This window comes from Chlamydotis macqueenii, chromosome 5, assembly GCF_036417535.1.
Source record: "Chlamydotis macqueenii isolate bChlMac1 chromosome 5, bChlMac1.mat, whole genome shotgun sequence".
Taxonomy (NCBI): domain Eukaryota; kingdom Metazoa; phylum Chordata; class Aves; order Otidiformes; family Otididae; genus Chlamydotis; species Chlamydotis macqueenii.
The window spans coordinates 11,473,130-11,543,930 of NC_141560.1; the positions used below are offsets into that span (position 1 = coordinate 11,473,130).

At 45.2% G+C, this 70,801-nt stretch overlaps 3 protein-coding genes and 1 long non-coding RNA gene across 21 annotated transcripts in view; 2 read left to right on the forward strand and 2 right to left on the reverse strand.

Annotated features, from left to right (window-relative positions):
* Positions 1-3,847: 3,847 nt before the first annotated feature.
* On the reverse strand, positions 3,848-27,752 carry TRMT61A (tRNA methyltransferase 61A). Its single transcript, XM_086748872.1, has 4 exons — positions 27,701-27,752; positions 24,639-25,000; positions 14,812-15,078; positions 3,848-5,498 (listed from the first exon to the last, which is right to left on the reverse strand). Exons 2-4 carry the CDS (start codon positions 24,967-24,969, stop codon positions 5,170-5,172), a joined length of 927 nt encoding a protein of 308 aa, XP_086604998.1. The 5' UTR covers positions 24,970-25,000; positions 27,701-27,752; the 3' UTR covers positions 3,848-5,169.
* Positions 27,753-27,846: 94 nt separating this feature from the next.
* On the forward strand, positions 27,847-30,683 carry LOC147600487 (uncharacterized). The gene is made up of 5 exons (XR_015258788.1): positions 27,847-27,930; positions 28,514-28,684; positions 29,547-29,598; positions 29,742-29,851; positions 30,244-30,683. It is a non-coding gene; the product is annotated as an uncharacterized LOC147600487 (long non-coding RNA).
* A 1,559-nt stretch (positions 30,684-32,242) lies between these two features.
* Positions 32,243-40,313, forward strand: CKB (creatine kinase B). Of its 2 annotated transcripts, none has more exons than XM_086749107.1 (8): positions 32,243-32,366; positions 33,198-33,410; positions 34,532-34,686; positions 35,590-35,722; positions 36,629-36,800; positions 38,362-38,485; positions 39,186-39,375; positions 39,948-40,313. In XM_086749107.1, the coding sequence occupies exons 2-8, from the start codon at positions 33,218-33,220 to the stop codon at positions 40,124-40,126; spliced, it is 1,146 nt and encodes a 381-aa protein (XP_086605233.1). In that variant the 5' UTR covers positions 32,243-32,366; positions 33,198-33,217; the 3' UTR covers positions 40,127-40,313. The 2 variants fall into 2 exon arrangements, with proteins under 2 accessions (XP_086605233.1, XP_086605234.1); XM_086749108.1 differs by lacking the exon at positions 33,198-33,410 and adding an exon at positions 33,863-34,050 and having other exon boundaries at positions 32,319-32,366.
* A 21,942-nt stretch (positions 40,314-62,255) lies between these two features.
* Positions 62,256-70,801, reverse strand: part of MARK3 (microtubule affinity regulating kinase 3) — a 65,931-nt gene continuing 57,385 nt past the window's right edge. For 11 of the 17 annotated variants that reach the window (XM_086749152.1, XM_086749149.1, XM_086749148.1 and 8 more), the window contains 2 exons: positions 66,959-67,003; positions 62,256-64,757 (listed from right to left, as the gene is read on the reverse strand). In XM_086749152.1, coding sequence (XP_086605278.1) covers positions 64,412-64,757; positions 66,959-67,003 — 391 coding nt within the window. In that variant the 3' untranslated portion in view covers positions 62,256-64,411. The remainder of the gene's footprint in view (positions 64,758-66,958; positions 67,004-70,801) is intronic. The other 6 variants (XM_086749153.1, XM_086749151.1, XM_086749158.1 and 3 more) reach the window with 1 other exon arrangement.

The following is a 70,801-nucleotide window of genomic DNA, read 5'->3' on the forward strand; positions in this document are numbered from 1 at the left end:
GCAATCTGAGTTGCTTTGGAGCACCAAGAAGAGCTGGTGCATGCTAGCAGAAATGTCTGTTAGCTTTGGGTTTGAGGGCAGAAGCGGAGAGATGATGATAAGAGAGTGCTCCACAGCAAGGGAAACCCAGTTGTGAGCGATCCACCTTAGCAGCCAGGCAGAAGCATGCAGGTACGGTGAGATGCCCCACAGGCCAGTGTTCCCAGCTGGCTTCTGCATTTATTTCTATCAGCATTATCAGCCAGCTAACCTCAGAGTTCAAAGCTGTTGCCCTCTGGCAGAGGAGAACAGCGCGTCCTCAACAGCCTACAGAAGGACACAGAGCTCCCGAGTAAGATATGCAGGTAAAGGGCTGGATACCAGTGAGGACAATTATTTTCATTTGACTATTTAATTCAAGGTTTATTTGTTCCCTGTGTTGATACTGATGCAGATTCATTCCTGTTCAGATGCCGTCACACAGGGAGAAAGGAAATAACACAATCTGGCTCCTCTCTTTTGGCATCCGAACAACATAGTTCCTCAGGAGCCCTCGAGAGGCCAGCAGCACGTAAACGCTTTCCCTCATGGTGACACAAACAGAACTTTCTGGTACTAGAGGAATCCCCTTCCTCCCTGTCGTAGTTCAGCCCCGATCGGGACCAGACTATGCAGTTTCTCTCCTGCTCCCCCCACCCTCCAAGAGAACAGGGAGAGATAATATAAGGAAAAACGGCTCAAGGTTTGAGATAAGGACAGGGAGAAAATCCTTAAAGTTACCGTCACGGGCAAAACAGACTCGACTTGGGGAAAACTATTCATTACTAAAAACAGCAGGATAATGAGACAGGGAACAAGATAACCTCCCTCCAACCCTCCCTCTTCCCGAGCTTAACATTATCACTACTACCTCCCCCCCCCGAGCGGCACATGGGGGAAGAGGGAATGGGGGTTGCGGTCAGTTCATCACACGTTGTTTTACGCCGCTGCTTCATGGTCGGGGGAAGAACTCCTCACATTCCTCCCCTGCTCCCTTGTGAGGTCCCACCCATACACCACAGTCCTTCGTGAAACTGCTCCAGCGTGGGTCATCTCTTCCATGGGGTGCAGTCTCTTCAGAACGGCTGTCCCAGCGGGCCCTCCATGGGCCAGTCTCCTTCAGGCATCCACCGCCCCCAGTGTGGGGTCCTTCACAGGCTCCAAGTGGATCTCTGCCCCTCCATGGACCTCCATGGGCTGCAGAGGGACAACCTGCTCCACCATGGTCGTCACCACAGGCTGCAGGGGAATCTTGGCCAGGAGCCGTATCACTGCTCCCTCTCCTTCTTCACTGACCTTGGCATCCGCAGCCGTTCCTCTCACAAGTAAAGTTCTTCATAACAGGCTGGCAGACACCTCTCAGGATCTCTTCACATCATCCAGCTCATCTCCTCTCCACTTCTTGCAGCCAGGCCGGGCTGAGTCGGGCCCAATTGGCTGCCTGGCAAGAGGCCAGAGGGTGAGGCCTGCAGGGCCCATGAGGCCTGTGCCTCCCCCTCTCCGCCTCTACCCCTGCTCAGCTTCTTCACATCTTCTCTTATTTTTTTTTTTCTGTTTTCCCCTTCTTAAATACATTATTGCGAGGCGTTATCACGGAACATTCTGCTACCAATTGGCTTGGCCTTGGCCAGCAGCAGGTCCGCCCTAGGCCCAGCTGAGTCCACTGAACAGAGGGGAGCGACTTCTAGCAGTTTCCTACAGAAGCTACCACCTTAGGCCCCCCCTTCACTAAACAAAACCACACCACTCCCTTTGACTAGGCACAGCTGCATGTACCTTTGCTGTAACATCATTGTCATGCAATGCTGACTCTCCCACTTTGGCTTTATTGTCCCTCTCTCATATTTGCACAAGCAGAAGTTGAGACAGAGCCCAGCAATGGTCTCGGAGAGCCCAGCTATTTCTCATCCCTCCTTTTCTGAGCCTGCATTTCTCCCACCAGCATCAGAGGTGAGCTGGGAGCACTGACCACCACTGAACTGCAGCCCAGGAGGGTGGTTTTCTCCAGTCTCTGTCCAAAAGGAACCTCACAGGGCATGAACATGTGGGGTGCTTAGTGCACTCGCCCACCTAAATGATGCAGACTCTTCTGGGATGCATGCTCGTATTTACAAGTAGATCTAGGCTCGCTGCATCTCTGGGCCACCCGCCTTTCTAGGTCACCATGACTTCCGCAATCATCCTGTTCACCAGGACTAATGGAGCACAGATGTACTCTCAAGGGAGTGAGTGTGAACCAGAATCCTCATCTCTGGAATGCTTCGCAGGAAGAACCAGCTCCTTACCATCACGTATCCCAAAGTACCTAAGGAGAAGACAGAGCAGGAAATTAAGCAGTAGAGTGAGTTCCTAGCATTTCTGCTACTTTATCACTTCAAGGCTCTCAAGCAGGATTTATGATCACATCTTCAGAAGAAAACAGCGTTGTGTTGTACTAACAAGTAAGCAGGGAACAACCACAGTGAGATACAGATCTGTAAGGCTTTAATTAAAGCATTAAACAGTGAACAGCACCATACCTCCCAAGCGTTTCACAAGTCTCACCTTAGTCATTCCTACTTGCCTTGTAGGTTGCAAGGTGTCTAAGACACCTGCCAGCTTGTAGGGCACGGAGCGCAACGGGACAAGCTGAACCCAGCTGTCGGGCAGAGCTGAGTACTGGTGCTGCTCCACAACAACTGAGGGATCCAAGTGCACGGCAGCAATGAAAACGCGCAGCCTGCCAACACGTGACCCAACTGTGTTGGGGCAGGAAGAAGAGATGTTTCATTCCGGAGTGAAGACTAAAACACATTACAAAGAGAAAGGAGTCTTTGAAAGCGTGGCCTGGGCAGATTCCCCCAGTGTGGAAGGAAAGACCTGTGTTTCTGATTTACCACTTTTGGCAGGGAATGTAGCCAGAATGTAAAACACGGGTGATTATAAGCACAATTAAACAGTGGGAGGTTCTGGCAGCACAGTACCGTCCACGCTGGACAATGTGGGATCCTCCTTGTGACCCTGACAACAAAGCAACAGCAGGAAGCGGTGTGGTGCTGCTGGCCACGGCTGTGATTGGCAACAAAACACAGAAGCCTTTTTAATATTGCAAAGACAGAAATTAAATCCTTCTCCTCTTACGCAATGCTTGCCCTTCCTCAGCAGGGATCAAATCAATACGGGACCATGCAAAGTCAATGGTTTATTTCAAGGGGTTTTGAATTGGGCTTTGTAGGCAAAAAGGCATCAGCCTTGTTTAAAGCTCCACGAAGACACATCAGTATTTCCATTCCATGTCTATTTGTAGGACAGAAACCTGACTTTGTTCCTCTTTAATGCTGTTTAAATGTTACACTATTTTAAAATAAAGTCTGTCAGGAAAAAAGAATCAAGTTTAGGGCTGGAATTATCCTTGGTGAAGACTGGAGATCCCACTTGTTAGTAAATGAGAATCACCTTGAAGGAAGTTAAGAACTTGTAGCACTAAGGCTTTATTTCCCCATCCTTTCTTCTGGTTTATGTTAGTCCTTTAGCCTTACTTCTGTGGTGGTGATTTAAGCACATGTGCATATGCATACACATGCAAGCATGTCACTATAATACAGCTACTAAACCATCTAAACAGTGTTAGCAGTTTACCGCATGCCTTTCTGGAGGACATTAACAGCAGTGGAAAGAGAACTTTAACATAATTTCTGGAGAAATGCTACTGTTGTAGGCCAACTTACGTAACTGATTTAGTTCCACAGAATTGCTTTCTGCCTTTAATCTGCTCAACAGTTTATCTTTGCTGTCGTGATCGGTTGAGCTTTCTTTAAATCGTTATGGATTAGCATTCTGCTATAACACGTTAAAAGCTTAGCTTTGTTTATTTTTGTCAAGGTGGGGGAGGGATATCAGGTTCAAATGTTCAGGAGCAGTTTATAAATGGTTATTTTTCTTACACAGCAATCAATATATTCAGGTACAAGGCACAGCTAAATGTTTCCAGAGACAGTCCTACTGACTGGAATAAAAATATCTGTGAATTCATTAAAAAAAAATTTAAAAAAGAAAAAGACAGAAGAACTGTAACATTGACATAATTATTTTAATCTGTAAATACAAAATCTAATCCAGCATTCAAATAGTTCATCACACCCACCAGCTTTGTACGGAAGACCAAAGTGTAAATGGTCTGAAAACTGTACTAATAAAGCTGGTGGAGGATTTTACTAAGTTTGCATTGTTGTTGCGTTTTGGAGACAGAAATCCTGCCAAAAGGAATCTGTCATTCAACTGCAGGAAGATAGTACACCATAATGCACACGAAACACGAAGAAAATGTAACCTCAGCCACACTGGTTGCAAAGAGATGTTCAGATAATATTAACCAGCTGTTCAGGGAATTATCACAGTGGATCCATCAACTACGAAAGTGGATGATCTTTCCAGTAGAAGACTACAGTGTGAATCCAGGTCCAAATTTCTACTATGAATTGATGAGCACAATATACTATTTTAAACTAAATCCAACAATTAGCACACTTCTTTGACCTTTGTGTAATTTAAATGATTTGCAGATGGCAGCCTGGAAGGGAGCGAGAAGCTGTGCTCCTGAGCACTGCCAATAATCCTCTGTGCAGCCAAATACTATTCCGAGGAAACACTAATTCTGTGATCAGTCGTGCTGGCAATCCTATGACCTCGCAACTTTCGTATCTAAAATTAAGCAAGTAGGCACTTCCACATTCCAAAGAGCAACACAGACACTAGAGAAGTTAAAAAAGAAGTGCCTAGTGGTGCTAGGAAAAAATAAAACCATAAATCTGGGAAAGTAATTCAGAAAAGAGGTGGAAAAAATCCAACTCATTTGCAATTCCTGTGCTGTTTGTTTTGCATTCTTAACGGGAGGGATCTTTATTCTGCACATTCCAGTGAATAGCCATTCCCTATTAATTTATCTTCTTTCTGACGGCAAGTGGAGCACCATTCCAGAGTTTCAACATTCCCTTGATGCTGCTCTGGTTAATGCTTGTGTACTATTTAAACAAAGCATATTCCAACCCAATCTGACTATATATGGAATTCCCTGACAAGTAAAAATTTGGATGCCCTACAAAAAAGAACCATGAAAACAGAATATGTACACAAACAGACAAAACACTCCAAACTGCACAAACTCAACATGTACTAAAAGAGGCTCTTGGTGGCAAAGGTCAGGTATCCAGTGTGACCAACCATCTCCCTGAGTGGCACGCCGCTTTTGAACTGCACAGTTCCTTGCTGCAGATTAGCACACGGGCTACCTTGGTTTGATGGGTTGCTGCTGTCAAAGGCAGTGCTAGAATTATCCTCAGCTGCTTTTCCAAGGTCAGGGATTTGTAAGCTAATTGTCCTTACATTGTACACTCGGAGCAGAATTTCCAAGGTGTTAATCTCTGTAAAACCATATTCTTCCATCGCTAGGCAGGTTCGTTGGACTTGTTCGATGCAGGGGGAGAAAGAGCAGATACGGCCACCTGCAAAATGAGACAGGTAGTGGAAAAGAGGGCAAAAACCAAAATGAAGCACTTTTTTTTCCAAATTCTCCCAGATGCCCATAGAATTACTACTATACAGACAAACCAAAAACATTCTTCAAGAAAATCAACTTGAGGCAACAACGCAGGTTTAAGGTGTCAGCACAAAATCAAACATAGATGACTCTACAAGATGCTTCAGACCCTTTGAAAATTGCAGCGAATTCATCCGTCTTCCAAATCCAGTGCTGCCCACCACATTTGTTCATGATAAAACCGTTAAAGTTGATCCCTTTAAAGCAGCGACTCTTTTGGAATCGCTATCCACTATTCTGGACTGAGACACCAAACTGAAGTTGGCACCTACACAAAGCCAGAAGTCATTCTCCACACACTGTACAGAGTTGCCTTCATTAGAATATAAGCGTGCGTGCACACACACTCTGACAAAAGCGGCTGTGTTTATTTGAGAACGATGGTATGCGTGTACAGAATAAAGTAATCTCTCCAGGCCATAGATGGAGTGCTGTTAAGGCTTTACCCTTTTAGTCAAGCTGACTAGCATGTCTCCTGAGCACTAAACTTCACTGGGTATCACATCGGGGAGGTTTACAGCAAATGCTTCAAAACTCTAAGATGGGACTTTTAAGTGATAAAATAACACTTGTCTCCGTGTCTCTGCACAGATCAGATTTTTGATTCGGAATACAGAGTATTAATAGGCCCCCTACAACTTTCTGTGTGCTACAATGTCACCTTAACAGCTGAGAATAGAATGATTCAGATTTACTCTGAAAAGCCACAGCCAAATCAGATCAAAGAATTATAAGGACACTGTCTGCCATAAAGCCAGGGCATGTGCTTTCACCCAGGACACAGTCCCACAAGGCAACTGCCCTTCCTGAAAAGCTTTTGTGCTAGGGAAAGGAACACTGGGCAACGCAGCTTCAGCTATTGTTTTACTTATTACAATTAGATGGAAACACTTGCTGACCTGATTTGCATTCCTTGCCAGCCCTCTCCCAGGCTCATCCAGCCAAGCCTTCCAACACCAGTTGTTTAAGTAGTTAAAGAACCCGTGCAAGTGAGAAGAAAGCATTCTGCTAAAAATAGAGGCTATGCTGGGACTACATGAAGCCTGCTTTATCTCAAACTCCTCTTTTTTTTCCTTTTTCGTTTCTAAAGTCGCATCTCTAAAAAAAGAAAGCATCGGGTCTGAAAGCATCGCAGTAGCACTCTGGTTACTGTGCAGCAATGATGTGCTGGGTACTGGCTGGGGAAGAGCACTTTCCATGATCATTAAGCCACCATAAACTAAGTAGGATTTAATTTTAGTCCTGAAATAAAGTCTCCACAGCCAGGGGTTCTTATCATGCATCTTCATAACAAAGTATCCTGGACAAATAATTCCCTGGAGTGACAATTAAAAATAAATCTAATAATGAACTGCAAAATTAATGCTGGTATGTGTCATTATTAACCAACTCTATTGATGCTGATTAAATTGCATATCCAATACACTAGCTCCCATGAAATTAGATTTGTGTGTTCATCAGGATGGTCAGGGCTACCAAAATGATTCTGAATCAGGCAGCTAATCTTTTCTGGCCAAAGCAGTACACACTTCTACCTTCTTTGTAGATGTAAAAGAGAAAAGTTCAGGAAGAAATTTCTGTTGCGTAATTAGAAAGCTACCATGATGCACATGTGTTATCAAGAAAGATGTTATATTCTTATTGTGTAAGGAACTGAACAAACGTCTAACTTAACTAAATGCCAGTTCACAATAACTCTTTGTCTGCAAAGCAAGAATCTGCAGAGAGACCAGAGACTTACTACTACTTCATTCAGGCTTTTTGGTTTTGGTATTTTATATTGCAATAGAAAAGGGAAATAGATTTACATTTACAGTAGGTCTCTTCTTATTTACTCTGACTATAAGGGTTTCAAGATATGTTTAGGCTTTTAAATTCACATGCTCTAGATTTACAGTCAAAAACTAAGAAGCCTGCACACAGCTGTTGCCACACAAGCTGCAGAACCGCCTACGGTTCCTGTGGAGCCCTCAGTTAAAGGCAGAGCAGCCTTCATTTTGCCTCGCAATGGTCAGCTGAGCACAGCATGTCAACACCAAACTTGGTGACGATTTATCAGACTGCCTCCTTGCAAAGTGGACTGCTTGGGAAGTAGGGTTACAGAAAATAGGCTTTCAAGCCGCTTGGTAGGGAAGACAGCTCTTGCTTGCAATAGCTAATAGCCAGAGGGGAAGTGCAAAAAATAATGTTACTTCACTTACTGCACTGCTGGAAGCTTCTCAGGTATAAAGAGTGACAAATGAGCGTAACAGCTGGTATTCCATATAACTGAGAGCATCCAATGGGTTTCAGTGGTTCTGCCAATTTAATTTCTTCCCTTTCATACTTATTCTTCTGGTTATTGTTACACATCCCTCCCAAATAAATATACCTAAAAATAGGTATAATAACTTAGAAGCAAAACAACTAAGCACCTGTCTTTATGGATCCTAACAAGTGTGAGAGGGGTCTCCTCTGCTTTCTCCTGTACACGCCATCGGGCAGGCCAGATTTGACTTGCAGGTTGGACTTGTTTAATTAAGCAGATATTTAGAGAAGACTGGAAAGCTACAATTAGCAGAAGGTTGGAAGGCAAAAATGAAATTGCAGTTCAGCCTCTTGCTGTGAGAGGCTGTCTAAAATAGAAAGATTTGAGAAGCTTCAATTGTCATGGTGCGTTTAGACCAGGAAAAAAAGTGAGTGACCCTGTGCAGCAGAAAACCAGTGCTCAGAAGTTCATGCTCATCTGTTCTAGGAGCAGAGACGCCGTGATCTTCAACAGACCAAATGCTACTGAATTCTCTACTCTGTGGGCTGCCCTCTGTACCCCCACCGGATTACCAGCTAGGCAACACACTTTCTATCACAACCACCAAACAGATATAAATCTGGATTTCAGCATTCACAATCCTCAGATTCTCTAAGTGCCCTCTTGTCCTTTAGACATCAAGAGGCATTTAGGGCTTAAAGGACTTGAATATGCATTGCTTTGTCTTGCCATGCCAAGGATTCCTTAGTGAATGAAGAAAAGACATGTACTCCCTCCCTCTCATTGGGGCACACTGCTCTGTCTGTGGATTACAAAGGGGTGGACTAGACTAGAGAGCAGTGAAAACAACTGAACGGAAACTTTTTAGTACAAACTGAGTTTGTGTTCTTTCAGAGCTCTCCTTTTAGGAAAGCTACCATTCCTAAATTTGGTTAATGAGATCTGTGTGTCATCACAAATTGATATAGTAATTATCTGAGATTAATCCTGTTCACATTGGGAAGCTGTGTGAGCTTTTTGATCTGAAGAGCTGTCTAAAAATGTGTTTATTCATGTATAATGCATCTGACAAGTGCTACAGTTGAGAGAAGAGAATAATGAGACTGCGTGAAAGACTTAAATTTTTTTCTACCTTCAATTTTACAGGGAGTCAGTTAGTTTGAAACATTTAATGGAGAGGTTAAATCTCCCAAACTCCGTAGGCTGTAATAAGCCCACAGAGTCCTGGCAGTCACTGTAACCAGCAATAGGGTTGAGAGGATAGGAAAACCGAAGTACAATTCAGACTGGAATGATTAGAGAAGAGAGCTTAAGGGAAGGAGGAAATAACAGAGAAGATTTGCATCCACATAGCACTGTACATTTGAACAGACAGTATCTAGTTAGTTATCAAGAGACACACCTTTACATCTTTAAAAAAAGGTTAATGCCTTGAAAGTCACTCCTCCTTCAAGAGCAGCTCCTGATATGTTCCCGTGCAACTCCAACAAACAATTTTGTTTCTGGTTTGTCTGAGCAAGGACTAACACCTCTACCAGTTCTATTTAGCTAATAACTGCATTAGGTTTCGAGTATGGAAAATACTACCAATACTACTACTACTTGTCAGTGCTACCCAATCGACAAGAACTCCAGTGCGTGCTTACGATGCAGAAAACGTGCCCAAGTTACGTGGTCGCACTCCTGTAGGTTACAGTACATCTCACAAGTGCTCTGACAGGTTTTTTCATCACCCCAGTATTATTCAGAATACACAAAAAGAACATATATAGTGCAGCACTATTATGTTCCAGGGAGAAGGGCCTGTAATTTTAGAAAGGATTCTGTGATGTAAAGAATACAACACAGCATTTTTATCTCCGGTAAAAGAACACAGCTCTGGGTTTTGGGACTTCAGTGCATTGTCATAATTGGAAGATTACGTTACAAAGATTTCATGGAAGACAAATATCACACAGGCATTATCATTATGTAAGGGCAAGGCAGGAGAATCACTGAGCAGCATCACCGTGGCATTTACTCTGTGCTAGTAGGACACTAAAAATATTGCCTCTGTAAAAGGGGACAGAACGTCCTTTGAGTGAGTGTGCTCGTGGGCGATTTGATGTAGCTTCCCTGACAAGTGAAATTAGAAAATTTGGCTGTTGGAAGAAATTAAAGGATGTTTCTTGATTCAGAAAAGAAAATTTTCTCCAAATCACTTGCCAGCTCATTAATAGGAGTTTGATGTGATTTTCTGCAAATGTGACCTTAACCTCTACATTTTTAAGTGCATCCTTCAAAAGGAATTTATTCCTGCTCACTATTATGGGCTGGCAAAAGCATACAACAAGGAAATTAAAAAATCAGTTGGCTCCAAATTGGGGAAGGAAAACTAAGAACTTCCTTTAAGGATCCTTTCATCCTGAACTACTTCCTATGAACTGTGTAAAGGCCAATAGCTTTGGGCAGCATTTCACAGCACGGATTACGATGCAGGCATCATTCTGCTTCACTCTTGACATTTGAAAGAATCACTTTTACTTCAGGCCAGCCCCATTGTGTGCACCTGACCTACCACTCCCTGACAGACTGGAGCTAGGTTAATGCCCTCCAACAAGATACTGGGGCTGGCTCAACAAACAGCCAGTGCTTAGGAGCCAGATGAAGCCGCTTTCTGGCTTAGCAACTGGTCCTAGATGCTAGTGGGGCAGCTTTGCACTATACCAAATGGCCTCTCAATGCTGAGAGGACATGCTTCAATTTAAAGTTAGTTTGTGGATCTTTAACCTCACTTTGAGTTAATGCTTCTTCAAATCAAGGCAGGTACCACGCTAGCAAAGGCTCGTGCCAACATTTTAGCAAGAACTTATTGCTTCATCCAAAGCACTTCATCCAAGCATCCACTTTATTCCAAAACAATATCCTGGGGACATGAGAAGCATTGATACCGACTTCAGTACAACCTGCCTGAGTGGAGGACAACAGCATGCTAGACTGTCAGGCACCACTTCCTGCCCTAACACGTTCCCTGTGCGTTCCGGAGGTAGCCCGAGCCCAAACAACATCAGCCTTGATGTCACTGCCCTCTTCTCAGTGTGATTCAGCCTGGGGTACTCCCTACCCAGATACCACAGGGGTGAAACTTGTGGCCAGGGCTTTCAGCTGCTCCTCAAAGCCACACCTGAGTGTTTTAAAAACGGGACTATGAATAACCTCTGGGGCTCAAGAAAAATAGCCAGTGAGACTTTCCACACAGACATGGTATTCCCTGAAAGCTCAGGCGAGGAGGGAGGCAAGAGCAAATGAAAGTTGAAACTAGCTAAACCAGGCAATGCCTTACCTGCACCACAGGCTACTGGGAGGATGAGATATTATTTATTTTCTTATACAGCTTCTGTAATAACCAAAACTGGCAGGTTAGGACAACAATCAATGGCTATGGAACGATTAAGGGGAAAAAACGCAAACAAGACCTGTTTAAATTCACTGTGTACAAACACAACAAATGTAAGACTTTGGAAATGAAAACCAACTACTATTACAAAAAGCAGAGTACTGCTGAAGGGCTTCTGTGATGGCAGGAAACGCAGAGGCCCAAACAGAGAGATGTTCAGATGGAACTTTCCCTGCAGAGTTTTGGGGGGAGACCTGACAGCACCATGTCACCTGATTCAGGTGGTATCTCAAGGATCACAATTTGACAAACTCATAATTTAGGGGCTTTATGATGCTCAAGAGGGAGTTGGCAAGTCTGAATTTAAGAGTAAAACATTTAAAAGAAAGAAAGGAAAAGAGGGGTGGTTTTAATAATTTTGTGACTCAGACTGTTAATTTAAACACCACCAAGAACCAATTTATAATGCAAGAAGGCAATCCAACCTAATAGATGGCTGTGTTTTTCCATCCCTCTACCTGAGGATTTAAAATCTGTATGAAAATTATTGTACAAACGGGTTTCTGCCTCATATTCCACAACCTTGGAAGAAACAGACAATATTTATGAGAGCAGAGTAGGTGGGTGCAGAATTATATTCAAAGCACTACAGTATTCGGCTGTGTGATGACTGTGAGTCAAAAGTTTCAGGGCATTTAAGAACTGTAGAATATTGAGGATATTTTTGTTACCTCATAATTTTTAAATTTTCTTAATTTTTTTTTTAAATATAGCCTGAAGAGGTTAACAGCAACTTTGCAAAAACCACCAAGGTCAGATATTAGGAACAGCAGCTATGACTACAGAAAAGCGTTAATTAGCATATGCTGCAAAAGAAAAACAGTGCCGGTCTGGAAATGAAAGCAAGTTCTGCAGTGCAGCAGTGCCTGAGAGATATTATAAGCGGCATTTCTGCTGGAAGTGTGACTGGTGTAATCAGCACAGAAGGATGTAGCTGAGATGCAAGCCTGAACGTCGTCAGAGCACATCACCAGAGAACAAGAACCTTCTAGTCACAAACCTACTGTGCCATTTTATTCTTTGAGCTCTTCAGAGGTTGGCAGTGCTTTAAATGGGAGGCCAAGCTACTGTAAGTAGTGTATTTACAGCGTACTGCAAGGCATAACTCGAGTGATGAATGTGCTCGGTAAAGAGGATCATTAGCCTATTAGAAGCTGCAACTGTTCAGAATCTTGAGCTTAAGTAGGAGAGAAAACATTGATTTGATAAGGTTTTGTTACGGTTAAGAACTCTCTTTTACACACTGTCTCAGCTGAACACTACAATGAATATTGTGGTTTTAAAGAGGAGGCTAGCTGATGCTATATATTGAATTTGCTTAGCTCTAATTTCATTCAAAGTACCTTAAGACTTTAGGGAATAAAATACCACTATCTGGCAAGTACAGCTGTGATATTTGTATGGTACATGACAATAAAACCCAGAGTGCAAATGGTTCAAATGTGACCCTGTCCAGATGTGAAAGAGAGGGCGTACAGGGAAAAGAGTGGAACAACTCATTCGCTCCAGCGATGCTTTATCACTGCACTAACCCTTGGAACGGCAGTGAACAACCGCAGTATGTGCACGGGTTGTTCTTACTGCAGAAGAGTTTTAACTACTTGAAAACAAAACAAAGGAGAACTATAAAATTATCTGCCTGTGGTAGGAAAAGGGAAGCAGTTACAGATACCGTTCTATTATATTTTAGATTTCACAGCAGTGAAAAAATCCCACAGCAAAACTACTCATATGATTTGGAATAAAATAGAAATGTGTGTAAGTCTGTACCAATTACTACTGCAATCAATTATATTTTATATGAAAATGAAAAATAGCTTTTGTCTAGATGCAAAATAGCAAAATAAAAGAAATGCCGCCAGCTCAGTCAGATACTATGAAACCCAAAAGATGAGCCTTAGACCAATACCAGATCTCAGACACTGGTGGCTGTTCTCAGCAAAAACTGCAGCAAGGATCAGCACCTTCGCCTTTCAGTTGGTACATAAAGCACATGATGCCACTTCACAAGCTGAAAAATGTGGGATTTTAAAGTATTATTTATATTGCCTAAGCAGATGTAACCTTGTAGCACAGCAAAGTATAGCCAGATGGTGTGGCCAGTTTGGGACTGTAATACCTTTTCTAGGATTTCAAATGCTGGAGTGAAACAAGGATTCAAAACTTGGAACTGTTCAAGCAGCTCTGCTTAGTATTCTAAACATGCACCACTTAAATAATTCAAATTGGACTGCGCAATGCAGCACCTTCTAAGCTGGGAAGTCAGCTGAGTGTTGTGCTCACTAGATTAGATAATTTGAGCATGGGAAGGGCATTGTACAGTGCAGTGAAAATTATTTTTTTTTCCCAGGACACACTGGAAAGCAGCTACAAATTGAGCGGTAACCCTTGCAGGTACAGAGTGCTAACAAGTCTGTCTTAATTTATTCACTTTTTAAGGACAGCATGCGTTATATTGTTATCAGAAAGCTTTCTAGAAAATTTTCAGTAGTAGCTGAGGTAGCCTAACAGCTGGGTCAGTCCTGACTGAGCAAGATAATGCATATTCAGTGACCTTCAGGAACCAGCTTAAATCCTGTGATTTCAAGAACACCTAGCAATTCACCTGAAAGTCAGGCCTGTGATCACATATTTTAACAAAGAACTGGGCCCTGGCACACAGTCAAGTTTTGCTAAACTCATCTCCCAGCATGGGCACTGTTCAGCACTCCATGCTCTCTTGATTAGAAAAGTCACTTCGGTAGATGGAAGTGATCTGGCACAAGTTAGTTCAGATCCATGCCAGTATAGTTACACTAATATAACAGTGACTAGGGGAAAACTTATTCAAGGATAAAAAAGTAATTTATTCACTGAAGCTTATTTTTCAATAGGGAAAAGATTTATAATAAACTGACAAAATCCATCCAAGACCTCAACAGCAGTTCTCACTTGCTGTCACAATCCTGGAATAACTGGCATAAGCTAGAACAGCCTTTATGTTGGGAATGGTTCCCACTGCAACCAACGGCAAACTTCTCATTAGCTCCAACAGCAGAGATTTAAGGCAGAAACTGGCAAGCATATTTAAGCATAACCACATTTTCTTTAACATTACTGACGGGATGCTCTATTAAATAGGCCTGTATCTGCAATGATTGATGTGAAGTGGGTCTGAACACCTTTTATACAAACACCTTTCCACTAAATTGCTAAAGAAATTTGCTTTCAGCATTTATTGTTATTGCTGCTTCCCACACACCTCTGATCTTGCAAAATGCATTTGACAAAGGTTCAAAGGGTTTTTTATAAACTGCCCATGCTAATTGTAGCAGCCAGCATAGGCCTGTAGGAAAAAGTTGTTCTCCTTTCAAAGCTTCCACAATAAACTGAAGACCTCTTTTGAAGATTTTTCAGCCTTCAAAATGCCTAGACACTTTGACATTTGAGAAGAGTGATTGCACAATGGAAGAGAGCAGATCTAGCGTATGGCTCAAAGGCAGAGATGTGTGCATGCGCAGTACTTCCTGAACAGAAAGAGGTAAGTGCAGTTACCTTCAGCTTTTAACGCTGACTTTGCATGTCCTATGGCTTCCCATGGAGACGGAATATCTAGGAACACGGCATCTGCAATATTTGAGACACCGAACCCATTTTTGCAGACATCCTGGTTGGTCACGGTGACCAGATGCTCCACGCCATGCTCCCGAAACTCCTCCCTGGCCTTCTCAGCCCTCTGTTGGTGGAACTCCACCGTGTACAGGTGCCCCGTGGGAGCCACTGTCCGGATGAGAGCGTGGGAGAGGGATCCGCTGCCCGTACCTAGAAAAGACAAACAGCTCAGGAAATGCCTTTTGACAATGCTAAACATTAGAACAAAGGTCTTCTCCATTAGTCCTCCTGCTTAGAACACTTACTCAAAGTCAAAATGAACAGAAACCATTGGTTAAACTACTGAAAGAGAACAGTCCTTCCTTCTCAAGGAGAGGAGGACTAAATGACCTAGGAAATGGTTTTCAAGGTCCTCAAAGCATTAATTAAAAATGTGGCAAACTCAGGACCCGTCCTCTCTCCCTGGACTAGAAAAATAACACCAAGGGTCAGCTATAGCTCTAACAAGTGCTACAGGAGAACATGAGGAAGTAAATGTGACAGGAAGAATTCAGGGAAATTAACCAGAGTTTTTTTCCTAAGTTCCAGACTCTTCTAGGGTGAAAAGCGATGAAGGCAAATTTTAATGTATTTTCAAAACTTTGAACTTCACTAAAACAAATAAGAGATGTTGGCAAGGGTCTGTGCTTGAAAATCCTGTTGATATCCATGAAAAAAAATGGCCTTCAGGATATGGAGTCTGTTTTGCCCAGGCCTTTTAAGAGATACTGTCCATCCTCAGCTCCCACTGACATTAGCCAAAACTAAGACGTCTGGGCTCCTTGCAGTCACACTGACCAAATGACCTGATTTCGCAGGTGACTTACACACATACGCAATCTTAACGAAGTCCAATGAGATCCATCACATACCCAAAACCGTATGTAAGCACAACTACCATGTACAACCAGGGACCAACTGTTAAGACACAATTTTTTTTCCCTTGTTTTAGTTTGATAACTTAGGAAACTTACTTTAAATGATCCATTGGCATATAAAATAGACGAATGACTAATAACCAACATTTTCACTGAAGAAAACACCCATATACCAAATTACTCACTCAAGTGGCATTTAACAGAATAATCCCCCCAAACTCAAAACCTCACAGCAACCCCCAAATTATCTGTGTTTATTAATTTATAATTCTGCACGTGGAACACATTTCTCCTGTAGAAAGAAAATCTATTTCTAGCTGTCTTCAGTGACTGTTCAGGCTAAATTTCAGCCTGAAGCAAATTCTTTCAACTAATGTAAATCTTAAAAAACTTATAAAGGACAGAACCTGAAGTACAGCAGTGGTGGAGAAAGCTCAGAAACTAGTAGAAAGGAAATTAATTAGGGGACACAGGGGTTGGTACAGCTGCTTAATTGGAGCAATACTTTTCGTAACTGCACAGGAAGTCAGAGTTTACTGACGGATCCAAGGTTCTTGCCCTCTAGTCACACAAGGGGAGAAACATTGTCGTGGCATTATATTTAATTCGACAGCTCTGAAAGGGGAGCCATTCAGACTGTAAACAGAGCTGAGGGCCCATGTTTGCCACCGGATCAAGCAACTACACTGCGGAATCAGCACCGCTCCTCTGCTTCCCCCTGAGAGGGCTCTGACCCCAAGGAGCAGACTGGCATCCTCCCTCCAGCTTTAATGCGGCAGAGTAGGTGGGGAGGGAAGACCCACAGTTTTTAGCACTGGCCTCAGAGAGGTCCAAGGGAGGAGAGAAACTGTGATACACACATTTATTTAAAGTGAAAAATCCATGCATTCATGCCAGTATTAAAATAAAGCAAACAAAAGGCAAAAGACACGTACATATGCACACATGAAAAACTACCTGGTCACGGCACCTCTAGGCTCTAAATGTCAACATAAACTTTTCTGTGGGCAAGGGGAGTAATGGTAGCATAGTAGCATGGGTTTTGAAACTCAATGATACATGTGCATAGCAAAGAAATAGCATTTTTTTTTTAATGACAAGAGCAGGGAACTCTTGTTCACAGGATGCTAAAATGACTGAAGTTCTGCCTTTACGCTTCATGCCAGAAGGCAGGATTGCACAACTGAGAATTTTTGCGAACTGACGGAATTTAATTATTTTACATCTCAGATGGGCAATGCTGCACACTTTCTGCATCTTTCTCTGCTAATCTAAAGGAGTGAACAGAAGGCCTGTCAGCACAGCTGGGCTGTAAGCAGAAGAGAGAGGCACCTTGTGCATGTATTCTGTTTCGTTGTTCATGTTCTTTCACATTTTTAATCACTTTCCTTTTAAATCTGCTCTTAAAAACACCACAGAAGATACTACTTGTCTCCTTCCAAAATCCATTAAGATTTTTTGGCTTCTTTTCTGGTACCCTTTTTTTTATTCACGAACACTCCAAGCCAAACCCTCAACTAAAACCAGGATGTTGGAAGTCACCACTTGCAGGCATATTACAGACTGAGCTTTTGTTAAACAGAGTTGTCAGGAATTATTTATTGTTGACCGGCTACCACAAACATATGTATCACATTTTAACATATCAAATTCTATCACACGAACATCATTAATGACAGTATTTCTGAAGATGCTGCCCGCCTTCTCCGTGACAACACTCTCAATGCTACAGGAAACAAAGAACAAGATGGCTATGAATCACCCACCATTGTAAAATATCTCCTTGAAGAGATGACAGATGCTGAACCCAGTCCTGCGAAATGATGAAGACCTTAAACTCTCATGTGTCTGATAGTTCAGCACGCCTGATGTGATTCATTAAGAATATGAGGGTCCGGCAGTTCAGCATGAGTACATACTCAACACAAGCACTAAAGCCCAGTCAGCACTGCCTACAGAAGGCAGAGGTTCAACCCTTTGTTCCTCTGAGGTTGTAGAATGGTATATGAATGTTTATATTCACCTTCTCCTCTGCAAATCTGTGAGTCCTCTCGCCACCTTCTCAATTCCTTTTCAATTTCTCTTTATCCTTATTTCAAAATCACTACTGGAAAAAGCAATATTCAGCAAAATATGACTCAAAGAGCCTTAGGCACCAGTTTGAAATAAGTTGTAGTCAGGTTCAGGTTTCCTTGGGAAATGAAAGGTATCCTTAGCATGATACAGAATCAGTCAGGAAAGCAGCAAAATGCAAAGAGTACTACTGAAGACATGAACTAGAACGCTACCAAATTGGAAATATCATCGCTGATATACAAAAGAACCAAAAAGCTGAATGCTCAAAAATGAATATTTTGTATCAGAAGAGGCAAGCTAAGAACTGGACAGACTTCAATAAATTTTCATTCTTACTGGTGCAGTGAAATGCCTGTGTTCCTGATTTGACCTAGAAAGCAGAAGGTAAGACAACAAATACAGTTTATAATTTTAAAACTAACTTTTACAAGAAGATGCTTGCCATTCTGACAGCTTGCACTATAAATAGTCTTAGAAATCGTTTGTTCTCTACCACAGGACAATGGTCATTTAACCACAGCATATTAATCATGAATGGACTCTGGGAGCAAGGTAAACCGATGATGAAGACATTCTTAACACCACAGCTGCTGTTCTAGAGCTCACTTAGGTCACTGCTAATGCCTTTGGAAAATACGATGCTCTTTTACACTGACTATTCTGTGATCTTAAACATCTTAATCAAAAAGCAGACATCTGCACTGCAGGCTGCTATGGAGACACCGCGAGGTCCCCAGTATGCCATACTCAAAGCTCAAAATCTGAGGAGGAGGCACTGTGCAGGGAAGCAGCATGTAGGCGAGGACAGTGGTCCAGCTCAGTCCAAAGGCACAAATTAAGATCCTGTGTTCCAACTACATAAGTTAGGTCACTAATGACTCTGCAGACTGATGCAATACCCTTCCCTTCTTCTTGAGCTCAGGCACACTCTGTTCTTCTTCTCTGATACATCTAAGCTCAGGGGAGTGTTTCTGCCCTCTCCCAGGACAAGGAAAACACTGCAGCTTTAGAAAGATTTCAGTCCTAACAAGTGGACACCTGAATGAAACGCTCTAGCTCAGCACCTACTAATACTTCATTCTCATTTGTAGACAAGAAAGTATTGATCATATGAACTCCCTGATCATTCCCCTGACCTCAACACAGATCTGTTCTTCTCACTCTTTGCTTATTCAAGTGATAGGTTGAAGTGACAGAGAAGCCTCCACACACCTCAGCCATCTTGAGACAATGTTCACATTAAGGTTTCTCATCTTTTCAAAGCTGCAGTGGACAACATCTGAGCTGTTCAAAAATAATGCAGGCTATTTCAACACAGTATAGATACACATCAGAACACTGTCAAGAGAAACATGAGTGTTACCACAGCATCTAGCATAGCATTTGACTGATAACTGAATATGAGAGTACATTTTTACAAGGTTTTCTGTTTAGTCTGCTTTTCTTATTGCAAAGGATATTTGTCAAACCTCCTGGAATCCCACCCACGCTATAAACATAAGTGACCTGATTCTGTGTTCCACCACGTTTCCTCATTGCAGGCTATTGCTTGGCTTGTCTTCCCTAAAAATTTCTCATTGTGAGTGCTTCTTTTTAAAAAAGGAACTACAAATTGTGATTTAGGACCTACAGATGTTTACAGCAGTGCCTAAGCAAACGTATTTAGGAATAAAGCTGAAGAAGCTCTTAAGTGCATATATACGTTCATATTGCTTGAAAACAGAAGTGAAAAGTATGCAGAGTATTACCTAACACTGGGTCAATATCATATCTAGTAATATTTTAATAGAACTGAAGTTTCTGCTGCAAAATTTGGCTACCTAAGATATTCTAAAATGAGTAAATACAACAAAACAATGACAACATTGCTGTATTTGTCTCCTAGCTACGCCGCTTAGACCCAGCAAATAATAAGACAGGTCATGAGTCAGCTATGAGAGCGGAAGGAGCCTCAAAACCAAAGGAAAATTAATCTTTAGACAGAGCTAACAACTCCACAGCTAATATCTGTCAAGAAACACTGAACAGAGAAAGACTGCTCACTGTACGTGACAAGTTTATGTAACAGAAGAATCATTAATAATTTTTAGCAAATATTAAGCAGCTGATGGAAACTAACCCAAAGATCTTACTGTGAAATAGTTAAGGCACAAATCCTGGTGGCAGAGGCAAGACACAGCAAAAGCAGGGACAGGGAGAGGAAGAAGGAGAGGGAAGGAATGAGCTTCAAGGAGATGAGCTGGCAGCTGAAAGAGCAAACAGCAAATCAAGAAGTTCCCTTTACAGAAGATCAGCTCTTTCTCCTGCCTATCTGTTGTGGACACCGTACTGAAATAGGCATTTTAGGCAGCAGGAGGTCAGAGACAGACACTACTCACTGACCACATTGAGAAGGTGGGGAAAGGACAGTAGGGAGGTTTTGAAGGGTGGCACTGCCTACAAAAGGAGTGGGAATGTGAAGACTGAAAATAATTTTTCCTTAGAGTTTCAAGAGTTGGAGTTCTTTAAGGAGAGATCTTCTGCAAATGGACATATGTTAAGTTCAGAGCTGCATGAGAAATGCACATGGTGGTCAAGTGAAATGCTAAGATGAGAGTTCAAAAAGTCTGGAAACAAATGCTTTAGGGTATGAACAGCATTCCTCATCAGCTGCAGGTCAGCCACAAGTCCGAATACATTCAAGTGATGACTCAAGTGGCCACAGTTTTGGTTCAGTTCTTTGGTATATCAAGAGAATACTATGCTCTCTGACTTTTGTACTGATGAGGCCTTTCTTATACTTCAAAAGGTGCTATACAGGATTGGGTTTTCAAATTCTTCTCTCACTCTAACCTGAACAGCTGCTAAGAGGTAGATAAGGGAGACACTATAAAACATAGACTTAATTAGCATGAGCACATTCCAAAAATCAACTTAATGCTTAGAAACTTTGGTCTGTACTTTACACTAAAGATAGAGCTGGAAACAGTTTACTTATACTCACACCACAAAAACTGTAAAGACATTAGCAGTATTTGTCAAAAAGTCTATGAGTACTTCAGAAGAGTCATGAGCCTACAGGTGCCTTGCTGGGACTCCACAATAAACTATTAATCATTTATTGAGTATCCATTAATCATTAAATCCTCATTAATTTGTTATGAGTGTACTCTTTAACAAAATCTATACCCAGGCTGTGAGTTTGAAAATTTCATAACTCTTTGAGAAGCTCTAGTGCAAGGCTGGCCAGCAGCTCCCATTACTCCTCCGCAGAGAAACCATGAGAACCCAGAATACTGCTCTCAGTCTTCAGAGAGAAGAGAAATCCAGTCTGTGGGCTCAGAAACTCATTGCTGTGTGGCAATGAACAAGGTTTAGCAATTTTTAATTTGGGATTTAGCTGAAGGGAAACAAAAAATCCAATTAACATTTTTGCTCATGTGAGCCTGATTTTGTTGAATGCTGAAGGATCACTGGGATGGGGGTTAGAATACTTTTGACTAAATTACATTTTGTCTAAGTACAGTGCTTCATCAAAGCCAAAATATTTCTGAGATTTATCAGATTAAAGATTAAATGAGGTTTCACAGTGCTGTTCTGCATTCCCTGAGTAATTTAGAGGGTTAGGACACACACTTGTTCAGGTCTCACCCAGGAAGAGAGGACAGTAAAAAAGCCTAGATATGTGGGGACTGGAAAGAAGAAAAAAAAAACCCAACAACTTTTTTCCACACACTTTTGTTTGGAAAAAATATCTCAAAGGTTTCATACTGGTGCCAATGTAATATAAATATAAATGTAAAAAACTTCAGAATTTGTTGTCAAATGGAGTTGTTATACCACAGGCAGCTGTAATCACTGGACTGAAAATAGTCTTGCCTGGGAAGTTGACATCAAGATCAGTTTTGGAGAGTGCAGCAACAGAAAAAAAAAGATTTCAGTTTATTCCTTTATCTAGACAGTGACTACACATGCAATGAATGGCAAATGGGATCAGAGTCACCTGACAAGAATGAAAGTTTTGCACTACCAGGCCACCTAAAACACCACTGCAGGTATTTTAGCAGCTATTTCAAGTATCCTTTAATTTTGGAAAGAAAGATCGAGCTGTTAAGACTTTATCAGAGTGAGGAATTCCTCAGACCGGGGACCAGTGCTTTCAAGAGATCTTAGCTACGGCAACAGTGCTAACAGTTTTTAAATCTCCACCTACCTTTATAAATTAGAAATTAGTAGAAGACAGAAACAGGATCATATTCCTACACCTCCGTCATGAAACATCAGGCAGATGCCGAGTTCCCTTATAGCCTCAATAGAGTTTGCTTGGATCATTTGAATTATGCATGCACTGCTGACAAGCTTACTGCTTTGGTATTTATTGAACATTATTAAAAACAGTAAAACCTGTATTAATAAGCTTATATCATTTATGACAAATCATAATGAATCGATTTAAACTGCATAATACAAGTGCTTTAAAATTCAGCCTTTTGGTTATTCTACTGAATTTTTCTAATCACACACAAAAGATCATTTACACTCAGGTTCACAGCATTACAACGTGACATGGAGGGCATTTCATCTTACTTTATCGATCCTTTCTTCATACAGTTGTGGAGACTAATCCACAATTCTGCTTGCTTACACTGGGTAAGTGCAGGGCTCTCTTCCATGGTCTAATTAGTAAGACAAGAGGAAAAGAGCCTGGCCTGTTTACAATGCCTGCTTTGCCAGTCTGTACAGCAGCTATGTATAACAGTTCGACGTCAAATAAGAAAAAAAGACAGACCTCCACGCTAATTAATGCTCAAAATACATCTAAAACCAGCACCAGCAGGAAGCAGACTCAAATATCATTACTAGACGAGATTTCCTGTCCTGTTTCTATTAATCACCATTGGGCTGGTTCCGTCTGGGCCACACAAGGTTAATCTAGAACTAATGATTTTGGATCACCGAATACCATCTAATTTAGGATGGCACCAAAGCAGGTTACATCATCACACTGGAGGCTCCAGTTGTCAATACCTGTAATATTTTCAATTCAAATCACCTCTTCTGGTCAGTTGCAGGCAAATTTGCAGTAAGATCTCTTGTTTCAAGATTAACCAGATGAATTTGGTGCAATACTCTTTCTTTCTTTCTTCATGAACAGTGAATCTTTCAAGCAATACAAGCAAAACTATAGTAGTAAAACTGTTCCATTTTCCTGGAAAGCTGTATAATACTTTGACAGCAGAGGCATTAAAATAAACCCTGGGACAGCTTCCCATTAGCAAAAAGGATTGTTTGTGCCTATGACTTTTAATTCATAATATTTTTGGGAATCTGGATAGGTTACCTCATCTGGTGTTTCCATTTCTTAGCTGTTTAGATAAATGAGCTTTTAAACATTTTCACCCTCTCTAGCTACCTTTGACAGTATTGAAAACATTTCATGTGCAGCTCTGTACTTTAACATTCACCTGTTCCCAGTGAGGTAGGACATGGGGCAATTCAAATCTCCCCTGCTCTGAATAATTTGCTGCGTTTATTTTTCCCATCCTGTCTAAACATAGCAGGAAGGTGAAAAGGTGAAGAGCTGCCCAATGAACAATACTGCTACTTTCCATGACAACCCTAAAAATGCCCGATTGTCCTACAAACCAAATTATAAACTCATAAGATCCAAAGATTTTAGCAGTACCAGAGGTTTCTGCATATGGCTCTGCCTGCTTCAAGTGCTGCTATACAGCAACCAGCTCCATCTACTACTTGTTCCTTAATGGGTGTAACTGGATGCTGAGATACGTGGCGTTTCAGTTGTGTTGGAAAGGGATCATTATGCCTGAAAAAGCTCCCCAAAATTATGCTTGGGTGGGAACAGGAAATGTTAAATGCAAGAAAATGCAGTGCAGCACAATCCCGTCATGCTGGTCCTTTGCCATAGCGATGATTGAGGGGGAAGGGTATGAAACTACTCCATAAAAACACTCAAAGGAAACAGCCAGAAAAAAGAAGGACAGACTACCTCAGTTCATATTTTTCCAAATTACAGAGATGCACTCAAATCAAGCAAGCCTCATACTGCCTGCAGCAATAAAGTCAGGAAGGAACTATCATAACCTGTATCTAACGAGGAAAATATCTACTAATGTAAGATGTCACTCCTTACTTGCAAATTAAGCAAAATCATGGATGCTGTAATAAATTAAACCAAGTTTAGAAACGAAACACAGCCCTGTGATGAACGCATCATCCATTGTATTATACAGCTCAGTGATTTTGCATGCAGTTGCAGTGCTACAAGTGGATCACACTTTGGAAGAGAAAGACAAAAGACATGCACTTACATGGTATCACATTATAAAAATACTTCCAGTTTATTTACCTTATTAGTTCAACACCCTATCATCAAAGCCTCTGTCACTGGGTTATCTCAACTATGTTCTCTGAAACTGCAAATTCAAAGCCTGAACTTTGATTCACATCATGTATTTAAAAATATTTTTAAAGTACGTTACAACAGTTTTAGAAAAGGGAAAGAAAAATGTTTATATATTTATTCTAAGATGAATTAATCAAACACAAACTCAAAGGTATACCCATACATGAGGCCAGCATACTGAGGTGACATTACTTGTTGAAGAAACAGCAGCTGTTAACACATGCACATGAAATAGCATTACTCAATGGGTAAGCTGGGAAAATTATATCACAAGGAAAAAAAAAGAGGCTTTTTGCAAGCTGTAACGATAAGACTTTTTTTTTCATGGAAGTGTTGGTATTAGTTCTTAATTTCAACATATTAATTATTACCTGATTCGCATACTATGGAGCCTGGCTTCAGTTCTAACATCATGGTGATTATAGAGATGTCAGTGGAATACAGAATCTGCGTCCTGTGTGGAAGATTCATGGTCCACAGTTCTGGAGTTGGATGAAGAATAAACACCCATCCTCCTTTACTGCAGGTCACTTTGGAGCCATACTTCTTGCCTATGAGGTCTGTGGAATGCCTGATGACCCCGTACTTAGTCTGAGTGACAGTGCCGTGCTGGACTTTCACGGGAAACATGGATTCATGGCCCAAGAACACAATAGCTGTGTCACCATCCTTTATCGTATCTCCATATTCAACAAAACTCATTGTTACACTATTGTTGGCTGGTGGTTGTCACCTAGAAGAGAACAAATATGTCAAGAGAGTTTTGCAGGATCACGATGGAGCTGAAACTAGAGACACAAAACCAAGTAATTTTATTTTCCCCAGTACAGAACAAAAACGACACTGTGCAAATAAGATGTTACCAAGAGAACTCCATGAAGTTCAGAGACTTCTGCCCCGCTGCACTCTTGATCCAATTAAAATCAATGGAAAGATCCCACAGATTTGAAAATAATCAGTATTTTTTCACATTTTATGGTACCTTTTAAAGAAAATTTAGGAAATACATTTTAATTTACTCAGCCTGCTCCACAATACTACTGAGAAATGTGCAAGGTAGTTTTCAATTTCAGCACTCTGTTCAATTCCAGTTCACAAGCTCTCAGAGTATGTTGTTAGGCAGTAACTTTTATTTCCATCTGCTGCCTTATCCCTTGGTGATTTACAACGTAAGACAACTGTTAGTTGCCTGCATATCAATCACTATTTATTAGGACCATAACAAAAGTTTATGTGAAGGTTTTCCAAATGAAGGTTTAGAGACAGGATAAACGTAATAGCTGCACTACTTTATGCATAAATTTGACTAACTACAAAGAAAAAAAAATACTGTGGCTTTTAATTTGCCATTGGGGTTGCAAGGTAATTGTCTGGGAAGTGATCTGTGCTGCAACTAAATGTAAATAGCCATTTGCAAGCTAATGCAAACAGCTGTATCACTTCAGCCCCATAGTCTCAGAGCTGTTTGGAGAATTACAATTAAATTTTGTTCTCTTTGAGAAGACAATTTCGACATTAAAAGGCAGCTCACAGTGAAACCTGGCATTGCCTTTCAGATAAGGCAGCTAGCTAACTAAGCGGCAGGTTGATCAGGTTGTGGAAGGAATTGTTTAACAAGGTAATGGTGACCCCAAAGTTGGAAATTAAAGCCTATGACAGAAGGCTTTGAAAGTCAGATTTCTGGTATTTCTTCCACGACAGAATTAAAAGCAGCACTACTTTTAGTTTCAGAATTATTTGATTCCAGCACTTTCGTATTTAATGTGTAATGGCTTGGTCCTACTTCATCGTCTTCATTAAAAACTTTTAGTTCTCAAATTCTGTTTTTGTTGACTAAAACTCGTAGTTTGATTTGCTGTTAAGCACCAGATTTCTCATTTTTTCCGCTGCAGTCACTGAGACTGATAAATAGATGTGCGTGTAGCCAAAACTTCCAAAGCTTATGACATGCTTATTGCGTAAGATAGTCAAATGCCAAAGCAGAGTAGGCCTGTCTGGACAGATGGTGAAATAGTAAGAAGGGCATCCCACGAATTCAGAAGTGTATACATACTGGACTTTGTAAGATAGTACACATGCTTAACCAGGTTTCATAGCTTGTACCTTCATATTAAGACATATTCATGTCTTACTCTTTCATAAATGACACTTGTAGTTCTCATTCTAGAAACTATCAATGCAATGTAGTTTTCAGCTCTTAGAACAGTACCATTTGAAAGGAGCTTGACTGTAATCCCTTTATTTCACAGTATTTAGACTGTAGTTACACCCATGGGCGAAAGCAACATTCCTGCAGCATGTCTGCAAGGACATGGAGAGACTTACTCTCCCTTTGATTACACAAACTGGCTTCCAGTCTTTGAGTTGCTACACCTACCACAGCTAATTGTCACAACACTGTGACATCCCAAGTGACAAATCTCTCAGGCTCTGATCTCACCTGGCATGTTATATTCATACGCTTGAGGTAAAACTGGGGGCTGTGAGGAGCTTTGGTCTTTGTCTCCCACTATCGCAAGGAGCACAGTGATCTACAAGCACTCATTTTCAATCATTTTCCATTCCCTACCAATGCAGGGCCTCCTGCACTGTTGTTACCTCTGTCTCCTTCACTACCAGAGGTGCACCACGCAGATGTTTTGGTACAGCATTGCTTTTGTCACGCGGTGCTGTGGAGTGGGAGTGGAAGGGAAGGAGACGGTTAGGACTTTTCTGTGGGCTTGCCATGATTGCAGCGACCTAAACTCAATGACCCACGCGATCCCTCACAGCCTTACAAATTAAACCGCTAAAATGATTCTGTGTTCCCCTCGACCAAATCCCAGAGACACCTCTCCCTCTCCTGATCAGCTTCCACACAGACCTGACAGGCTGCCTCTTCCCTCTCTGAGAAGCGTGGCTGCAAGGGGGAACCTCCCGAGGAGGAGCAGGAAGAGGAGGAGGCAGGCATACCTGTCTCACCTCCCGGGAAGCGCAGGCCCCCCCAGTAACACGGAGCCTGGTGAATCCGCTACCTGGCCACCCGTTCTAGAAAGGCTGGCCCTGCTCCCGCCCTCTCCCCGCGCCCCCTCAGCCGCAGCCCGGCTCCCGTGCCCTGAGGGCGCTAAGGCCGTTCCCGCGCCCTGGGAGCGCAACCAGCCCGCCGCTGCGGACCCGGGAACCTCATGGCGGCTGCGGGGCCGTGTCTGGGGTTGATTGATTTCATTCGGTGTTGCTGAGGGAGGGTTAAAAGCACAGTCGCCGGGGGGGGGGGGGGGGGGGGGGTCAGAGGAGGGATCAGCCTGCAAGAGAGCAGTGTTAACCCGCGACGAGCCCGGGCGGCGGCTCCGCAGGGAGCGCCCTCCTCCCAGGGCCCTCGCCGCTCCTCAGGGCCTCGCGTCCCCCGTCCCCCGCCTCCCCAGCCACCAGCTCTCCCCATCCCCAGAGCCGTTACCTTCCGGGGCTGAGCCCCGCCAGCAGGCCCAGCCCGGCTCTCCTCACACGCGGTGCCCGCCCAGCGCCTCCTTCCGCCCCGGTCGCAGGCTGCTGACGCTCCCGCCTCCCCGCCGCCTCCGCCCCCGCCAGCCCTGCCTGGAGCCCGGGAGTCGTCGCCGCCGCCCGTGCCCGGCGCCGGCATCACCGGCTCCCGCCGCCCGGCTCCTCAGCGCCCACCCCCGCAGCCCGGTCAGGGTGCCCGTCCCCTCAGCCCTCCGCCCCGCTGCCCGACCCAGCCTCCCGTCCCCTCAGCGCTCCGAGCCGGGTCCCTGGGGGGGGACACGGTCACTGACAGCCCTCAGCAGCGCTCCGGGCACCCCTCGCCGAGCGTCGGCGGCCCCAGCCGGCTGTGAGGGCATGGAGGGGCAGCCACGCTCTTGGTGAAACTTGAGGGGTCGCTGTGAAGAGCCATGATAGGGACCGATGGACCCAGTGGGAACTCATGTTCATCGCCCATCAAGTGTACGTGTGGGGAGTCTTGAGGGCCACCACCAGCTGGGGTGAAGCCTCTTCCCCAGGAAATGGCTCTGCCTTTGCCAACAGCAGACCCGGGCCTCATCTCCGGCAGCCGGGCAGGTGGCTTCCAGAAAGCTCTGCCTGCCCTCCCCCAGTGCTGCCTGCTCCGGGCAAAGGCAGCTCAGGGCCAACCAACCTCTTCACATGAGTTTCGTAAGGCTGTGGGAGAAACCAGAATGTGGGCTCAGAAGCAGCGGAATCGTTATCTAAACCCCAAATAGCATGGTACTGACTCCTACTTCTGTCTCGTGTTTAGGATTGAAGTGATGTGGATAGCCCTGCGTGCCCCTGTGGTACGGGGGATGCAGTCAGGAGGAGCAAAGGAGAAGAGTATCGCCTCATCTTCTGCTTGCAACAAGCCCAGACCACCTGGCATGGGAGCGGTACGGGCACAGCAGAGAGCATGTGAATCACCCTGGACGTGCAGGTAACATTCCCGGCTAAATCAGATAATGCTGTGTACGGTGCTGCCTTCACCAGTAACCTGTAATGCGCGACGGTGGAGGAAAAGTCATCCTTCCACAATCAAGAACACAGTAATGGAGAGCCATTTAGATGTCAATTTGTGATTTTTTTTAAAAGGAATGTGATTCCATCAAGTATAAGGGAATTTTTGCCCATTACCTTCAGTGAGAACATATTTTTTGTTATGCTATTGACCTGCCCATATCGTAATTGCAGTAGTCTTTGTTATTTAGTTATGAAACTCTCCTCCACTTAATCTAAACATAATGTATGCAGTTTCAGAGGTTTCTTAAACTGCGAACTCCTACTCAGCTGTTTTTCTGACTGGCAATCATGGCTCTACTGTGCCTTTATATTTGCACCAACCTTATTTTTTGTCTGTCATTTTTAGTGTAATTGGTTATATTTATCATTGTTTATGTTATTATTTCCTTTCTTTCCCATGATGAACTGCTGTTCAGACCACTGTGGGTCTGACTGTACGCAAGATCAAGACACTCAGCAACTCCTAGTTTCCACAGGCACTCAGCTTACTGGAAATGATCAGTAATTTTCAACAGACTGCCTAAGCACTGTGAAAAAAATACACTGAGGATAATAACTAGGCAAATATATTTTAAGCGATAAATGTAAATGGGAAGAGAAATTTCATTTGGGAAGTTAAGCAGATGCAGCTATAGCCAATTCCTTTAATCTACTGATACATGAGTGTTATGTTTAATTTTCAAGTGCTGTTTAGTTGTCAATTAGGAATTGGAAACAATTCAGTTGTTTATAGCAAACTACTTTCTCTTGCTGTTTCCTAATTTGGAATATTCTTCTAGATTTTCAGGAATATGTTTGTCCCCTAATTCTTCAGGTTCGTCTTAGGTTCACGTGAGTAATTTCAGAAGACACATTCACTAGCTAACACCCATCTCCTCTTGCAGTTGTACACTACACAACATTTATAATTAAGCCTCTTAGGAAGTTACCTCCATGGCCCATGATTAACTTCCCTTCATTCTTCATTGTTAAAGCTCAGCGCAGAGATCTCTGGAGTAATCACTCCACCTTTCCATCCTGAGCTGCAGAACGGCAACGTAGCCTATAAGTCAGTATGCACTAAGATATCATCCCAGTACGGAAAGTAAGTAAGTATTGGTGCCTTTATCACAGTCTAACAGGCCATACAGGCTTATCCAAAGAAAGGATTCTCTCAGCAGATGAACTAGATAAAACGGTTGATCAGAGACTGTTGACACATGGCACAGCATCTATAATTAAGTCACCGGGGAAGCTGGGCTAGGATGCTGTAACAAAGGTAGGATCCAATTTACGCACAGCTTTCAGCAAATCTTAAAATGCTGTCTGAATAAAACCCAGTGAGGTAATAGCCACTTCTGACTTACTGCATGCTAGAAATTTGTCAAATAACGGTGAGGAAAAGGAGGTAGATGGTGCACTGTTTATTAAACATGTGAATTGGATATATTTTGGTTGATTTGTGCCTGTGACTCTCTTTCCATGTCTTCTTTGCAGACAAAAGTTTTGTGAAGAAGAGGCGTCTGCCTGTGTCGGAAGTGCTGTAATGAATGGCGCATTGAGAATACTCCCAGTTTATAATGACTGTAATGACTGGTATTCCCTGTTCTGCAAGACTGGGAGGAAAAGAGTGTATCCAATGAACAGAAAGGGATCCTTGGATTTTGTTTTTTGAGGTGACCTTGACTCTGCGAATCTACAGAACAATTATAGTACAGAACAGCTGATTGCTCCTCTGTTTGTGTGGCAACAGATTATGGAACAAGACAGAAGGAGCCTTCAGTACCTACCCTGATATGGGGTTTTTTTTTGTGAAGAAAAACACCACAGAAATATGGTATAATGTAAGAAAATGTTCTTACGGTTTTTTTTTCTATTCTTATACATTAAAAATAAAAAACTGAGGGTTTTTTACATTAAAAAATCCACAGTCAGAACTATGTGTGCAACTGAGGTCACCCAGCAATATTACATTTATTTTGAGGGCTCTGGGTACGATTTTACACTTACATTCATTTAATAATTGCTTAGGACGGCATTATTTGCAACTTGCACTATTTTGAAGCATGAGCGTTGTGTGAAACTAGTAAAACATAGGGGAAGATTTTGTGAGGTCAGAAAGGCAGAGGAGACCTAGAGAGAGGATTTGTTCTTTGATCCGGGAGATAAGAGACCAGACTTGCACAGATGCTGAGCCCTTGGCTTCTCCTGGAGATCTGTGTACTCAGCATCTCAGTCTATCAGACCTGGAATAACTCGGAAATCTGGATGGCAGCCAAACACAAGGCTTTTTTATTTGAAGCAGTTTATGCTTTTAGTTTTGCAATGATTTCCTCTACATGTATATTATTTTTTAAAAATCCTAAGCAGTTCTGCAAAGTGCACATGCTTCTCCTTCTGTGGGTGAGGGTACTGGTTGTGGTGCTGAAAGAACTGTGGTGGGGAAAGAGTTTCTGCAGATGTCTCCTGACGTTCACAACTTGTGTCAAAGAAAGCAACTCTGCGACACAGATCCGCGTTCGCATGGATAAGTACACTCTCTGTTTGGACAGGAGGATAAACGTGGGTTCTGCTGTGAGAAGTACACGTCAGAGAAAGATAAACTGTTATGTAAAGGTGAAAGTTAGTTATTCACATTATTAATATATTTATTTCTGCAAACAATGGGATTCTCAGTTGCATCTTAGCCTTGGGACAAACCTTACTCTTTCCTACAAAGAGACCAGTGGAAGCCACTGTTTTCCTGAATTTCAGGTGAGCTTTAGGTGGGTCAAATCCCAGCCTTCCTGCTTCTGTCTTCAGTGGGAAAGACAGAAGGTCACCCTCCAATAAAACTTAAGACTTGGTGGTTTTTTTTCCACACACAAGAGCAGGAGAGTCACTGTCCTACACAACCACCCCAGTTCCTTTCAAATTAAACTGTGAAACGAGCCCACGGCTTGGCAGGTGCTGGAGGCGAGGTGCAGGGCGAGCAGCAGGTCCCTTCTCTGCAGAATGAAGCCACTGCTCTCATTTGCCTTGGCAGTGGCTTCTGCCAAGCCATCTCGGGGGCAGTTAATCACTCATGCGACTCAGGGCATGCCAGTCCTGACACAACGACGCCCTTGTTTTTAGGACGGCAGGTTCTTACACCCGCCACTGAATCTTCAATCAAAGTGTGAAGCCTGAACAGCCACATGCCGCTGTGCCCACATTGGTGTGCAATGGCACTGCCACCTGTGGACAACCCTTGGCTGATGGAGCACTAAAATGGATTTCTGCATGCCTATACGTGTTTAATGAAGTCACCAAGGCCGCCATTGCCTCTCCGCTGCGGGGAGCAGCCCTGGCCGAGCACTCCCGGCCCCCCCGCGGCCCCTAACGGCCCCCTAGCCACGCTCCCCAACCGAGGCCAAGCAAAATGGCGGCAACCCCCCACCCGGCCGGCGGCACGGCACTTGCCTCGCCCTCCCGCGCCTGGCCCAATGGAATGAATGGGCTATAAATAGCGGCCAATGGGACAGCGGCTCACGCTCTATATAAAAGAGCCGCGGCGGGGTTGCGGGGGCTCCACTCCGACTCGGGCGGCAGCAGGGAGCTGAGCGGGTGCGGAGGTCGTTGCATTGGCTGCGGAGCCCTCGGTAAGTCCCGGGGCAGCCGAGCCGTCCTGCAGCTTGAAAATAAGAATTTTTTTAATTTTTTTTTTTTTTTCCTCCAATGTGCGGGGTGGAGCCGGTCTGTCTGAGGAGGGAGAGCGGGGCTGCGGGTGCGGCGGGGGGGCCAGCGCGGGGACGCGGGGCGCGGCGCAGGTGCTCACCGGGCTTGCCCCCAGCTGGAGCGGAGCCCCCACTCTTAAAACCAGATTAACCCGGTATTTAGCAGGGTAGTTACATATGCTCGCCTCAGCCCGGTTCCCCGAGGGAGCCGTCTGTTGTGTAATGGCTCCTTAGATGCCCCCATCCCGGGGAGCAGCCGGGGCTCGCGGGGCGCCGGCCGTTATAGCTTCTCGCCCTCCCGCCCCAGCCCGACAGCGGCGGGAGGAGGCGCAGGCGCCCACCCGTTGAGGGCATCGCGGGGCCGCTCCGCTTACCGGCCGCTCCGCTCACCTGCCGCCCGCGCCGGGGTCCCGTGGCGGCACGGCCGCTCCCCCCCCGCCCCGCGCCGGAGCTGCCAACGGCCGGTCTGCGCGACCTTGGGCGCGTCCCTGCCCACGGGCGGTGCCCCGGAGGCGCGGGGAGAGCCCCTGCCCGGGCGGCTGGGATGCTCTAAGCACGGGGCAAGGCCGGTGGAGGTGAAGAACTCTTTTTCTTTCCTCCTTCCTGGCTCTTGTGAAAGGCGGTCTGGCAGCAAAGGTGCGAAAGGCACGGGTGGAACGGCAGCCAAGGTGACCTTCCCTGGGTGCTTGGCTTTCTCCAGGGCCGTTCGGAGGCCTCGTGAGCCCCCAGTGATAGGTTTCCCCTCTTTCTCCCTAGTGACTGCGGTAGGGTCAGACATGCCGTTCTCAAACAGCCACAACCTCCTGAAGATGAAGTACTCTCCTGCTGACGAGTTCCCTGACCTGAGCGCTCACAACAATCACATGGCCAAGGTGTTGACCCTGGACCTGTACAAGAAGTTGAGGGATAAGCAGACTTCCAGTGGATTTACGCTGGATGATGTCATCCAGACTGGGGTTGACAACCCAGGTAACGGCCGGGGACCGTTAGATCTGTATAACGATCTGTTCTCCCTCCTTACTGGAAGTGCTTCTTGACAACGGTACTCAAGGCTTTTGAGCTACTGAGAGGCAAATTGCATAAAACATTGAGAGATGGCTTTGAATGCATGTCTGTGTTAAGACACCTTGTTCTATCAAGCCATGTTCCTTGCTGTGATTTGACATATCAATTCCCAGACACTTAAATTATGTAACTGCTCTGCTAAATACTTTCAATCTGAACAAAAAAAAAAACCAACCAAAACCCAAAACAAATGTGTTCTAATTATAACACAACCAAGGGGGAAATGGGGGCTTACCTGGCTGTTCTGGTCTATTCCTTTTCTAAACTGGTTACGTGATGTTCTCTAGCACTTCTGTTAAAACAGGGGGAGCAGATGTGTTTACATGTTAACATTACAGTATTTATTTTTACTCTAGCAATATCAAAATGGCCCAACTAAATAATCAGAGACTGCCTCCTGATGAGGAGTACCCGGACCTGAGCACCCACAACAACCACATGGCCAAAGTTCTAACCCTGGATTTATACAAGAAACTGAGAGACAGAGTCACGCCCAGTGGCTTCACCCTGGATGATGTCATTCAGACTGGGGTTGATAATCCTGGTAAAATGCGCTGAGAATATTCTGTGTGAGCCAGCTGAAGTAACTGGTGCTTTTGAATATGGTGACTTAAAGCTAATCTTGTGGAGGTGGTATTTATGAGCAGACTACAGAAATGCAGCTCTGTAGCAGAAAGAACAAAAAGCAAAGCATGCTTGCTTACAGTAAAGCATGATTGTTTAGACATAAAGTTCTATCCAGTGGTCTAAATTAGCTAGTGAAATCAGATGTGCTGTGAAAATTTGTCCTAAACCAAGCTTGAGAAATGAACGTGGTTTAATGGCGACAGCTATGGGTTCCCATAGCGCTGCATTTGACTAACTGAATGAAGTGTAAAATGTAGGGTCTCTCCAAATGTTTTCATGTAAGAATGCATTTCTAAGTGACTAGACCTACAACTAAAGAACTTGCCTGGTTAGTGCTGCGCTGGAGTACAGCCAAACATCACCCAAACTTAGCTCTTCTGACTTTATTACCACTCCAGGCCATCCCTTCATTATGACAGTAGGATGCGTAGCTGGTGATGAAGAATCTTATGATGTGTTTAAGGAGCTCTTTGATCCAGTTATTGAAGACAGACATGGTGGCTACAAACCAACTGATGAGCACAAGACTGACCTGAACGCTGATAACCTGCAGGTATAAACTTTTGATCGATTACTGATGCCTACTGGTCTGAGGACTGGGTAAAGGTGTTGGCAGCTGCCTAAACTGATTGCTCCGGCTCCGTTCTGCTGCTGTCACCCAGCTCAGACCCACAGGCTATGTGTCCAGTGCAATCAAACTGGAGAGCTTACTGCTCTAGGATGTCAGTGGCTGGGTAGAACCAGGCAGCTGGGGTGCAGCAGGAGCTTGCTTCATGTGCTGCTGTGACGTAGATCATGCCAAACATGTTCAACATGTATTTCCATGAACTGTGGGCTGTAGTAGTCAAGCTAAACAACACTCTCCTAGGAGTCAAGGACTGACATAAAACTTTCTATTGTCTGATCTTGGATCTTAAATATCACCTGGTGGTCTCATACTATGGAATAGTATGTTGTTACGGCTAGGAGTAAAAACTTCTGCCCATTTTATGGATTTCAAATATTACTGTAGACTGTAGGAATTCCGAATGCCATGTTTGTTGGCCAGCCTTGGGTAATCTTGACAAGAAATTAAGACTTCAACAGCAGTGAATAATTCTCCCTTGCAAGAGTAAACACCTACCTAAACAACAAGGGTTTTCCTCATGTTTATATCTCTAGATCGCAGATCTGAAGGGGCAGCGGAAGCCTAGACTGTAGTCTGAAATGGACATCTGATGGTATTTGTCTTCTAGGACATACTTAGTAGCTGTAGCCTGGTGTCAAACCAGGAGTTGTGTTACACGGGCTGTTCAGCCTAATGCTGAAGAAAGTGGTCCTGAAGTAAGACACCAGATTACAGGCCAAGTAGTTGTATCTCAAGTACAAGGTGCACTCTTAATGCATGGGAGCTACATGTATTTAGGGCAGGTGTCTTGACAACAGGGTTGTGCTCACTGGTTTCCTAATCTTGTAGGGAGGTGATGACCTGGATCCCAATTATGTGCTAAGTTCCCGTGTCAGAACCGGTAGAAGCATCCGTGGATTCTGTCTTCCCCCGCACTGTAGTCGAGGAGAGAGGCGGGCTATCGAAAAGCTCTCTGTTGAAGGTAAAGTGAGAACTGGGTGCACTGGAGGAGCTACTTATGTCCTTTGGGCAAGTGGTGTTCTTTGTAGTTTGAGAATGGAGGCAGCTGGCAAAAGCAGCCTCCCTCAAGACTTAGTCTGAACATGGAGCCTTCCCTGAAAAAGGCTCATTGCATTACAGCTGCCTCAGCATTGCAGTTTGTAGCTGAGAGCAAGAGCACATGTCAAAGGGAAATTGGGCTGCATTAAGTTGACCTTTGCTGATCTTGAAAGCTTCTTTCTACGTGTGTGGGGAAAGAGACTGGTTCATCATGGCTCAAACCTGAAATGTAACAGGTATGTGGCAACTTCAGGGCTTGAGTCATGATTGCAGTATTTTGTGGCTGCTTTTAATTGACTTTCATTAATGTTCAGCTTGCTTGAAGGTGTAATCGTGCTCCAAATGTGCAGTAGACTAGAGTAAGCCCTGGTTTTCAGTGGAACCAGGGTTTTTTTCTCTTGCTTCTCAACTCTGTTAAGTGAGAGGAAAGGATACATTCAAGGTGCAATTCTAGAGACAGAGTGTAGTTGTTGCAAAACCTCTCAAGGGCAGGGTAACAGTCCTTGACTAGAATAATACTGTTTGTTATATTCGTGACCTTGATTCTCCTTGGAAGAAACCACTCCACTGCTGCAGTTAAGCAGCAGTAATGATTCTATATGGCATGTGAGGGAACAAAGGGTACTTGTGTAAGCCTGGAGGGTGCAGACAAATCATCTGATACTGCCTGAAGTTCTGTAATGCTGCAAAGGCATTGCCACTGCAGGTGAAAACAAGGGAGGAACCAAACCTCCCTTGTCGGACATGGCCATGCTTTGTGTGTGGTCTCTGAAGTGCTGGAAATGTCTAGCATCTTTGGTCCCAGCCTAAAAGTGACTTTCTCTTTCAGCTCTGGGTAGTCTGGGAGGTGATCTCAAGGGGAAGTACTATGCTCTGAGGAACATGACTGATGCGGAGCAGCAGCAGCTGATTGATGATCACTTCTTGTTTGACAAGCCAGTTTCTCCTCTTTTGTTGGCATCTGGGATGGCACGAGATTGGCCTGATGCCAGAGGTATCTGGTGAGTATGCATGGAAGGGGGGAGTCAGACAAAGTCCCTGCAAAAAAAAAAAAAAAATCTTGCTGTTTTGGTTGTGGCTTGTACTGCTGGGCAAAATGGCAACTTCTAAACTCAAGTTACTGAATCTAATGAGAAACTTGTGTGGTATCCTCTGGGGATGTTGCATCTAAACCAGCAGAATCTGGACAAGTGTTACCATGTGCCACATTGGGCTGGTAGGAACAAGCCAGCTTGGCTAGCCTGTAAGCAGAGCCTGCCCATTCAGCACAGGTTTGTGAAGCACCGGACAATAGTTGAAGCAGCTTAAGAAAGTAGATCACTTCTAAAGGAGCAGATGTGCTGCTACATTCAGCTCTTGTCCCAGGAGCTTAGAGTAACTTGTGATAACAAACCACAGCATTGGCTTAGCTCAGACTTGATACTGGATGCATAGTTGCTCCCTTGTAGTCTCATCACTTCTGCTTGCAGAAACTCACTGATGCTGGGCTGGTATGGCTTTACCTCTACTAGTGATAAGGTTCCCCCCCTACCCCCAGAGACTTGGTGACACGAGTTGACTGATAGAGGTGTGGAATGGAAGGATTCTGCTTGTTACATGTAGGTCACCTACATAAAACTCTGCATCTCGGGAGCTTCTGCAGCATAATTAACTTGCTCCCTTGTAAGCTAAGGGCTAGGTTTTCATCAGCTGTAATACTCCAGTCTTATTACTGTAGCTGCTTCAGTACAACCTGGAGGAAGCGTGCTTTGTTTCTGTAGGTCACCTTTAAGATTGCATCATCTACCTGCAGATTGCCAGTGCTAGATAGTGCTGTCATCTGAGCATGACTAATCTACAAGCTTGAAGTGTAAAGTCTCAGTGTTGTCTGCATAAATAACTTTCCTCAGGTACTAGTTAATTTTTGATCCTAATCAAGCTCAGAAATTATCAGCATGATAAATATTGATAATAGTACTTGCTACCAGCTGCAAGCTAGGACAAGAGGGGCCTATTGGTGTTCAGAGGTTTTCATAGCATCTCTGAAGAACCCCAATCTAAAATTAATAGTGAAAGCTCAACTTAGTTCTCTGAGGTACAAATGCAGTTTAACAGAATCTGACAAGATTCTGATAAAAGGCTTTGTTATACATTGTCAACATGGTGTCATTATGAACAACACTGTTATGGGGCTGCCTCAAAGTCTGTACTGATAATCCTGCTGCAAACTCTGCTGAACTGATGAAATATCTTTAAACTTGTAAACTCAGGCCACAGGTGAGCTAGGGAGATTACTGGATTTTAGGATTTGATAGTGTAAGACTGGCTAATGTCATGTTATTATCCATTCTGACCTGTTTAGATATAAGCACATTCAAACTACCTCTTGAGCAGGGCGAAAACTACCAGCTTAACTCTGTTGGGTCCTGTGTGGATGAAAGAAATAAGATTAATTTCTCTGAAGAAGCAACTAAGTGAGCCTCTCAAAATAAAAGCTACAATGATGAGTAATTTGGTGCTATTACAATTATCTTGAAAAATGTCAGGTGGGACAGACAACAAGTTGTTTGCCTTGTCTCCTAGGCACAATGATAACAAGACCTTCCTTGTTTGGATCAATGAGGAGGATCACCTTAGAGTTATTTCCATGCAGAAAGGTGGCAACATGAAGGAAGTGTTTACCCGCTTCTGTACTGGGCTAACACAGGTAAATCAGTATTGCCTGAGCTGTGGGTTCAAATGGTACATGTTTCTCTGGTTAGAGCTGAGAATGCAAACTCTTTCAAGCCCCGCCTCCTGAGTCCTGCGTGATGGTGGTCCATTGTGTGGGTCTCTGGGAACACCCTGATGAGGTCCAGAGCTGTGAGGGCTCTGAAACACCTACATTGGCAAAGCATTGTGGCTATAAAATCTAAAATATTTCCTCTGATGTGGCACTCTTATTCAGGTGTCTAAACTGTACTTAAAGGTTTTCTACATGGTTCACTGGGTAGGAGGAGAAATTGCTTGAATGTGGATGAGCAAAGCTGGACTGAACCTTCTAGGCTGAATGCTTTCCCCAGCTTCTAGTCTTGATATGAACTTGAGCCTTACCAGGTCCTTCTCTAATCCTAACAGATGTGTCAGCTTGATGTGTGCTAAATCAAGCTTCCCAACAGATAGTGACTACAGATTTTGTAGCTTAAACTTTGCCTGTTTCACTGCTAGGAGGAGGGTTAAGGCCTTAAAAGCCCCTTGTTGGTGGCCCTTTTTTTCCAAAGGGAGGGGGCTTAGGTGGCTGACTTAAATAGCTGTTCAAACTGTTGTGGCTGTTGCTATGTAACTGAAGCTGTAAATGAGCACTAATGGGTGACCTGTGTCCTTCAGGCAGAGAATAATCTCTAAACATCCATTCTCTCTATTTATAGATAGAAACTCTCTTCAAGTCCAAAAACTACGAATTCATGTGGAATCCACACTTGGGCTACATCCTGACCTGCCCATCCAACCTTGGAACAGGGCTCCGTGCTGGTGTGCACATCAAACTACCGCACCTTGGGAAGCATGAGAAGTTTGGGGAAGTCCTCAAGCGGCTTCGGCTGCAGAAGCGAGGCACAGGTGAGAGGTGATGATACAGTGATGTCCTAGTCAGGCTGTCCTAAGACACCAGCAAAAGCCTGGCTACAGCCAGAGCCATGTTTTGGCACATACTGGCAATGCCTGTTAAACCACCCGAAAGGACCTTTGTAGGCACATGGAGAGAATCGAGACTTAAAATCATAGCTTGAGGGGGTGGGGATGCCAGTGCTCTGCTTATCCCTTACTGTATCTGGCTATCTCAGTATGTCCTACCTGGTGTTCTGAGCACCAGAAAGAGTGGACCTGCTGGCAGCTGTTGCTGTGTAATCAGGATTCTCATCCCTTCTTTGACTTGTTGCTCGGAGATAGCTGCAGTAGTTACTTCTGGCCACAGGTTTGGTTGCTCATGGGCTATGAGAATAAAGAGCTGGCCTCAGCGGCTCATGTTGGCAGTCACATGCTGCTTTATCTCCCTCCACGTAGGAGGAGGCAGCATTGGCAACTTGTAGAGAGTTGTCTTGCTGTGTTCCCACCTCAAGCCAGTGAGGGAAGAAAGGCAGACTCACCTGCTCTAGCAGTGGTCAGTGTGCTAACTAAATCTCTTGCTCCAGGTGGTGTGGACACAGCTGCTGTTGGAGGGGTGTTTGATGTCTCCAATGCTGATCGCCTTGGCTTCTCTGAGGTGGAGCTGGTGCAGATGGTGGTGGATGGTGTGAAGCTGCTCATTGAAATGGAAAAACGCCTTGAAAAAGGCCAGTCCATTGATGACCTCATACCAGCTCAGAAATAAAGCACTTTTTTTCTCATGCTTCCTAACTTATTGGATGAATAATAAAATGTTACTCCAGTTCAAACCCCTGGGATCAGAGCTCACTTAGTTACACTGTAGAGAAGTCTTCCATCCATCTGTGTTAGAGTTTATTTTTTTGATGGCTGGGATGTTGTTGAAAATGAAATAAACTGTTGTTTTGGCCTGAGATGTCTTAAATGTGTTACCTGAATGTCTTTGAGATTTAAGTGACTTGGTTTTCTCAGTTGTGCTAGATGGGTTGGTTTTGTGTGCTAGCATGCCTTCCTGGCTGTGCTGCTGCAGTCTGCTGGAGTCGAAGTGTGATTTAAGCAGTGTCAAAAGCGAACCTTTAACTTGATTGTAATTGCTGTAAACTTGAGAGCTAGTGTTAAACATGAGTCACTGCAAACATGCCCTACCTCCAAGGCTTTGACTCGTGCATCTGCTCGTGGCAGTTGTAAGCTGTCATTATCCTGACTGCAGCAAGCCAGGCTGACTCCTGGGAGGGAGGGGAGAGAGCTGGCTACAAAGTGCTGCTGTTTCCAGTCAGGTCCTCCTGGGGCTGTAGGGCAATGCTCTGAGGTCAGACTCCAGCCCATAATAACACTGATACTAAGCTGGTTTGTGGGGAGATAGACCACATCTTCAATCTAGAGATGTGCAGAGAGCTGGTGTAAACAACTAATCACTCTTGGGGGTAAGGAGTGAGGTGAAATTCAGACTAAACCCAGGCTTCTCAAAGTGGTTTCAGCTCAGCCAGGGAAGAGAGCGGGGCTGTGTGCTGCCAGTTACAGGAAAGTGCAAGATAACTGTAGCTTTCCTCAACTGACTCTTGTTGGCCCGTGCACCAGTTGTCCCATGAACCTAAAACCAGGAAGTATAGTCAATTAAAACATGCTGAGTAGTTGAGGTTTTTTTCCTGAAGTGGGTCTGGCTTGCAAGCTCAGGCTGTTCTCCGGGTGTGAGCTTGAGTATTGTATCAATAAGCCTTTTCTCCAGAATGGCTGTAGTTGGTGCATATGTGTACCTGCTGTGTCAAAGCGTCGCATTATTAACCTACAAGAGCAACGTTTTCTGGAAGTATGGATAGCTAGGAGCAAGAGACCTTTAGTAACAACAGCTTTTGCAGCCTGTGCAACCTGGGAAGCAGATGGCACCTGCTCAACAGCTCTACCGACTGCTAAAACCTGGCTTTTATAGGGGGAGCGTAACGAAAGGTTGAGACAGCTTCACAGTGTGTAGCTTTATATAGGCTCGTGGAAATAAATGAAGCTTTCTTTTGTAGAGGCTGTGATATTTCTGAGGCTGTGATTGCAGGCTGTCACTTAGCTGAAGTGATGGCTCCAGTTGGGGTAACCTGATTAAATTTTGGTGAGGGAAAGGCTGAGTGAACATCTCAGATGAGAGGGTTTTTTTTTTAAATATAGCTTTCTGTATGATTCAAATTTGACTGGGTGGGGGAGAGGAGATCACATGTAAGAGTTTTGTTGTGTGCTAGGTGGTGTTCCTGTATTTGAATTAATCAGCACAGGGATTTCTCTGTACAAGGTTTATGAGAGCAGGGAAGGGAAAATGGTGCAGGAGACAACCGGTTGGTTCTGTGTACTCTTTAGATGCCCCTTGCTGTGCTTTGTGTCACTGTTCACAGATGTCTGGCAAATAGCTGGTGCTGCATCTTGTCATCAGAGAGTGTTCATTTAGTGGTGCCCCTCCTCAACACAGTGTTGTTACTGCACTCACAGCAATTATCAAATGGAAGGAGGTGCCTGAAAATGTGTCTATTTTTTTCTGGCTATATCAGCTGGACTAATAAAAACATCTCTCTCCCTGTGCATCCTTTTTCTCCTGTGTCTGTAGCTCATCAGAGCTGCTACATCTCCCCGTCTTGTTTTAGCCCCTGGGTCCCTGCAGTCTGAGGCAAGACCTGTAGCTGGCTAAAAAATTACGGTCAAAGCAGCAAACTAGTCTTTAAGGCTTGCATCCAACAAGAAAATTTCTTTTTAATTGGTTTTCGTCCCCACCCACCACCTTTGCTATGTTCCCTCCTGTTGCTGCCACAAGGAATAACACGACCGTGCTTTTGTTTCAGCTTGTACAAAGCAATTGAAAATATTCCAGAGAACGAACATGTCACGGCAGAAGGCTGGACACAGTGACCTAGCCCAGCTGGGACTCGCTAGAAACCTGTGATCAAGAGAGAAATTAAACCTCCCAGCCCCTCACCTTAAAATCTCTGGTTTGATTCTCAGCATTACTCACCGTCATGCCCTGGGTGCCTACTGTGGGTTGCTCAGATATTGAAGCAGGTCATACGGAGCAGCCACTCGCTTGTGCCTTGGGCACCTGAAATTGCGCTGGACGATGGCCTTAAACCGAGGGGAGGGGAGGGAAGCCATCGGTTGCTGCTGTGCTTTATACAGGGGATCTGCAATTAGCCTTGCCGGCGGAGCCACCCGCGCCCACGTAGCTTTTGGGAAGGACGTGGGAGCTGGCGTGGCCAGTAGGGCCCTCCAGACGGGTGAGATCAAGCCCTGCATCGCACCCAGCGGTGATGGCGTCGTTGCTCACCTAGCCTGGAGCTGCGCACCGGCTCCTCGGCTGGCCAAAAAGTTGCTGATGGTGTGTGGGTGCAGGCTGGGGGAGGAGAGGGGCCGGGAAGCCCTTCGGGGTGTGCAGGCGTGTGTTGCATCTCTAGCTTTCCTGTGAAGTTTCAGCTGAACTTTTCTCACTCACAGATTCGGGAGCAGCGATTGCTGCGGCCGTCCCGCTGCCAGGGAGAGCAGCTGAGCTCCGCTTGGGCCTTATTGTGTTGTCCTCTTCTCCTGCATTCATGCGCCCTGCTCTCGAAGGCTGGCATGCTGTCCCTCGGCTGCCAGCTCGTCACTCGAAACAGGCACCGGTTTTGCTACATTTTCAAGGGGAATTTCTTTCTACATTGTCTTCTTCGTCTGACCATTTCTGCTCTCCTCTGGGGAGCGGCTGCCAAGCCCTGGCCTGTGTGCGATGCCCATGCAGGGCAATGTGTACGCTGGCAGCAGAGTCAGCCAGCCCAGCCTGCTTCCCTCTCAGCACGCGTGGCACTGGCAGCACGTTGCCTGCTGGGACCCCAGGGTCCTTATTCAAGAAATCAAGCTGACTGGGAAACCATTTACCTCTCACATTACGCTTACTAGCAGCAGGCTGCCCATAAATGCTCCTTATTCCATTTCCATGCTATCCTGCTGGAAATTTATTCATGGTCTTTCACCCACTTGTGGACTAAGCCACACAGAGTATGGTGGTGAGCTCAGCATTACGACATCAACCCTGGGCACCCTGCCACACCGTAGGAAGCTCCCAGGCCTGAGTTCGGTGGCCAAGCTCACCACATGCTCCCTCGTGCCCCCAGCTGAGCGAGGGGACGGGACAGCTGCTCCACAAGGAGGTCCAGGTGCTCCGGGGAGGCTTCTCCTTCCTGGGATGAGGTGGCCAAACTGGGTGACTTCTCTCACACAAAGTATGGAGCACGGTGGTTTTGTCTGCTGGCTCCAACTGAGAGCCCTGCCCGGCATGCAGGAGGCTCCTGCTGGAGTCCTGCTCTCCGCTGGGGATCCTTGCTTAGCTCAGCTCAGCTCAGCTCAGCTTGGCTGGGCTCAGCTCAAATCAGCTCAGTTCAGTTCGGCTCAGCTGCAGCTGGGTCTAGGGCAATGCTTCCCTCCAGCTTTCCATTTTGCCCAGTGTTAATTAATTCGTCACTAGGCCAAGAAGAAAAAGGAGGATTCTATTGCCTAATGTCTCCGGCACTCATCTGGGAGGGAGGAGGTTTAAGCTCCAGCCTGTCCTCAGATGAGTGTTACCGTGTTTTTACGCAACATGGAATAGCTTGAGCAGGAGAGTTTGAGTGGGTTTTTTTGTTTGGTTTGGTTTGGTTTGGTTTTCTTTTTCTTTTCTTTTTTTTTTTTCCCCTCCACCCACACCCACACGAAATGTGGTAGCGTGGTGGGCAGGGCACTCTTCTAGGAAGGGAGACGGCATCGCAGCCTTTTCATCTCCTGTTTGCTTTTATTTTTCCCCTGGGGAAGCAGCAGGCCAGCAGGCTCCTTTGGCTGCTCCTTGTTCCTCTGGCTGGTCTGCTTTCCCTCTTCTCCTAAAAAAAAATTGCAGTTATAAAGCTGGAAATAGCCTGTATGACCGTTTGCTTCAGCCCTCTTCCCGTGGGACAGGGCACTTCGCCATCATAAGGTTTCGTTGGGTTTTATGTGTCCCCAGTGAAGAGGGAGCCAAGCGCAGTGATGAAGGAGGACAAGCCGTAGCCCAGGGTGTTGAGATGAGAGGCGAATCCCGGCTGGGCCTCTTGCATCCCTTGACCGTCTTCCCCTTTTTTCACGTGTTAGGATTTATTTTCTTACACAGAAATTATGCAAGCTCCTGGCCAGCTCCATTTTGAGAAACAGCCTGCTTGCTCTGGGTTCCTGGCCCCATGGCACCTCTGCCTCACTGGCTGCGAGCCGCCGGCCAACGCACAGGAAAACCCTGTGGCAAGGGCTGCCGAGGCATTTGTACGTGGAGATACCGTGTTTCCCCCACCTTTTGAAAGACCTTTTTTTTTTTTTTTTCTTTTTGTCCAAATGCTGCATAGAGCCAGGTTGAGTGTGCCAGGTGAGAAGGCGCATGTGCTACACCCACAGCGTGGGTCTAGTCGTTAAACTGGCAGCGTGGGCGGGCTGGGATCGACAATTAATGGGGAAAATCTGCATTACCAGACAGGGTAAAAATAAACAGAGATGCATCCAAACCGACCAAAGATTTTTGTTTTCCTCCTCCAGGCAGTGAATAAGACTATAAGAAACTATATATATGTGTGTATGTATTTTTATGTGTGTATATATATATGTGTGTGTGTGTGTGTGTCTATATATATATAAATATAAACTTTCAAAGGGCAAAGTGTCTCATGCTCAACATCCAGGAAAACAGATAGAAAGGGTAACTCAGAAAAACGTGAATGTTGAGGTTTTTATTGCATGTCAAAAGCTTCAACTGAAAATACAGAATGGACAATCCTGAGCTTTCTATGGTGCAATTTCAAAATAAAACCAGGACTGAAGATGAATTTGACAGCTGCGTGTGCCAGCCCTAGATCTTTTTAAAGTCCTTGGCATCTTAACTGGGTGTTCAGTGCAGGTGGGAGCGGGGTTCAGTGGAACGGTTGCAGTCTGGTTGCTCTTTCCAGATCCATTATTGATGATGAGAGTAAAACTAAGAATAACCGGTGCTGAGGAGACCTTGGAAGTGCCAGCTTGTATTTTTGCAGTGATTATTGTGATGGTGTTTGATGGAAGTACTCAGGCACAGCGAAGCTTTCCTGGGTTACTCAGGAATGAGCAGGACTAGAGAAAAGTGAATTAACTCAACTCAGACTCCACGTTCTTTAGCCAGGCCCGGCAGAGCAGTTAGCACATACACCAAGGACAGTTTTGTTGGGGTGTAAATAGCGGCTGTTTGCAGTCCAAATGCTGCTGTATGTTCAAAACGCAGCGAAAGTGGAGGGAAAGCAAACAGCAGGTTCAGTTCTGCCCGTGGGAACTGATGGGAGTTACGCACCGGCTGCGGCACAGAGGGGATTTCTCCTGCTTCACTGGCCAGGGACAAGCTGGAGGAGACCACAGCAGTGAGATGGTTTTAGGGCACTGGCTGGTGGAGTCATGTTGGGCAGGAAAGCTGGTGTTTCAGTAAGCGTGGGCCAGGCTGCGTCCTTGCAGTCCGCCCACAGAAACCGGCCAGTCTCCCTCCACAGCTGTGGTGAAATCCCCTGAATCATCACTAATCACCGCTCGGGCTGACGATGTTCCCAGGCTGCTGGGCAGAGCATGCCTGCAATTGCTGGGAAGCTGGCAGAGCCATCCTGTGCTGGCAGTGCCGATCCGGAGGGCTGTGCTGGGAACGAGTGACTGAAGACATCTGGATGGGCTTGAGGGAAGAGGTCTCCAGTGGGAATGGACACCAGGAGGACTGTGGGATCAGGCTACTCCATGAGTGGGCTGTCTTCAGCCAAGGGCATTGGGATACCATCGTATCGGCTCACTGCTGTAACAGCCTCTGAGTTAGGACTTGTCTGGGGATAGATGGCTCCAGAGATACTCATGGGAACACGCGTGAGAAGAGGATTGCGATGGATGGGAGTGCTCATGGCCCTAGAGCGTTAGCTCCTCACCACGGGAGAGCAATGGCTAGCTTTTTTTTTTTATAAGCCATTGTTTTAAGGCAAAACATGGTTGACCGTCTTGAGGATGCTCTTTCCCCCAGAGCTGGAGTAAGTGCCTTACTTCCTTCCCTCTGCCTCCGGGATGTCCCACCTGCCTCCCTGCCGGGCCAAGGGGACGTGCTGCTGCCAGCACCGCTTCCTCTCCTCCATCTGGTGGGTGGCATGGGCAGCTCTCTGCACACACAGAGGGGTGGCTGGAGGGGCCCCCACGGTGCCTCAAACCTTGCACCTACCCAGAGGGTGCAAAGGGCTGTAAGGAATCAACAGCTCAGCTATTTCCCACTACTGAAAGCCTCAGGAGAGGCTTGAGGATTTCTTACATGTGCTGGTGGCTGGAGGAGAGCAGAGGTTGGAATGCAAAGCCAGGCACACATGGACACTTGTCCAACTGCCGCAGTGCAGCCAACCTCCCCCAGTGCTTGGCCTCAGTGCCCCCAGGGTCCTCTGGGCACCTCCCTGTCCTGCCCGCGGCTCTCTGGAGGCTGGTCCCCAGCCTGCACCGGCCCTCACAGCATCCCGGAAGGTCCATCCTTCCCGTCCACCAAACTCGTGGGAAGCCCCATCACAGCAGCAGGAAGTAAGTGCTGGTGAAGGCTGCACCTCCCCACCGCTCACTTTGACTTTGTCGTTCTGTGGGGTGCCATGAAATGGGGCCGAGTGAGGGCTCATCCAGACAAAAGGCTGAGCTAAACTCAGCCAGCACGCGGGGGACGTGACCAACCCAGAGCCATAAGCTACGTATTTTCTGTTACTCGGTGGTTTGGCCTTTTTGGGGGGCTTTTACAAATTTTTTTTTGTGTGGTTTTTATTTGCAATGAACCCTGTGGTTTGCAGGGCGGAGACCTTGCAGCTTAGCATGGGGGGAGCTGCCTGCCTCGAATTGCAGGTGACAGCCTGTGTCACTGCTGAGTTGGAACAAGGTGATGAGGAAAGCTTGGCAGGGCACCAAGTTGGTCCATCTCCGCCAGACCTGCTGCTTGCTGCTGTGGGGCAGCACTCCAACATGTAACCTAAATTTTGGACAAACCCAGGCCTCTGACCCAGCAGGGAATCATCACTCTGGCCCCAGCTGCCACCTCCAGAGCATCCAGCCTCTTCTCCCACCGGTGGCCACAGACATGTGGCAGCGTTTTGTGCTGGTGGTCACCCATGTCACATAGGCAAGGGGACTGCCTGCTTCAGGGTGCAGCCCTGGGCTCACCTGGGTCCAGGCATCACTGCCTGATACCACGACCTACTGTCAGTAAGATGCCACGTCCCTCTCCTCTCTTGGGGGGACCAGGATGTCTCCAGGGGCTGAGCACCCCTCCGCACGGCCCCCTCCTGCTCCCCTGGAAATGCCTGCTGGTTGATCTGGGTGGTCCTGGTGCTTGGGCATGACACCCCTCAACGCCTGGCTGGGAAAACCCTTGCATGTAGCACGTAACACAATTTTTAAAGCAGACAAAAGTTGTGTTTTTGTTTTTCCTCACAAGGAATAAAAGGATCAGCCCTCGAGCAGTATTTATGAGAAATGACACCAAGCGGTGGGTCAGCTGGAGCCCATGAAGAGGCACACGACAGCAGATGGCCACTGTATCTTTTCCAAATGCTTTTATATAATCAGTGTCAAAGCCAGCAATGACACGTCTTTGCATTTAGCCTAGGTGCCCTTTCAGCCATCGCTTCCCTGGGGTACCTGTACACTGTCCTCTCTCGCAATCACTTCCACTTTGCTTGTCATTGACATGGCCACGTTGAGATTTTTCACACAACTTAGTTCAAGAGTGAAGCCTCCACCAAGACCAACTTCTTTGGTGAGCCATCATCTTGTATAGGGTTTGTTTAAATACCCAGCTGACATGCTTTTCAGTAACTTGTAGTTAAAGCCACCCCTGAGCAGGGACCACCAAAACCACTTACTAGATCACCTAAAAGGGATTTGGAAAAAACACATCAAGAAGATACAGAGAACCAGTGAAATACATTTATAAAGCCAAGAGCTATTTGAGGCTGAACGGGCATGGAAACTGTTATTAAAAAGACTCATAAGACTAGGAAGTAAGGTAAAACAAGTTTTAAGACACTAAGAGACATCTTCCAGGGGTACCAGTGAGGGGGAAACACTTTGTTGTTTGCCGACACGTTAGTCCCATGACACTTTCAAACGCAAACATCCACCATTAAGCCTTTATTAATCCTCCCGTCTGATTTTTGTGTGGGTCATTTAGCATTGCTTAATACTGAGCTTAGGGGAAAACCTAATAAGCCAACCACTAATCTTTGAACTTGGCACGTAAGTCTCCGTTTGCTCTTTCTCAACGTGTTCCTTCTTGTCCTTCCACCCCACCGAGAAAACCCGGGAGCGCTGGCAGAGGTAACCGCGGACGGCAGCAGCAGGCCGGCGGCGGCGGCGAGCCTGCGCTCACGCCAGCACCCGGGACGCAGGGGCCGTGGCCGAGCAGCTGCAGTTTCTAAATGAGCTGTGGAGGGACATATATTTGGACCTGGAAATGAACCTTTCAGAAAAGATAATCTGTGGTGAGGGACTATTATCAAGCCACACTGAGATGGTGGGATCTTTAGAAAATAAGACAAGAACATTAAACACATATGTATTTCTTTTAAGTGACAGCACTTACACTCTGCATGAAGCATACAGCTAAAGCATATTTTAGAAGCTGATGAAAGCTTGTCAGTATTTTCTTTCCTTTCCAAGGTAGAAAAGGCCCCCCCCCCCCCCACCGGTGGGGGATGTGATGCTAACCCAGGAGAAGGACAACAACTCCAGGGCTGGGCTTGGGGGCGTCAACAACAGTGAAACCCCAAACTCTGGCTTGGAAAAGAAAACAAGATTGCTCCTTCAGCTTATGCCAGGCTTAGTGCTAGCAGTAGTTTATGCTTGTATGATGCTGCATTCAGTAAAGCTTCACGCAGGCTTTTAGCTGGCCCTCGGGGACTCTCATTAGCCCCATTTCACAGCACGGAGGAAGCAGCTTTGCTGAGGCTGGGGACAGGGTGGCCCAAGCAGCTCTCAGACATGGTCCTCTGCCTTCCCGCTCTCCTTCTTCAGAGGTGAGGGTTAACCTGGTCACTCTTCTTCCTCTCTAGATGGAACAGAGAAAAAACAACCCCAAAACCTGGTCTGAGATGCAGAATCCTCCCTTAGCTGAGTGTCTCTCATGTAAAAATTCACTCAGAGCCCTGGGCAAGGATTTCAACCAAGTATTTTTGTCCCAACTAGTTGTATTTTATTTATGCCCCTTTTAGTCTGTTCCTTCCTCAAGATTAAAAATAAGCAACAACAAAATTAAAAATAAAGTACAAAGGTCTCAAGAGAGTTCAACCTTTCCTCTCCCTGCTGCCTCTCCTGCAGAAATAGAAAATTCCTGCAGAATTTCTCTTGGGAATGGAAAGGACTGTAAAATCACGTTACCAAAGGTGAAGAGCCTCGTGGTCCGCTCACAGCAGAAGACCCTGCCCCCCTCCCATAGGTCACCTCCCACCAGCTTGGGGAGGTCACCAAAGGGGCCATCACCCCCCCATCCAGCTCAGGGCAGACCCTTGCTCCAACCCAAGCAGCAAGCGACACTGAAACCCTGCAGCAGATGTGGCCGATGCCTGGGCTGCAGCCCCCAGCTCTGTGTTTCAGGTGCTGTGCTTTGTCCTCCAAGTTTTGGCCATTTTGGGGTGTGGGACCCCTCATGTCCCACACCCTGGTGTGCTGGTGGAGGCGGGATGGGGCTTTGCCACTGTGGGAGGGCTTGGGGGCAGCAGGAGGAGTTGCAGAGAGTGGGGACCACAGTGAGGATCCCCCTGAAGAAGCCTCGATTGAGGAAAGGGGGTAAAAGCAGGGAAGAGCTGGGGACAAATCTCCTTGCAGGCCGAAGTGGGGTCTGGAGCGGAGCGGCCCTGGCAGGCTGTGTTTTCTTGTTCTGATGGAAACAGGAGCGATGCCCTCCAGCTTGGCTGTTTTCTCAGCTTATTTTTAAACGCAGCTCCTGCTGACTTTGGCGAGTGTTTCAGGAGCCCCCATCCCAGGGACTCCATCCGGCAGGACCCTGGGGTGGCCTTCGAGGAGCAAGGCGATGCTGCGAGCCCCAGGACGGAGAGCAGCCCCTGCGCCGGGCAAGCGCTATCTAATCGGAGCCAGGGCTGGAGCCCCATAAATGGCAGCGCTGGTGAGCCCCGGCCCCGCGCACCGAGGAGGCTCTGACAAGCCAGTGGTAACTCCCGTATCTGCTGTAGGTCAAAGTCACGGTTGGCAGAGGCCAGGACTGCGAGCTGGCATCTTTCGCCTTCCCCTCTGTGCTCAGCAGGCGAGGAATCTTCTAAATAAAAAAACCTCCCTTGGCCCAAGCGCAGGAAACAGGCGCCTTTCGAGTAGTCGGGTCGAGCGAGAGACTTCCAAATCAGGGCATCCCGGTCCCCCCATGGCCCTCGCGCTGCCTGCGTGCGAGCTCTGAATGGGGAATGCTCTTTTCTCCCCGCGCTAGAACGGTGCCCCTCTGTTCCTATTAAAGGAGATTGTTTAATCTCCAGCTGGGCTGATGTTCGCGCAGGCTGGAAGCTACAGGCCAGCAGAAATCCTTGGCAAGCCTCATTAGGATCTCAGGTCTGTTTGGGGATGCTCATATTTTTGCGAAGGGTGCAGCTCGGAACCACAGCAGGGTGTTGCCGTTACAGCCAGGGGTGCCTGCAGCAGAGCTGAGGGGTCCCAGGAACCAAGTCCCCACCCCACCGCTTGGGTGGTGTTCGCATGGGCCAGCATCCTCCTGCCCTGAGGCAGCCCCCACCGCTGGGGGCTTGCAAGACCTGCAGGTCTGAGCGACGCTTTCTGAGCTTGAATGTCACTCCGCAGGCAGGAACACAGCCCAGGGGAGGGGGACAAGGGACCAGCCCCTCCAGCTCTTGCAGGACAACCTCTAACACAGGGGATGGACCAGGCAGGTCAGCACCCACCAGATGCGAGGAGCTGGCAGCAGACGCTGCTTGCAGTGAGCTGTGTCGCAGCACTCGAGTGCACTCACTACTGGGAACCCCGTCATCCAGCTGGATTTGGGCCGGGCTCAGGGACACTTGGCTTGGCAGGTGGGGAGGGCTGCCACCATCACCAGCTGCGAGTGAATGGTGCCGGCAGGCAGGGCAGAGCCCTTCACTGTCCAGGATTTGGCAGCCTCCCGCTGCATCACTCTCCAAACCCAGGCCAACTCCACAGTAGCAGGCTGCAGATGGGTCTCCGCTCACCGTTGGAGCTATATTTCCAGAACATCCATTTGCAGGCCACAAACCCAGGGTGACCACCTGTTGCTGCAGTTTGGGGCTGACCTGTTTTAAACCACAGACGGTCCCTCCTGTCACCTCGGAGTCCACCAAGCTGAACGGGGCCAAACCTGACATGATGTTTCCTGCAAAGCATGAGGGTTTTTGCTGATGTGTTCACACCACTGAGGTTCAGCTTGGCCCAGAGGTTCACAAAAGCCGTAGCTGCCATCGCCCCAGAGCACCAAACAGGGAAAAGGGCTCCCTTGCTTCTTCCTACATGCAAACCAAGGGACTGAGCTTTGCCTTTAACTCAGGCACAGCCAGGTCTGGCTGCCAGCGTGCTAAGCCACCTCTGTCCCCTCCTGTCTTCTCCTCCTCCCAGCTCCCTGAAGGCAAGGAGAGGTGGGGGCTCATCACAGCAGCAGATGACTTTTTCCACGGAAACAGATTCCTGCTTCGGCCAATGCATTGTCTTTGTGTTGAGCTCGATCCCACCTATTCTGATTGTCGCTGTTGTTATTATTTCCATAACCATTTTTCCTCCAGACTTCCGGTGTGTTCCTTCTCCAGGAACACATTACTTCAGCCCTGCCCGCTCCCGGGGCTTGGTGGCTTCAAAAGGCATCTGAGAGACCTGTCCTTCCTGGCAACAAGTGCGCCTTCCTTAAATCCTCTGGGGACATCGTCTGCAGCGTGTCACATGTGGGGAGGAGCTGCCTAAGCGAGCAGGATCGTGGCGTGGCCGTGGCAGGAGGCACGTCCTGTCTGCAGCCGGCCCAGGATCCCCATGGGCTGGGGCAGGAGGGAAAGCAGGGATGCTCTTGGCTAGCACCAAACCAGAGGGTGGCTTGGCGCCTTCTCTGCCAAGGGAGAAAACTTTCCTTGAATTTAAGCATATGACAGCCTAAGCAAGAGCCAACACTCGAGGTTTTTCTGGGTTGCTGCAGGCTCAGGGATTCACAAACCAGCTTGCTGCTTCCTTCAGGGGTGGTGGCGAGATGGTCACAGTTACCCACCCAGGGAGACTTTGGGACGCCTTCCCCAGCTCCCTCCCCGGCATGTGCACGGGACACCTCTGGTCCAGCTGACACATCAGCCACGCTTTGGCCACAGCCAGGGCCACCAATGAGATGAGCAGCCCTTTTCAACATCACTCCAGGCAGATACCAGCTCCTCACAGTGAGGACTCGAGAGACTTTCTGGCACCGCAGAGACATGACTGGCCAACCACCTGCCTGAGCTGACTGCGAATATTTATGACCTCCAAAAAGGACAGCGCCAGCTTATGCACAGGACGAACAGCAATGGCGGTGATGAGTTGTGCCTCCTCCTAGTTCTGTGCTGAGCTATATGACTGTAATACAAGCCTGAAGGTCCTCTTGACAGTGTCCTTGGATGCTATGAATCCCTTTCCCTCCTTCAGGAGAGAAAAATTCAGCACAGTTCTCACAACGCTGTAAAAAATTATCGCTTTACTTTGCCAAGAAGAAAATTTGGGACCTTCTCAAACTACTCTGCTTACGTCTACCAACAGAGAGCTTTTGTTGTCCTACACATCAGCCTACCACACTCATCGTGGCGGCCAGAAAGAGCTCTAACTTGAGACCTGGGAAAGTCTCACTCCTACTCTTCCTGCCTTGTGACAGACACTTGCACAAGCTGCACCACTCCCCGTGTGCGGGGCCAGGACCTTCCCTTCCTCTTTCGCACAGGGGCTGGCCTGGCCCATGCAGAAGGTCTTAGAAGTGGACAGCAGAAGAGCATTCAGCCAGCCAAAGAAGAAGTTGGTCTAGCAAGTAGACAAGAAACCAGGTCTCGGAAGTGTCCTGGCCCCAGGATTCAGGCCAGAAAAGAGAAATGAAACCAGCCGAGATAGGAAGAGGCTTTTTGCTATGGTTAGGGAGTGATTTGTCCTTCACCCTCCAGCTCACCTCCACCCCTGCCAGCCACGGCTGCTTGATACAGGGCAGGATGGCAGCAGACCGGGCTGCTCTTTTGTGGAAAATCGTAACTAGAGAAGGATGTGCCAGTGAGTGATCTTATTTCTTGTAGGTACTGCCCCCACCTGCCAGGCTGGACCCTCGCTGCGGGCAGGCAGCGGTGGTGACCACTGGTGACCATGCACTGGTTGTGTGGGGATTGCCCCAGAGGGGTGCAGCGTGAGGGGGGTCCCCGTTATAAACACTAGAGTGGGAGGAGGAAGAACCAGTGGCGGTCCTAAAAACTGACCCAATCCTCCAGCAGCGCCTGGGAGGGAACTGCTGCTACTCCATTTTCAAACCCATTGAGCTGTTCTGCCTCTTTGAAAATGGAATAGAAGCAGAGACCAGACCACTCCAGTCATTATTCTTCTGGACTCTGCTCCAGTTCTGCTCAGTCTTCTGCTTCGGAAGACGGCCCAGTTAGGGACCCTGTCACCTGCAAAGACAGATTTTAGTGCCTTTTCCTGAATCTCAGCCCACTCCAGGCTTTTCCACACGGCAGCTGGTGAGTGGGATTGCTGGCAGGCCTTATTGTCTCTGATGGCATCAAGGCTGAGCAGGGCTGTGTTCTGGCTCCTACTGGCTTTGACACCTCATTTCCTTCGCTGTTTGCCCCAGAGACGCGGGTAAAGGAGGCTACGCACCCTTTAGGCTCGACAGCAATTGTACAAGGCAGCAGCACAGACAACTTGCTATGCTACGATCTGAAGAACTGCTTTGGGATCTCAGATTTGCTGGTGACCACATCCTCTTTGTGCATACACCAATTTCTAAATGGGCACAAGCCCTTCATCAGAGCACTGGGGAGCTGGAGGAGCTCCTCCCACGCTGCACCAAGAGGGTCCTTGCTGCAGAAGGCGCCTGTGCCTCAGCCCTTCTCCCTCGCACCAGACGCTGGGCTGGAGGGTGCTCTGCAGCCTGGGTGGTGTCAGGCACAGCTTGGAGGAGAGGCTGAGGCTTAGTTCTCCTTTCAGCTTGGTACGAGCATGAATATCAGGTGCTCCAGCTTATGTAGTCGCTGTCAGGATTGGGGATGCCTTCTCTTCTGCGCTGCACTTACACACACCTATAGAGCCTGGCCCCTTCTCGGTGTACCACAGCAGCGTACAAGGCATCCAGAAGATCCTCCTCTAGCACAGTCAGTTCAAGATGGCCAATATTGCACAAGGTCATTGCCAGCACGACCCACAGTTGGAGATATCCCGTCAGCATGCTCGTCCACGTGGTAATTAAAGAAAGTGCAAGTTACAGCAACGCACGTTGACCTTGCGCGCTCAGTTTGCTGTGATCTACAGAGCCGTCTCCAGCACTACAGTAACTTCATTTGAAAAGATTGGGTGACAGTGGTTTCCAAGACAGTGCTGTGGACACAGAGAAGTAGGAACTTGTGGATTTCACCCCTGGCAGGCTACAGGTGCTCAGTCTGGGCTGAAGGCATCCCAGCCCCAGCAAAGGGTTCAATAAAGATTTGGATGTCAGACCACAAGCACACACAAGTTTGAGCAGGCGTTGGTAAAAAGGCTTGAGCTGTTGGAAAAATAATACCAAACTTGTAACAGAGATGGACAGGCACCCCCTTCCCCCTCCACACTTCCTTACTTCTCTTCTGTATTCTGTGGGAAACCACTTTCAAACTGAATCAGGGTCTCCCACCTCCCAGGCCATGGGGCTTTTGCAGGTTAAAGCTGTGTAGAAGTGGATCTCTCCAGAGCTCTGGCTGCAGCAGGCCAGCGTAGCTTAGACTTGCTAAGTAAGGGCAAGAAATTACCATTTTCTGTCTCCAGGCACACAGTCCTTGCTCTAATAAGCTGCAAAAGTTGAGCACTGCTGGCAGGAGAAAGGAGAGCCCCAGCAGCATCCCACACAGCCCTCGGGGGGAGAGTGGCAGGGGGATCAGACCCTTTCAGAGTTCAGAATTTGGCCTCCAATGTCTGCAACGCCCTACCCACAGGGTTCCTCTGTCACTAGGGAATTTAGGAGCACAAAACTCCATTTCTCTGCAACCAGCCCATACCCCAGAAGAGCTGACTGCCACCACACTCCGCACGTCCCCGGCCAGGACCCTTCCATGTGCCGTAAGTGAAGATAAAAGGGCACTTTACAGCAGTGAGCTACAATCAGCATACCCACAAATTTCAATGCAATACCACGCTGATGCAGAGCTTTCCTTCCAGGTTTGTGGTTTTCAGTTTAGCAGCATGTCTATCTTTGGTTCAGGCCAAATTTAGGACTTGTTTTCATCCCCTGCCTTCCCCAAGCTCAGCTGCTAAATCAATGAAACTCAGCTTTGCAGTGAAATGCCGAACGCTACTGCTTCCAAGACAGAAAACTGGAAAAAAAGGCATCATCTGAGTGACAAAACAAGGCACGGATGAAACATTCTGTATTCTCAGATGGTGTTGCAGGACAGAAGGGGACAGCAAGGTAGAGGTAACAGTAAGTTAATGAGAGATGCTAGATGCTGGTAAAATAAACAGCGTATCTCCCCATAAACCTTGGCTCTCATCCCTCCTTTTTATTTTTATCCTTGGCAAATGCTTTTGTCACCGCCTTTGCTTTTACTGCTTTGCAAAGATGGTTCCACATTTCCTCGCTCCTTCAGTGGGATTAGCCAGATGGAAAATAGTTTCAGGAAAGAAAAAAAAAAAAAAAAGTCTGCCTTACACCATGCAACACTCACCCTGGCAGACCAAGCTAATAATGTCAGCAACAGGAAGAAATTTGGACACAGCGTTTGGTATTTTAAGTTACTAGAGTTACTAGGTGCACAAACTATAGCTCAGCTCCCTTTTGTGCAGAGCAGAATTCATCCCTATTCCATCAGGATTCACCCCAAGCACAGCTCTGACCTGAAAAATGACCTTTTAAGGAGAGCTGCCTCTTGACCAGCGGATCTGGTCCCTGCTGTGAACTGTCACGCTTTTAGGCTGGTTTCCCAGAGAAACAAGCCTTATGCAGCCACGTGCTGTGTGCGAGCGCTTGTGCTCGCTCTGCTCTCCCTGTGGCTGCTGAACCTGCAAGCTAGCTTCAACCAGGGTCGGAGGGTGACTGGAGATAGATATCCCTGCAAGTCCTCCAAGAGCAGAGCTCAGAGGAGGAACGGGCCCTTCCATGCAGCCCCTGCGAGCTGCAGCTTTACCCCAAGAGCTGTTTGCACCAAATACAGTGTGAGATGGTGAGGTGGTACAGCTGCACCTCAAACACACCTCCCTCCAAACCAGCGGCCACTTGAGGTGATGCTCACTGAGATCCTCTCCTGCCACCAGTAAGCTCCCACCATTACACTGTGCCATACTCCTTTTAGTGTCTTCCCTAAGCAGATCTAAAGGGCAGTTGGGGAGAAAAGTGGATGCAGTTCCCTACAGCAACACGACCAGGACAAACTTTTCCTCCTGCTTACAGGAGCCCCACGGTGAGGGCGGGCTGCTCCCTGAAGAGCCGCAACAGGACAGCACTGCTCGTTTCCTCAGTACACGGAGCCCACACAGCTCCTTGCTGGGGCCTTTTGTCGTCGTGCACGTTGCCCACCGCTGTGCAGACCCTGCACGCACTACAGGATACAGCTGATCAAGTATGCATTCTGCCAAGGTGTTTTATGCCGTAATGAGATGTCTGGAAAGCACCTAGGAACTGAAGTCATCCAGAGGAGATGACTCTCCTTCCTCCTTATCTTAGAGCAGTCCCTAAGTCCAACCGTTCATTACAGCCTCACACACACTTGAGTAAACTGTCCTCCAGGTCGGAAGAATCACTTCAGCAACTTAACATTGAGAAGATCCCTTTGCATTTCCCATGCTCTGTACCAAGGACCCGCGTTGAGACGCTTCAGGGCGGCCTGGAGCACTTCTGCTCTTTTCCCCAGCTGGAAGAGCACTTACTGACCTGGCCTGCAGAGATGCACAGAGATCTGACACTACAGGAGACCTCAAAAAGGGACTGTCCTTTGAATCTAGGCTTTGGCTTGAAGAAGCGTTCAGCCAGAAGGGTTCAGCCAAGGCTCTGGAGATAAGGAGAAAGCAACAAGCTCTAGATGCCAGGGACAGAGAAGTTCATGAAGGGGTCAGTTAGATAAAACCACTAAAATATATATATATTTGACCCAACAAATTTAGTCTGGTGGCTGCTCCCAGACTGGTGATGAGGAACAGAACTTCCCAACAGTAAAATTCTGCTTTTGTTGCTCCCACCACATGGCAACGCACGAAGCAACGAGGTCTATGCACGCCACTTGCCGCAACTCCCACCACAATCAATGCTTTTAGCGCATCGCCTTGGGAGCCGCAGAAAAGGGCTCAGCAGCAGCCGACGGTGTCTGTAGGTGCAGGAAGGAGGGGACAAGTCGCAGGGCTCCTTCACAGAAAGAAGACTGAGAAGTCTGAGATTGACCGAAATAAACACCTTCTCCATCCCAGTGATCAGTATTAGTACCAGTCGCTATGAATCCCCCAATGGCAAAACTTTGATTACAGTAAAAGTGAAAGCTGCGGCAAAATATGTGATCTGAAAAAAAATCCTGAGCAAATAAGGAAGTTTCACTTCTTGCCTGGGCGAAGCACAAGCGACAAGATTTGTTTGAAGATTAAAACAGACTGCAAGCACGGAAAATGCCAGCCATAAAGCTTTAGAGAGTTACTTAATACAGTGAAATGTAAATAGCAAGCAGTCCCAGATTATTTTAGAAAAGGTTGGCCGCAATTTACAGCCTTGATTAGACTCATTACTAAAGGATGAACAGCAAAATAGCTTCAAGTAATTAAACTTCTGAACAGGAAAACAAAGATTCTTGCTCTTTAAAAAGCTGAAAATGAATTTAAATTCATTACTTTTGCCTTTCCCAGCAGAAAAGCCTGCTGCCTGACATGGTCATTTTCTAGGAAAGGAGACAGAACAAGGCTTGACAAAGAGGGGGAAAAGGGTTTTGCAGCCCTACAGGTTTTCCACGGCAAAGCTAAAGACCATTTAACTACACCGCAGCTCCGAAAGCAATAAACCATAATGGAAAGTTAAATGGTGCATTAGGGTATTTTTCAACCTAAAAACCATACAACTTCCGCCAATATCTTGTGGTGCATTTTTCCCTTTAATGATTTTAACAAGTCGCCAAAGTTGTTCAAGCAGATGGTAACGCTGGTAACTGATGTGAAATCACTGCTCTGCATAGAGCAAGTGATCCTTGGAGGTCTTTTCTAAAAAATATTCCAGATGAACACCAACCAGAGCCGTGCTTCTGCATTTGAGAGACATCCTGTGGCCACTGCGGACACTGCAACGTCCCTCAACAGCTCACCTTTCCTTGCAGAAGGGACCGACCATCCATCCATGGGACAGGGCTTTCCCCACGCCACCAGCCCCTGCTCTGGCTCCTTTGGGCACCGCAGGCACAGGACAGTTAAAACACACGCTTTCAAGTCTCTCCAAGTTCCTATCAGGCCAGTGGGTTTTTTTCCATCTATGTGGAAACATGTGTGAAAGCACTTCACTTCATGCCTTTTGGCTGGGTAAGCTGGGAGGGAAATAATGAAACAATTCTATGCTCAAAAGACCTTGCTGTTTGTATTTGACTACAGAGCTCATGCTGAGCTGAGGTCTTGGTAAGAGACACCTCCAAGCAAACAGGACTTGACCTCAAGACAGGCAAATGACTGAAAACTGTGTCATTTTAACACCAACAGCGTTTCACTTTCAGATTTTGCATCTCTAGATGCTTTATCAGAATTATTTTCATAGTGAGATAATTGAGTAATACTTTCAGTGTGATCAGTAACTACAAGTAAACATGAGCTGTACCACTGTTTCATTTTCATGCCCTGAATTTCATAAGGATATTATTAAATGGTAACATAAGGGTATTAATGGGATGACTGAGAACTGCAATGCCTTGAAATTCAACGCTGTGGTTCCCACAGCAACCATAACCATGGGCACTCTGCATGAATCTTACACCCCAGTCTCAGAACACACAGTTACAAGTGCTCAACACACGTAAGCAGAAAACCAAGCAAAAGCACTTTTTTTTTTCCCCTGCAATAAATATCTTACCTGTTAAGTCATAACCACTAGAAGGTGTTAATAGCACTTGCAGGTGAAGATGGACCCAGAACTAGCATTTAATGCCCTGAATATAGCTTCTGTGCACCCATACTTACAGCATCCCTAGTGCTGGTATTGACAGTTTGTTTTCAGTTATCGCTGGAATGAGAGCCCACTGTTCATACTAGAGGTTAAAAACATTCTTAGAAGGCTAAAAAAGACCAGTTAAAGAGTCTTTCAAATTCTTTTGCTTCAAATATGATACTATTTCAACTGCAGAAGCATTGGGTGAATGTTTCTCCATGGTTTTGCTCATTTTATCCAGTGCCTTCGCTTGGAGGCAGGACCTGCGCAGCAACGGTAAGAGGAGACCAGCAGAAACAGGACACAAAAACCATTGAGTTATCTGAGTAAGTTCAAGGTCAGCTTTTTTCCTGCTCTTAGTTTGTCAGAAGTAAGGAGCACACACACAAACAGTCACTACACGTGTTGCGTTTCTTGGACTTCTCAGGACACTGATGGCCCTTCGGTATGAAGTTGTGTAACTTTTAAAAAATTCCCACCAATTGCACTAGGTTAAGGTTTATCCAAAACTTAAGCATCTTCCTGTTGAATTACAGCTTGTTCTCTGAAGAGATGGAGTAATGGCCAATAGTGAAATCAATGAAACAAGTCACTGCTACCAGAGGGAAAAATTCCCATCAAAAGTGGAATTTTCACAACCACACATTATGAGAATGTTAGGTCAGGGGCTGAATTGGCAGCACCAGTGATTTGTAATAATGTGAGCCTATCTTCACAGGAAAGCTCCAGGGCTTTTCTATGAAAACTTGGAAAAATGATATTGACAGTTAGAAATATGGGAAACTGCAAATCTATATGTTTAAAATGAAACATTAATCTACAGCGAGACCAGCTTTCCAAAACTGTATTTAGTATTTCCTAAACATTTGCAATGTGAATTGGAAAACAAAATTTTATGGGGGGTATGAACCCCCCAAATAGCGATAGCTGACCACAGACTGCACAGCAAGAAACACCCCACCACCCCACCCTTGAAACACAGAGAACGGCGCCAGTTTGTAGGCGGCCTCTGCCCATACCCAGCGAGGTACCCAAGCCCTTCAGGAACCAAAACCAGCACGACCAAGCGGGTTTTAACTCAAAGCGGCTGTGCGCATACTGCTGCTCCAGACCTTGGCTTAACAGAGAAAATGGTTCCCTGGGTTGGCTGCAGTCCTTATTAAATTGCAATCCACAACACATGGTATGACACAGCAGCTGTGGGAAACACTGATTAGAAGTCTCTACATATCTCAATAGGCCCATGCGTATCTGAGCTTTTAACTGAATTGGAGAGATCTCGATTTAAATTCCAGATCTGCCACAATCTTTCCATATGACTAGAAGGACTCCTGAACCTCTGACTTAATTTTTTTTTTTTAACATAAACATGTGGGTACTAATTTCAGATTATTTTAAAAAATAATTTATATTGACAAAACATGCTGCAATTAAAAAAAATTGGGGTACAGTATCTCACTACATTCGATCTTGAAATGTCACTGTAGTACAAGAGAAAAAAGGCAAACCTTGCCCAAATCTGTACTAAACAAAATCTTTGAACCCACAAAGACTGGATCAGATGCTGTAGCTTGAATAAAAGTAGTATGAAAACACTTAGGCCAGCAGGACTTGCTGTTCCTCTAACCTGCCTCTCTTTGCTACTTCCTCAACATGGTCAAGGACTTGAGACCTAAAGAGATAAAACAGACTGAAGTGCTTTAGAAAGCTTAAGTAGGTTTGCATGAGAAAAAGTTTATCTGAACTTGTTTGTTCCTGCTCAGTGTTCAGACTTTTTTTTTTTTAATGGACATATCTCTAAAAACTTTCATTTAAAGCAGCGAACCCCACTCAACCCAAACTCTGACGACATTTTTCTCTGCCAGATCCAGCAACCAAGAGACATCTTCAGAACCGGACGACAGGGGTTTTAGCAATGCAAACCTTGAGTCACACACCCATTACAAACACCCCCAACGCACCATTCGGACCACACATACAGGACACCAGTCATGCCATTACATAAAACCACTTCTCAGTTGCTAGACACGCATCTCAAAACGCCTAGGCCTGCTCCTACATCGTCACCACACAGTGACCTCTGATTATTTTTACAACTTGTCTCTTAAGGAGAGAAAAATAAGCTGTAGTTCTCCAGAGCTGTATCAGCAGCAGTGCTGATAAACCTACACAGATCCCCAAGGAATACGAACAAGTAAAAGGCCTGTATTTGGGAAGAAGTTCGTCTTTGATTTGGAGGTCTGAAGAAAGCAGTTTTCCTTTCCAGGCAACTCCTAGAGGCTTGAACAGTAAGCGTGTAGTATGCTGAAGAAACAAGGGTATATTCTTGCAACTTGGTAATTTTACAAGGCATTTGGGAAGGAAGCTGTTGAAAATCTGTTTCCGATTGCAAGACGTAATTTTTTTTTTTTAATACCTCAAATACAGATAGACTCTGAACGAACCTTTCGAGAACACTAAGAAAAATACTTACGTACAAACTTCAAATATCCAAAGTTGATACTGGTGCACTTTTCCAAAAGAATTACATACTTAACAGGTGAAGTAAGAAGAGAGTATTTCAGAAAACATTTAATATGAAACCTTTTGGAACTTCCATCGAATACAGATTTACATCATTTATCAGAACACTTTTTCAGTTCAGACAACAAAGTGCGCTGCCGGGTGAAAAAAATACATCTGGAGGAGTGCTTAAAACGTAGAAAGTGAAAGGATAGGTAACCATTCACCTGAGAAAGTACAATGACTGCCCTGAAATGTCTTATTGCTATTACAAAATGGAGTTTTCATGGAAAAAACATACTGAGCAGCACAGGCACGGGCAGAGCACTGAAAGCCAACTGAACTCCGGTAGCACCTGGAGTTCTCAAGCCATGGTGTGATACAGAATATACAGAGAATAAACTGCAAATTCAGGAATATTTACTACATTTAACAACTATGATTACCCTTTAAACTAGCATAATCAATATCAATGCTTAGGGAAAGAGAGGGGAAGTCTGCTGCTTTCAGAGACTACAGATCACAAGAACCAACTTGCAAAATATCAAGGATTTTGCATTTTCACCTCGGGTCAAGTCTGAACTGTGTACTATGAATAACTACTAGCTCACTGCAAATTTAAAATGCAAATTTAGGCTCCAGTTTAAAGCACATGTTAAGTACATGCTTAAGTGCTTCACCGAAATATAACCATAAAACATTAATACAAAAAGTCAAGTAGATAATGCAGGATATTATCTACAGAAGTCCTTGATGAAATAAACTGAGTATCAGTAGGAAACAACGGATGAAGAAATCTCTTCATTCTAGTTTGCAAAATCAAATCCGGCTCACCAGTGATGGTTAAAAAGCAGGGATTGTCCCAGAGTAGCTTTGCATCCTACAGAAAGCTAGCTGGCCATCAGAGAGTTCATCAAGGGGAGGTTTCCACACTGCATGTTAAAAGAGTGACTGTGGACTCCCTCCACAGCAGAAGCTAGAGACACAACTGGCTTAAAGCCATCAAAAGCAACACAACCAGAGCCAAGTGGAAGCACGCTGGAAGAGAGCTGCAAGGAAAAGTTTTAACTGCCTATGGCTGTAGTTTAGCAAGTTGGACATTACAACAGAGGAGATCAGCAGCCAATCTGATTCCCACTTTTGGGTTTCAACACTGTGCGCACCCAGAATGCAAAGGACAGTACTGCCACACCTGCAGCAACACCTCAGAACCGCACCGACTCGGACGTGGTGACCTGCATCAAAATACGGTCCTTACTTGAGTCCTTTTGTGCTTTGTATCAGTCTGACCTAGTCTAACATGGAGAACTTGGTCTGAGAGAAAGAGTCACTAGTCAGCATTTAGCACATCCTTTTAGACTGCCTCATTCTGTAGAGGAACGGTGGAACAACAGAGAAGTGTCCTTCGCTGCAATCAATACTCATAAGCCAAAAGGACAAAGATACAATTTCAGCAGTTGAGCAGAAGCAGAAGAATAGAAGCATTTACCCAAGTTTTAATGCACAAATCAACTACATTTTTTAAATTTGATTCAGACTTAAATAATAAATAGGTGGGCAAAATATAATGCAAGACTTACTCAGTAAAAGTGAATTTTTAATAATCTCATGAGATCTACTTAGAAAACAGGACTAATAATGTTCACAACCGTAAATCCAAACCCTTCACACACTTTTTTTTTTTTCTTAACACAGCAGTGAACTGTAAACCTGCATTTACTGGTTATCGCTTCAGTTATTTTAAATATTAACTCAAGTGTTTCCTCCTTGGCCATTTCAATTTTTAGCACCAAAATTAGCCCAAAAAGAGGTACTGGTACAGCTCGATGTTGTAAATGAATTGTTTACATATAATACTTTATATATTATACACACATACTGTACATTCACACGTCCACACAAACAGGAGGCATATTTAAATGAATATATTCTGTGTTTCAATTTGTTGTCAAAGACTTAGGAGCAATGGAAATAAAGCAGAAGGGGTAATATTTTACATAGTAGGCAACTTTAATGCTGTAGTGCACTTATAAAAAAGTCCAACTCTCCCTCCCAGCTCAGCAGCTTTTTTTTTTTTTTAATATCACTATTCAGAAGGATGCAGAAGTTATTGCCTAAATGTTATTCTATACATTTCCATCGGAATTCTCAAAAACACTTGAAATTGCTAACTAATTTACAACTTAACTATTTTTCTTGTTACAGCTTTAACTCATTGGCAATTTTGGAAGCAATGTTTTTAAAAGCTATGGATGTTCCCGATATCCGCTTAAAGCGAACTCCATTCAGGGACAGTCTTGGCAGTTTACACACCTCCATCTCCCACTGTACAAGGTTTTCCGCATGCCCATCTCCATGGACACAGAAAAGCAAGAAACGCTCTCTTTGTTCATAGTCACAATTATTGGCATCCAGGACCTTTCGTATTTCCCTCATCATGTCATTGGGATCCATGGAGCTGGTGGTTTTCATGCTCCAGGTAAAACGCAGTGACCGAGGCTTGGCTTCCTTGTTCTCATCCTTCTGATCCACAGCTACATTGCGGCTGAAAGACAGGAATTTATTAGTTAGCAGGGCCAGCTACCTTCTCCCCATTTCATGTTAGTGAAGCAAACTAACACTCAACACACACTACCAGTATTAGAGCAGCATCTAGAGGCTCCGGCTGCGAGCAGTGCCCCGCTTTCCTACGTACCATACAAACACACAGTCAAGGTAAAGCATTAGCTGCTGGGGTTGAAACGAAGGTATGGTGCGACGGGTGACACAACTGGAAGTCACTGGAGTCAGGGACATGAGGGAAATGACCTTGCAGAGGCAGAACTACATGAATCACCTACAACTCGATTTTAAGGCAGGTTCTACTCAAACCCCTATTCTCGGGCCACGCTGACATCTGAAACATCAGCTCTGCGCTCAAAGTTTCTGGAACATACAAATAGCGGCGACTTGTGACAAAAGGCTGCTCAGCTCAGGTCGTGGGAGTGCCAGACCATGGGAGGCACTCACTCATATGGAATGGGGATGAGCCCATGCAGAAAAATCCTGGGGGTTCCTCTGCATCTCCTCCAGTGCAGCAGGTTGAAAACCAAGCACTGGGAGGGCCCATGGCACGCCCAGTAGACAGCAGCAGGAAGAAGGAGAGCAGAGGCAAGGGGCCCTGCTCGAGGTCTCCCACCTACTGCTCCAAGGCCAACACGTGCCACCCAGCTCCGGGCTGGTTGCTTTCTCTCTGGCCTCCCTGCGCTGGTAAGTGTTTGAGATGGTCGCTAGAGACCCATGACATTGTAGGCTACTGGGGTTTCCATTAACAAATACTTTGTCCCTAAGTTGGTCAGTGATTTGTTTAATACCAACGACTGATACAAGTGAAGAGATGAAATCTTTCAAAGCTACAAGCTACACAACTAAGTCCCTCTGAGGCTGAAATGGAGGAAAGAGTTGGCAGTCACTGTAAGACAGCTCATCAACGTTGTTAGTGGAGACGGGAAGTAAGAGGATTACTGTCACCGTCACAGTTTTAAGAGATAAAGCACAAAATATTGAGGCTGCAACTTTTTTTTTTTTAAAATAAAAATGCTTTTTCTTTGGTAAGGATAAATAAGGTTATACAGAACAAAGAAAAGCAGCATTTTAGAAGTTTCTAGTTTGCAATGATTCTTCTACTTCAATTAAAATCAGTGGTCATGCAGCTAAAGAATAAGGAACTACATTTGGACCTCCAGGGAAAATAAAATATGACAGATTTGCTTCATGAATATCTGCATGCTGTCAGTTGCCTCTTTGAATTTACTTGAGCTCAGGACAAGAGACTTGAATATATTGATTGTCATAATTAAATATTTTCTGAAACTACCTAACCTAACTGACCCCAAACCATGCTGTTTAGGTCTCATGCTGAACTTCAAAGCTCAATTTACAATATTAAGTCAAGCCGCTCTTGAAAATACCTGGCAATGAATTTCTGGTTACACAATGCTTTCCTTCTACCACCATTAAGCAGCCAATTATGAAAAAGTTAAATTGATGTGATAGCAAGGTCAGAAGTAAATAAATCTCTCTCAAAGATAACCTATTTCATAACTTTACATTCTACTAAGACAGACTTCCAGTAACTGCAAGAATCATAGGATTATGCTGTCAAATCCAGCTGTGTGATTTGCCAGATGTTATAAAATTCAGCAAGCAAATTAAAGAGTTTAAACTTTAAGGTTTTAATTTAATAAGGCTTTAAGGGGGCAGGGGGAACACTAGCTTTTATTCAACGCTCATTTTCTTTTTGAAAGCTTTTTCTACTTGAAAACAGTTGGCAGAACCAGCACAAGTTTGTTCATTTTTAGTATTTTTTGATACGCAGATTTTGGAAGGAGGGTGTAACATGAAAAATATTCTTTAACTATCTCTGATTTTGGAGATGAGAAATATCTTATCAGCCTTCAGTGGTTATCCCACATGCCTGCAGCCTCACTAGAGGCTGCTTACTTACACATCTACAAGACAACAGCAAATTATAATGACTAAAATGCAAAAAACACACACGGGAAAAGGCAACAGGAAAGATGAAAGTTTAGAACCAAGTCAGTCAGTGCTTTCATAGCTGTTTTGCAGACAGAAATGCTTCTTTGTTTAGTTTCAAAGCCTTACACAAAACAAAAGCTGCTGCCTGAAGCCACTATGCCACATAATCAAAGGGAGAAAGGTTCAAACTCACCTAAGTAACATTTTAAACAAAAATTTTACCCTCACCTTGAGCCCTCAAATCTCCCGTTCCTCTCATATTCAGTTGGGAGCCTCATTGAAAAGAATGCAGAAGCAAAAGGAAGTGGGAAAGAGAAGACAAATCTTACACTACAATATACAATATATGAGTAGCTGCTAAAAGATACTGCAATCATACCAAAGGTGTGTTAAAATACAGAGCAACAAAGATGTAAAGAACATTGTGGGTTAGACCAAATTCAGAATATAACATCGCCAAACTAAATGGAAGTCTATAAACTACAGTTTTTAAAAAGACCGTAACTAATTTTTACAATGTATGTTTATATACATTAATACTGTAGAATACAATGAATAAAGTTGAACTTCTAAAAGCAGAAAATGTTAAGCTAAAGTCACAAACTGTATTGAAGTTACTCTGTTTTGAAGTATCTCCTAAAGGAGAAGAAACTCCAATTATTTTTAGGCTAATTATACTTTCAAGTTTTATCAGGTAATACAATACACATTTGAAAAACTACCCTATTTACAGGTAAGTTTGGTCACCCTGTGTGTTTGCATGCACATCAAATTTGAGGTTTTAGGCGTTTAAACAATACTATATACCTTAAAACAGAAGAACAAGAGGCATATACATTTTAGCAGAGATTTAGAGGTAAATCCAAGATTTATCAAGCTGTGGTAAGTCCATCCTACTAATTCCCACACTGACACACCTTCAGCATCTGAGCACACTTAAGCTTTGTCTTCTTGTATTGAGTAAAGCTGCATTGTGGATCACTACAATTTTTCAAAAGCCCAGTATCAAGTAGAATTAAGAAGGGAAATCACCTTCCTCTACCTTCCCATTATTGCAGTACCGTGGCCCTACATCTCAGTGTTAATTCTGCTTGCAGGGAAGCTATCTTTATAAGGCTCTTAGCAAACCTACTCTAAGCTAGTACATGGCTTCACTGAATAACATAAATTATTAAAGCAGTTTGGTTGACAGGTGTCTAGGGATAGGAATGTAAGACAATAAGCTTATTTTCTGATGCACAGCGGTATTTATATCAGACTGTGGGTTGTTACAAGGCTTAATTTCCTCATTTCCTTTCTTTTGAGGGTTGCAGTGAGGGGAACAGGCTTGCAAGAGGACTCTGCAGTCCCTGTCACAGGGGAACAGAAGCGCTGTGGGCATGGTGAGGAGCACGTGGCAGCACCTGCTGTATAGGCCACGGAGCCTGCTCCTTGCTCAAAACTCACACTGCCATCACAACAGAAATCCAGTTAAGAACGTGGTACATCACTCAGCTATGAGCTGTTCATCACGATGTCTGATCAGAACCCTGCTCTCTCAGGTGCTGCACAGCACATGGCAAACTGAAGCCTCTGGTAGGAAATATTTCCACTGACTCACGAAAAGCTGTTCCAAGCAACAAGGACAAGGAAGATAAGAAGAAAACAACTGGCAAGTCCTCAACTAATTTTAGTGCTTCAAAGTATGTTTTTAATAGCAGTCATTTTCATCATAGCACAATTTTATATACAATTGTTAAAATTTAACATTCTGAAAAAAAGGGGGGAAAATTGCTTTCCCCAGTAACACAGGAAGGCGACTGACTCAGAGGCTGTAGCCCTCCTGATTTCTCAACTACCTGAGTGCAATGAACACTTGATGTCAGACTTCTGAGACCCACGTTAAAGAGTTTAAAACATCAACAGCACTGATGATCATTATAGTAGGCAGATTTTACTACTTTACTAGGCAGATTTTTATTTAGGCTACTTTGCTATGGTGGACGTAGGAGAAGGTGGAGAAAGATTTACAAGGCCTACATATACAGTCCATCAACTCATCCTTCACAACAATTCTGTAGGACTGAGATGGGGTAGGTGGAAGCGGGGGGAACCGTCACATGTACCAACTGAACAAATCCACATCTTTCAGATGATCTGGGAAAGGCTTGTTTTACCAGGCAAAGCAAGTAACAAATCTGAAGATACTTCTCAACTGAAAAATTGAGAGCATTTGAACTTTAAAGAGCCTACCGTGTTCTTACAAAGCAGCAGACAACATCTTTGTCAAGATTTAAACTTGCTAAAGGTTGCAGAAAATGGGAGCATAACCAGCCTTCCCAACAATGAACAGTCTTACTGCTACTGGAATCTGTCCAGAAACGTCTGGGAGGGAAAAGCCCTAATGATGTTCTCAGACCCTTTTTAGGTTGAAATTAAGCCAAATTGTTCTGTTTCTAAACCACAGTAGTCTACATCTAAGAAAGGTAATTATTTACAAAATACCTGCCACTTTGAAATAATGAAGGCTCTTTCTCTCAGAAAACTCCTTACTTTGTTTAGTTTTTCCATGCATCAGTGTTCCATTTATTTAGCACCAGGAATTGCATTCAGTGACATGCACCCTGAAATAAGAACCATCATGCCAAGCTCCAGAAGGCTGTGCCAGTCTCTCCAGAAGCTCCTTCCTTCACGAAGGACATGGTCAGGGTCCAACTCTACATCCCAGCACTGGTGCTTTGGGAACAGTCACTTACTGTAGTGCCAGTATTGTTTCGGTGGGTCTGCAAGTCAGATGCAGCCCTGAGGCCTCCCCACTGCTAATACAATCTTCCCTTCTGCGGGAACCACAAAATGCTGGTTTATGTTCTAAATTTTCTGCTTTTGCTTGTATTTTTACATAATTAATTTTTTGGACCAATACACTCCTTGGTCTTGAGAATGGAACAAATATATAGGAAAGCTATGTTCTCATTCGTCATGCAATGCCTACACACTATCTCCTTTATGGTTTGAGAAAAGCTGTCAAACATAAGAATGTTTCCATACATCTGTCCTGAGTTATGTGGTCTTTTCTGTTCTTTACATCTTTGTACACTCTGCGTTAAAAACCCAAACACAAAGAAAACTGTCTAAAGAGATACGGAAAACCAGTAAAAAGCGCAAGATGCTAAAATAAGATCAGTTTATGGAAATGGAGAAAAGATGCTGCAATAAAATTCAGAACATTGAAAGTGGTTTTTTGTCAGAAAAAAAGTTAGACTTCCACAATATGCAGATTGGCAAGGACAGTGTATGGTACAAGAGGGAGATATATTTTTTTTATACCTCTGTGTACCAAGTACAATATCAGAACTCAGTAGTTTAAAGAGGAGGGACTGATCACCAATTTTGTTCAGCTCCCTAGAATGATGCCGCAGTACTGCATGTACACGCTATTGGCTTACAGCAGTTTTTGCAGTACCAAAGACAGTGAATTTAGGTAAGATTCATAGCATATAAGGCAAGAAGAAACTGCCAAAAGCCCCAGCGTTTTCAGTTTAATTTTGTACCTACACTATGCACACTTAAAACATAATTTTAAAAGCACAGTCTAGTCCTGTGTAGGTGGTGTAAGACTTTCCAAATCTCTTATTCAAAAGACATTCACAGAACCCGCAGCAGCTTATTTCCACAATAGTCAGACTCCTGGCCTTGAGTTAAAGGAAAATTTTAAAGCGTAATTTTAAAATTTATGTTTTAAGCCTGAAATTTGAACAGTAATCTTCTAGTTTAAAACTGTACTCATATTAGCATTTTTCATCTTTTTTTCAGAGCAACAAACTTATATGCACCCAGTGCTGGAGGTTGCACAGATCACAATCCTTTGTTTTACAAGGAATGTTGACTCCAGGGAGATGAAAGCTCTGTCTTACAGAGTGGTATGCACCACACAGCTCATGATGCACATTGGGTTAAAACTATCACCGCTGCTCAGTTTCATTTATATACTGTGTTGGATGATTTCTTTCCCTAACAGTTGGTGCATGTTCCTTTTCTCAAGTCAGCTGTGACAATGGCAGGCAAGCCAACCAATGGCAGTTCTAAACATAG

Bases quoted from the DNA above. Each gene is read 5' to 3' on its own strand.
- TRMT61A (XM_086748872.1), bottom strand. From the start codon at position 24,969: ATGAGTTTTGTTGAATATGGAGATACGATAAAGGATGGTGACACAGCT. The intron at 15,079-24,638 runs GTAATAATTAAT...TGTCTTTTCTAG, and splicing joins CTCCATAGTATGCGAATCAG to GTACGGGCAGCGGATCCCTC. The intron at 5,499-14,811 runs GTAACTGCACTT...CTCATTTTGCAG, and splicing joins GTCAGCGTTAAAAGCTGAAG to GTGGCCGTATCTGCTCTTTC.
- CKB (XM_086749107.1), top strand. From the start codon at position 33,218: ATGCCGTTCTCAAACAGCCACAACCTCCTGAAGATGAAGTACTCTCCT. The intron at 34,687-35,589 runs GTATAAACTTTT...CTAATCTTGTAG, and splicing joins TGAACGCTGATAACCTGCAG to GGAGGTGATGACCTGGATCC. The intron at 39,376-39,947 runs GTGAGAGGTGAT...CTCTTGCTCCAG, and splicing joins GCTGCAGAAGCGAGGCACAG to GTGGTGTGGACACAGCTGCT.